The sequence below is a fragment of the Lichenostomus cassidix genome, chromosome 20, assembly GCF_008360975.1.
Source record: "Lichenostomus cassidix isolate B80296 chromosome 20, HeHo_3.0, whole genome shotgun sequence".
In the NCBI taxonomy this organism is placed as follows: Eukaryota; Metazoa; Chordata; class Aves; order Passeriformes; family Meliphagidae; genus Lichenostomus; species Lichenostomus cassidix.
The window spans coordinates 1931634-1999505 of NC_139500.1; the positions used below are offsets into that span (position 1 = coordinate 1931634).

General features: G+C 45.3%; 1 protein-coding gene across 3 annotated transcripts; it reads right to left on the reverse strand.

The window, feature by feature from the left end:
- Nucleotides 1–14958: 14958 nt before the first annotated feature.
- Nucleotides 14959–46985, reverse strand: BCAS1 (brain enriched myelin associated protein 1). 3 transcript variants are annotated; one of them, XM_085078944.1, is made up of 14 exons: nt 46840–46984; nt 46216–46376; nt 43297–43370; nt 43132–43213; nt 37547–38043; nt 33609–33767; nt 33099–33143; nt 30962–31093; nt 28259–28294; nt 27814–28014; nt 25372–25539; nt 22631–22696; nt 19081–19341; nt 14959–15996 (listed from the first exon to the last, which is right to left on the reverse strand). In XM_085078944.1, exons 3-14 carry the CDS (start codon nt 43363–43365, stop codon nt 15922–15924), a joined length of 1791 nt encoding a protein of 596 aa, XP_084935070.1. In that variant the 5' UTR covers nt 43366–43370; nt 46216–46376; nt 46840–46984; the 3' UTR covers nt 14959–15921. The 3 variants fall into 3 exon arrangements, with proteins under 3 accessions (XP_084935070.1, XP_084935072.1, XP_084935071.1); XM_085078946.1 differs by lacking the exon at nt 30962–31093 and having other exon boundaries at nt 46840–46985; XM_085078945.1 differs by lacking the exon at nt 22631–22696 and having other exon boundaries at nt 46840–46983.
- Between the last annotated feature and the right edge of the window lie 20887 nt (nt 46986–67872).

Sequence of the window (67872 nt, forward strand, 5' to 3'; positions counted from 1 at the left end):
CGATAAGAGATGATGATAAGGCCAGAGTGATGGACATCTCAGGAGTCTCAGGGCCTTTGGGCATCAGGAGGAGCAGAGCTGTGGCAGTGACCATCACTCTGGAGTGTCTTTTGCTTCCCTTTCCACCACAGGATGTCTTTCTGAAGCCTTTCCAGCTGTAAACAGGCAGAGGCTGAGCTCCTGCGTGGATGGAAGTGACACTGAAATTCTCACAGCCACACTCCCACTGGGGGATGGCACTTTTGGAGGAGGCTAAGGAAAGCCAAAAAGGCAAACCAGGGAAGTGTTCTCGTGGATAACAGAGCCAGCAGCAGCTCCAGAGGGATTTAAGGCACCTGCTGCACCCTGAAACATCCAACCAGCCTTGTCCCTGCTCTGAGCTCTGCAGAGGAGCAGCAACTTCATCCTGTTATTAAAGACTGAGTGCACCACTTTTTCTAAAACCTCATCATTCTGCTTAAGAGAAATGTATTTCTCTTAAGAGAATGAATATTCTGAAGCCCTTTGAGCCTGCCTGCCCCATAAAGCCCCAGCCCTGCTTCCAGCCAAGGTAAGCAATCAGCATGGTGGGGAGAGCAGAGCTGATGCTGAGCAGGCAAACAGAGGAACTTTCCCTGGGTGTTCCACGTGGGACCAGGAACCTCTGCCAGCAAGGGGGGAAAGCAAGGTTCCACCTCCCTCTGCAGCTGGATCAGAGCACAGAACACTCCGAGTTTCCCCTGCATGGTTTTGCATGTGAGGGGCTGATAAAGATCTTTTCCTCCAGTTTCGTGTTTGCGTGGTGCTCTTGTGTCATGGCCAAACCTGTTTGGTTACAGATTCCTCTGTCTGGCCTGATTAATGTCCTCCTCTTTGGACCCCACGAGGGAATCTGGGAAGCTTTTGGTGCTTTTGAGGCCATTTGTTGCATTTTCTGTGCTGTCATTCTCTGTTTCAGCTGGGGATTGCTCAAAACCCAGTGGTCTGTGCATTGCTAAAGGCTTTGCTCAGCTCCTCTGCTTGCCAGAGCAACTTTTCTTTGAATTGCCACTGAAACCAATTTCAGGAACAATCAGCTGTTACAACAGTTTAATGCAGATATCCCAATGTTTCTCCACTGAAGGATTTCAAGCCCTGTGTGTGCAGAGAACCAAGAAAAGCAGAGTTACAAACTCCAGGTGAGCCCAGGCTTGTGAATTCCCTATCACCTCGTAGCAGTGAGCAGGAAATTTGGGATGCTTGTCCATTTTTAGGAGACAGCAGCACTGAAAAGAGCAAAATGTGCCAGAATTCCAACATGAAATTCCACCAACTGCCCCAAAGTGTGGCAGCAAAGCCTCTCCTGGGGGACAGAGTCACCACCAGAGTGGTTGGATATTCATTTATTCCTCACAACCTGAATAAGCTCAGCCCAAAAGGAGTTCCACCTGTCCTGTGGAGCACTGTTCCTGTGCCTGGAGAACCTGGGCACATGAGGCATGGAAAGGTGATGAAATAAAGTCACTTGGATGTGACATCCCCATAGAGACTGTTGCTGCAGCAACGAGACCTTTAGTTCCTCAAGTCACTTACAGATAAATAACACCAGGAAAAAGAGATTCTGCTTCCCAAGCCACTGTGAACTGCTCGAAAAAAGCACAGCTCACCTGAGAAGAACTGGGGAGGAGTGTTGTCACACACATCCAGCAGGTGTACAGCACTGCTCTGCTGTCATCACCTTTCTCCTGATCCTCATCCAGACACAGCTCAGCATCCTCTTCACTACCAGCCAACCACCCTCCCAAAAAAAAATCAGAGGAAAAAAAAACCAATGCATTTGGCTACAATGTCCTATTTTGAATGGCTAATAGAGAAATGGGGGTGGGAAATGAGAAGTATATTTATTGCTGATTCTCGCTATTAGATTTGACAGATAGCATTTGCCTCCAACCTTTCAAGCCAGAAGTGGAACAGATGTTCATGAAAAGCCAGTTAATTTCCTGCCATTTGTGAACTGATTAGAAACTGAAACATTAGCACACTGACACTTCTTTATTTTTAATCTGGCTCGTGTTTTGAAAGGAAAAGAAAAGAACCACCGGGAGCTAAGGTCTGGGTTTCAGACAGGAATAGCTGCACATTTTTATTTCCTCTTTTAACCCCAAACTTTGCTGTTAAGGAAATGGGGAAAAGCCAACCCGAGGCAGTCCCAGCTTGGTGTGCAGAGTGTCCTGGTGCAGCTGGGAATGAGGAAGAGGAGGCTGAGCTCTCCCACACCCCTGGCTCTTGTTACAGCTGCTAACTCCACGTACAAAGGCTCTACAACCGGTTTGCAACAGCTAGTAAACAGCCTGGTATGCTTGTCCAGGTCACTGTCAAAAACTCAGTGTTCTGCCCTACAGGGAGGAAGGAGGAATGAGGAACTCTGCTGGGTTTAGTTTTCAGCAGAGCTCTCACTGAGCCTCTGCTTTTATGAGTTCCCAGAACAGAAATTCAGGCCTGAACACAAATCTGGCAGCAGCAGGTTCGATTCTATTCAAAACTGAGTGATAGCTGCAGATCTAACCCAAGGAAACACTATTTCTGGAGTGCATTGATCCCAGGGGAGAACTTCAGCCGTGCATTATCAGCTATCTACACTCCCTGCCCCAGAAAGCAGAGGGTTTGACTCTCTTGAGTCAGATGGAGTGAGTTACTCCCAAGTAAAGCCGGGCAGAAAGCTTGTGACAAAGCCAGGTTTTGTTGGGCAATGGCAGTTTGGAGATGTTATTTCAAACATGCTGCTTTGACAGGCAGGCAGGTCCAGCCCAGGGCAGAGCCAGCTGCTGGTCACTCCATCCTGCCTTCTCCTGCTGTCCTTGTCAATATTCCTGCAGGGCTCTGGAGCTGCTGGGCAGCCAAAGGGAAAAAACTTCATCTTCCCAAAGCTAGTTGGAAATGAGGGAGAAAACAAAAAAAGGGAAAGGAAACCTTGTGAACTGCAAATGCTGCAAAGGCAGCTGTACCCTGGAGTAATTACAACCAAATGAAACAAGATCTCTGCTTTTAAAACCAGGATTTAAAATCAGCCAGGAGAGATTCTGCCAATATTATATATATATATATTTATATCACGCTGACCAATATTATATATATATATATTTATATCTCATATATATATCTCATTTGCCTGTGCTGCACTTACACCCACAACTGGAAAAACATGTGATCTCAAGTGTGGAACATAAAGTTTGCTTATCAACAGCCTGAGCAGAGCAAATGTGCTCAAAGAGAGGATTCAGGGGGCAGTGCATGGAGCCCAAGTGTGTGTGAGCTCCTGAATCCTCACATGTGTGTGAAGGCAGAGCACAGAGATCACAGAAATCACAGAAATCACAGCAATCACAGCAAGCACAGAAATCACAGAAATCACAGAAACGCAGAGCTGGCATAGCTGTGGAAAAGTTTTGCACTGAAAGGCAGAAGTGTTTTCCCTTAAAACCCTTCCCCGAGTGCTTCCCCAGGTGTGCCTCTGGAGTGCCCCTGCAGAGGTCAGGCACTGCTTTCTGCCCGAATTTTGTGTTTTACAGCAGGTGCCTGGGCTGATCCTCACCCAGCCTGCTCCCCACCCAGCCAGGCTGGCTCTGAGCGCTGCTTTCCCCACTCAGAATCCACACCCGCCCAGCTGGAAGGGTAGGAAAGCTCCAAGGTGAAACTCTCAGGTGAGTTACCTTCTCCCCCCATGGTGAGCAGAGATGTTACACAAATCACCTCCTCTGTGCTTCATCCCAACCCTCCAGGCCACACCTCCACCAGGAATCAACCACAATAACTGAGCTGATATCAGCAGGATAACTGATGTAAAATTAAAGTTATTGCTCTGCTAAATTCAGAACCCTTATCTCCCAGAATTTAGCCCTCTCGCCAAAAGAATTGCTGAAACCGTACAGTTCCCCTTTAAATTCCTTTCCTTACTCCACTTTCAAGTTTTCTTTACTTTTTTAATTCCTTTCTTCTTCCTACTTCTAGCACCACTCCTCTGCTTCCTCCCTCTCCTGGGGGAGGGGAAAGGCAAGAATAAGTGCTTTGTTGTTCCTCCCTTCCCCCAGCTTGTAAAGTTTGCTTCTCATATCCCACTGGAAAATAGCATTTCCCCAACCATTTGAAGAAACGCTGCGAGTTTTTAATTGACAATTGGATGTCTGAAAAAGAGCCGGGAAAAGGGAGGGGGGAAGGCAGGCTTTGTGGGAGAAAAATGAGTCAGAAAAAATGAAAACATGAATTTTTTTGTTGCTGGACTCACATCCCAGCGCCCCCAGTGCTCCCACCCGAGTCAAACCCAGCTCAGGGAAAAGGGTTTTGCATCTCCATCTTCCTCATTTGGAGGCCTTGGAGGGTTTTCCTTCTCCCTGCAGCAGGAATTTCCTATTCCTGGCTATTTCAGGCTCTGTTCAGAGCGATCAGCTGCTAAACAATTCCCACTGACAGGAAACCCCATTAATGCTCAGACACTTTGTGTTCCACACACGGGGAAATGCTCAAAAACCATCCCAATATCAGCTTAAAATCCCAAATAGCCTCCCCAGCATGATCTGCTCCCTCCTCTCCCCAAGCCAGGCTATTGTTTGGAAAAGGCCAATTTATTGTCTCTCACAAGGTCGACTGTCTCGTGAATAATTTCATATAAATCAGAAGTGTGCTGAAATGAAATCAGCGTTGGAGACTCCGGGGAAAAAAATTAACATGTCACTAACTAATTTTGGAATGGTTCTGAAGCTCTGAGCTGGTGGGGAGAGAATTGGTGAAAAAACAAAACAAAACCAAACAACATCACACAACAAAACCCTCCAGGATTAATTCGCACAACTGTTGCAATCTTTACACAGAATAAAAAAAGTCTTAATACTTTCAATTAAAAATACTTCTAATATTCCTATATGAGCTCACTTTGATTTTAAGAAAATCCCCCTTCCTCCCCCCTGAATGCCCATCTGTTTATGGAGCTTTATTGCTAATTCAGGGAATGGAAAAGGAACAAAGCTTCTGGATCAATTAATTTATTAAAAAGCAAAAAGAAGACAACTACAGAAAGGTTGACTGTGTGTGATTTGACCAAATGATGACTAAAGGAGGATATGATTTCCAAATATAAATAACCTCCCAGGTCCAGAGCACAGGAGAATCCTGAAATGCCAGGGGAGTAAATGAACCATTTCCCTGAACTTATCTAATTTTAAATTCAAAAATAGCCATCTAAAATTGCACCTCCAGTCTATTTTAAAATGCTGTTTAAAACCAGGGTATTGAATGAACATGAACTGAGTTATTTACTGATTTACACTCAGAGTCTCTGTTTATGTCACCAAACCAAAGCTTGCTAGCATTGCTATATTTATGTTCCATAAACCCAACCTAGGCAGATATATTTATTTTAGGCTCTGCAGTTTTAAGGGGTTGTATTTTGTTCTAACCGAATTATAACAGAATTCAGTTAGTTCTTCCCCCTTTCCCAGATACACCTAAACCACAAAAATGAAACTGCAGCTCTGCAGAAAGCTTGACTTTGGATTAAGAGGTACTGAGCTACTGGATCTATGCCAAAAGTGAAAAAAATCTCACATATTTAGACTCGAAACCTCTCTGTTTTTCTTTTTAGAATTGATAGCACTGTAGCCTAAACTATAAAATAAACAGACAAAACCAAACACCACGGGATTTTTATTGCTCAAATTAGCTGAAGTTCAGTTCTCAGGAGCTGGGTGTATTTGCATGACAGATCAGATAATATGCCAGGCCTGCAAATCTCTCATTTCTGTCATCAAACAGGAAACAGAAATAACAGAATGTGACTCGTGGCCAATCATGTGACAAAAAAACTGAGTGATGTGGAGCTGCTCTGGACCATTGATGGGAAAATCACAGCACAGGGCTGTTTGCACGAGTTATTTCATGACAAACTATTTGTGATAATTCAAATAAATCAATTTGAATCAGGTGAGCTAAAGTGAAGAAAGGGTTAAATTCTATCGTTCATGATGACTGTGGTCAATTCTGAGTGGCTTATTTGATCTCATTCTGTAAAATACTGTTTTATGTCTGAACAGCCCAATGGCTAAGTTTGAGTCATTTAAGTATTTAATGGCAAAGTGAGACACACTGAGAGAGATTTTAAGTGAAGAACAAAGTGTTTGAGCCTCTTGCAGTTCAGATTTGGGTTATTTATTTATTTTACTCAGCCTAGTCTGCTCATCCCAAACCCAAACCTGACTCTCACTGACATTACAAATATCACTTCCCTACTCCAGACACTGGGAGGATTTTTTCCCTTCTGAGCACACCAATATTCAAACCTCTGTGTGGAAACAAACCCAGCAGTTTCTCTTTCTATAACTCCCTCTGGCACAGAAAACTGCTGGACAGAAGATACTTTACAAAGACAATTCCTTCTCCAATTTCTAGTGAGTGCAGGAGATTAAAGCTTTCTTTATTCTGGAAGGACATCACTGATAATGCAGAGTGCTCAGGTAAATTTGCACTGGAAATAATGCTGGAAAACTATTTCTCAGCTATAGTTTAGGGCAGGACTATGACAACTTTGGTCCAGGGCAGCCTGAAGGTGAAGAAAACTTCTTTTTGAAAGTCACTGATGCCATGTGGGTCATTCTGCTGAGGTGACAGACAAGGAGTGAAGGACCCAAGGTGTCCCAGTACAGCCCACAGCAATGTCCCAGAGCTCCCAGTTGTCCCAGTACAGCCCACAGCAATGTCCCAGAGCTCCCAGTTGTCCCAGTACAGCCCACAGCAATGTCCCAGAGCTCCCAGTTGTCCCAGTACAGCCCACAGCAATGACCCCCTGCCTGCCCCAGCCCAGCAGGTCCAGCTGCCCTCCTGCTTTATTCAGGCAGCTGGGATTGCACCAGCACTTAATTAATGATGGACAAACAGGCAATTATGGATCTCACCAAGCAGCCACACACTTTTCTGACTTCTAACTGAGCTAAAGGACAGAGCTGGCTGTACAAGTGTGAATAAATCCACTTGTGGCCAATAAAGCACAAACCAGCTGTCTTTGCTTCACCCTGTGCCACTGTCAGCCACCAGCACAACTTTATTTTGCAAGGAGCACCTTCAGCAGCTCCCATGAGGCTCCAGCTCTCCCAGGGGGATGGCAGTGCTGGGAGGGAAAGCTTTGCTCAGAGACATTGCTCAGGGCTCAGGCAGAACACTGTGAGTTGTTTCCTGAGGAGGCTGTGGTGAGAACGAGCAGTTTTTCTCCAAAGCAGAGTGCTGAAGCTCTCAGGTAAGAACATTTCCTCTCCACCACCAGCTGGCCCAGCGCAGCCTTTGTCCCTCTCATCACCAGCATTGTTTTAATTTCATTTTTACTCGGAGCAGGACAGTGAGGGAAGAACAATGCCACATTCACAGCAGCACAAAAAGCAACTTCCGTGTTATGGTATCGACCCAATCTCTCTTGACCTTTTGGTTTCTTCTGCATTTGAAAGACAAAGGCAGAATGGAGTGGGGAATATATCTTTTCATACACATAAGGCACTTATTTATCCTCTCCCCTTTTAATTTAAAAGCACTTCTGGGGTGCTTGCTTAGCGTTCTTGTCACACTGTGTACAATTACATTTTTGGTTTGAGTTGCATTATTATTTTTCTCTGCCCTAAGGACATCAGTTTTCTCAAGGATCAGTCTCTCATTTCCCCTTTATCATCACCCCTCTCCCCACACTCCTTGGCTTTTGTCTGCCCCACAGCAGCTTTTAACCATTGGGATCCCAACAGAGGCAAAAATGAAGCCCCAGTGAGACCCCAAACAGAGCCAGCTATTAGGAATTAAACCATTGGTCTTTATTCTTCCAGAAGGAGCGGAGGATTAACAGGAAACCTGAGCAGACATTACTGGGCACAACATCCAGCTTGGACTGGAAATCCTGGAAAATATCAAAATATCCAAGAAGAGCAGGCAGAAGATGAACATTTGGGGGTGCTGGGCTATAGTTGGGATAAGCCCTGCTTCTGCTGAGGCTGCAGGAGTTTATTTACAGAGCTGTGCAGAAATTGCTCTGAAAACACCTCGGAGGAGCTTTCATTATCCTCCCTCCAGGATCAGAAAGATCCTCCTACAGACAGCTGAGGAGTTGGAATTCTCCAAAATGGTGCTTTCCCTGCACTGCCATCCCCCAGCTCCTCCCTGAACTGGGATGGTGGAGATTTGGATTATCTCCCAATAATAATTACTATTATTGCTTTGGCAGTTTTTTTTTCCCCCCCAGGTTTCTATGAATGGGACAACAGGAAAAAAAACCCCAAAAAACCCAAACCTGTAAATGCAACTGCTTGAATAGTTTTAGAGGCTGAAACAGCCAAGAAACCAAATCCAAGTGCCCTCTGCTGGCCCTGGGGAGGGAGCTGGGCTGGATAACGGGAGGGAGGAGGGAGGAGGGAGGAGGGAGGCAACAGGCAGAGGGAATTGTGTCAGGAAGGGGAATGGCCTGAGCGCTGGGATCAGGCAGAGCTGGAAATGGCTGGCAGGCTGGGCTGGGCTGAAAGGCTCAGGAGATGGCAAGGGACAGTGCTGGGGGAGAGCAGAGCCGGCAGGATGGTGAAACTGCTGCTGCTCTGGGGGCAGATAACAAACCCTTCTGGTGGCATGTCTCTGCCTGGGACAGAAGATCACTCTATCTTTTTACATTTTTTTTTTTAAAAATTATTTCTTCCTTTTCAACTTCCCATTGGAAAAATGAGTGATGGAGGCAAGGAGCAAAAACCTTTTTGTTATTGAGCACTTAGTGTGGTTATTTCAGAGCTGAGGAAGGCAGTTGTGTAACAATGACATTACCACATGAAGCTGCTCCTGGAAGAAATTATATCATGTATGCTTATGGGAACTTAATCCCCGAGGTGCCAGGAATGCTGGGATGCTGTGTGAGCACACACTGACACAACACTTCATGGAAAATCTGTTTCAGGCAGTTCTTTCTGCAGAGAACAACTCATTCCTGCCCTGTCAGACAAGCAGCAGCGATGGTTTTATTGGGAGCACTGGGCTGACACTGGGGGAATCTGCAGGGTGAGGAAGTTCTGTGCAGTGCAGACTTGTAGGGCACAGAGATTTTATTGAGCTCAATAATCCTCTCAGCTGCCTTCGTAAAACTTAAAGCAAACTAACATTATCATAGATTAACTGCAGCGCAACAGCAGGGCTATGTAAAAAAATAAAATAAAATAAAATAAAATAAAATAAAATAAAATAAAATAAAATAATAAAGCAGCGAGCTTCGATAAACTGGTGGTTAAAAATATTTGTCATTCTGGGGGAATAATTTCCCAGTGCTGCAATAGCAGCAGGGATGTTTTTCAGAGTTTGTGCTGAGGATGGAGCCCAACGAGTCACGAGACAAAGGCGCTGGGGGAGTGCAGAGGGGATGGAATTCAGCTGCTGCACGAGGAAGCGACTTGGGGAAGTGACAATATTGCCTGGGCTGGTGCCAGCGAGGCAGGGAGGAGCTCTGCACAGCCTGGACAGGACTGCTGGGATTGGGGTTACTCACTGGGTGACAACTGCACATCCCTGCTCTCTGCCATCCCACAACTGGCATATCCCAAGCCATTCAGGAAGTATCTGCAATATTTATCATCCTGGGAGAGATTTGCATCTGTTCTGTTCTGCACTCTGGGATTCTGCTAAATTCAGTTTAGGGAATCCTGATCTACACCCATTTAATGACAGTAAAAGCAAATGATTTTTTATTATTATTATTTTTTTTTTTTTTGACATCTAAGTTATCCTACCACACATTGCAACCTGCCTGGAAGAGTGACAAGACCTCGTGTGAACCCAGGTTCATGCATTAGACTTTTTCTTAGAGGGGAAAAAAAGAAAAAAAAGACCAATGTAGTTTGTGTTTGTTAAACTGGAACTTGTGAGAATCCCACAGAGCTCCAAGTAACCAGCACTGGATCAGCCTAAAAAAGCCTAAATCTTGCTCACCTTTCTGATATAAAAAGAAATCCAAGAGCTCTCCTGCTCTGCAGCGAGCTCAGGGTCTCTTTCTGCACAGAACACATGTTGGTATTTGATTTCTGCCTTTAATAGTGTCCATCTGCAGCAGGGCTGCCCTGCCAATGCACATGCATGACAGCAGTAATCTGATTTTCAATAGCCAGGATTGTTTTCTCTGCTGAATCTTTAATATTTCCCTGCTGACAGCCAGCCCTGCAGATGGCTGTGCAGCAGCTTGTGTGCAGCCCAGGTTGGTGTGAACACCTTCCTGGCACTTCCCTCTCCACCTGAGCTGAGCTCTTCTGCAGGGCAGGAACTTCAGCTTCTCCACGCTGCTCATCATCTGGCCGCAGCCAAACCCTCCTTGTGGGCAGGAAATTAAATCAGAAACAGCTCAGGATGCTTCTGATGATGAAAGTTAAATGTGCAACGGGAGGAAAATAAAGGCAAAGCAGAAAAGAAAAAGGCTGTCTTGCCCAAGTGTGGACATTTCTCACTTGAGCAGCAGCCACGGTTCAGTCAGGGCTCTGGTAAAGCTGGGAATTGTACCAAACCTGGCTTATAGAGAAACATCTCAGGGGGAATGAAAGTGGGAAAAGAGAAATTAAACAGTGCAGGTAGCTGTCTTATTGTATGTTCTCTGTATCCCTGCCTTGAATGGAAAAAGTCCCAAAGACATCGAAAAGAATAAATAACTGTAAGGAAGAATAAAGCATTATCCTGCTGGACATGTCTGATTTAAAGATCAACATTGCCTTAACTTGCAAAAACCACCAATTAAATTTATATTTTTTCTATAGACACCTCACAGCAAAATCTAAATTCAGGCTAGCAACTGGAATAAAAATCTCTCTTTAAATGTCTGAGATGGCTGTTAGTGATAACAACTAGACTGCTACATTAGTTTTAATTATCTCAGATTGCAAATTGAGATCTTTCAGGAGAACTTTGTGTTCTCTTGTTGGGAGGACAGAGATCAATTCAATGGATAAAGAAGACAGATATAAAAAAGTACTTTTGGATAAATGGGATCAAAATGTGGAGTCCAACAATAAATTGAAAACACAGACAATATTCCACAAAACCAGTGATTTGTCCCCAAAACTTCCAAATCCAGTTCCAAACTAACATCATAACTTTCAACTTTGATAGGAACTAACAGTACAATCTCACTCAGAGTCAATTGGGAGTAAATTCAAGTGAATCCAAGATAAAGCAGAAGCTGAACACAAGCTAACAATGTCCCTCTGGGGTGACCTCCACAACATCTCACTGCCAAGGCATCAGCATTTCTAGAATGCTCAGTTCTGGGAGAAGTTACAAGCAGAACCCCCCGAATCTCAAGTATGCATAATCAGGAGTTGCTGAGGAAATTCTTGGCAAAGGAGAGCACACGAGAACAAAGCTACATCTGTGAACAAAAAGCCCGAGGAACACGTTCTGCAAACCCCTAACTACTATTTCCAGCCCGGAGTACAGACATTTACAAGCAGTTCTGCCAGTAACCAGTAGTAATTTTAGTGCAATGTTTGTTTCCAAGTTCTTGAAAGCACCTACTCTCCAGTGAAGGACTAGGAATAGCAATTGCCATCTTTACCCTGTCTACAGCAATTACTTCTTTTTTTTCCCCCCCCTTAAAGCTCAAAAAACGAGGCACAGACTGGATGGAAAGCGAAATTTTTCTCAATTCTTCCCCTTTCAGCATATGGTTTAGTTTCAGGCTTTTTTTTTTTTTTTTTCCAAGCTAGAACAATATGCTTTACAGGAGACAAGATGATGAATGCTTAATTTTGGGTTGAGTTAAAACAAACAACTTTCTCTGAAAGCACATGCTTTGTTTCAAAGTGACATTTGGTAAAAGCCTCGGTGTCCAGATTATGTTACATCACTGCAGGTCAGCTCTGTGAGTGACACACTGCCACAGCACCAGGCAAAAAAAGGAGATTTTCCCTTAACCCTCACCCTGCCACAGCTCTGAAAACCCCAAAATTCAGGTTCCTTTTGCACCATTTCTAAATCTCTTTGCAGTAATTAAGATCATCGCAAACTTAAGTGCTGCAGAGAATTTTGTTTGTTTGCTGAGAATTAATAAAACAGAAACAATCCCCCACCTAGATTAACCCAAGAGAGTATTTTACAATTTCTTTCACCAAGGAAGGTTTTCTGATGCTGATGTGCCAAAATCCATCATTTTTTCACATCAAGATTTTCAATGCAAGCCCTGCCTGGGTCTCTCAGAGCCTTGAGTATCACATCCCCTCCTTCCCAGCACCTTTTATAGGGAAAGGCGACTTTAAAAACTTGTTTTTTCTGTGATAAATATTCCCCTGTATTTCCAGGCTCCAGTAAATTGACATTTTAGCATTGCCATTCACCTTTCAGTAGAGCTCAGAGGAGGATGAGGTGGCCAAAGCTAATTTTGGCTCCCAGCAGAGAGGTGGGAGAGCAGAGGGCTGAGCTGGCTGCAGGTGAGCAACACTTCCCAAAAACTGGGGTTTGGTGGGATGGAGCCACAGCACTGCACAGCACTTCAGGGAATCACCCCACGAGCTCCTGGGAGCAGCAAAGCTCATCAAGGGCTGCTGTGTAATTGGGGAGGAAAGCTCATCAAGGGCTGCTGTGTAATTGGGAAAAGCCTCAAACACACCAGTGTACCCCAAAGCTGGCTGGGCACAACTCCTACCTGCTCCTGGGCAGAGCAGCTCTGCCTCCTGCACTCCTGCTGGCTCTGCTCCCTTCCCTGCCCTTCCCAAGGATTAATTCCCTTCAGCTCCCCAGTGAGACCCATTAACCCCTTGTGGGCCCTGGGGCACTGCTGACCCCACCTCAGCACTCTGACAGAGACAAAACCCCATTTTGACTGGGCAGGTTTGCTGCTGGGGGTGTGTGGAGGCAACAAGGTGGGAAAACAGAGCAAAAAAATGATATTTTAGTGTGATCACAATGTCAATAAAAACCTTTGCATGGGTTTGGTCTCACTGGAATGAAATCAGTGTAGCTGTGTCTCTGGCAGGGCTGCTCCACTCACAGCTGAAACACCAAAATGCTGCTGGTGTTGCCATTATTGGGTTCTCTGGTTAAAGAGAATTATATTCTGTTCTAATCTTGGAGCAGGTTCTGCTCCATGACTGGGCATGTGAATATTGAAACATTATTCTGTGGCAATAAATAATGAAGTTATCTAGCCCTGATTACTGAGTTTGGTGAAGGATGCCTGAATATTTTGTAATTATATGTGTTTTCAATACTGTGAAGCAGTGGTTAAAAATACTAATTAAAAAGAAATGGAAAAAGGATGGCTTCAGCTCAATTTCACAAGCAAATTTCTCAAGCAATTCTTTTCCTTCACTCCTGGCAGCCATGGCCAGAGCTCAAAGGCTGCAGAGAAAGTTTTCTGTATGACAGAATCTCAGCATTCTGGGCTACTTCAGTTCCATTCACCAAAATAATAAAATTTCAGCCTATACCAGCTCAGGATCTATTTCTTCAATTGGCTTGAAACTGCTGACAGAAAAAAAAAAAAAGTGAAAACTCTGCAACTCAATCCTCACTTCCCTTCTGTTTTCCAAACAACTCCAATGAAGAAATCACAAACCTCCCTGAAAGTGGTGAACAAAGACGAGTCTGCAGAGTTCTAATTGTGGTTGAAATGTGATTGTGTTCAGGGTTTGTCACCACTCCCCGTGAGGATGATAAAGGACCTTTCTGCTGCTCTGGGCACAGGTGGGTGTTGAGTTCTGCATCACCTGCTCACTCTGGGGTGTGACAGAGAAAGAATTTGGACTTTGTCCCTTTCTGGTTGAAAGTCAAATCTCTGCTGCTTCCTGGGCAGGAGGCTGCTTCCCTCTGCCCTTCAGCAGGTGACAAATTTAAATAGGAAATGCTGAAGTCAAAGCAAAGGGTGGTGATAAGAGGTTTATTCTTCTTGGAGGCTTTGGGTGATTTGTTTTGAGAAGATGACACTTCTTTAAGGAATTGGTGTGCATCTTCAGCCTCCGTGGAGGCTGAGCAGGATTTCCTGTTGTTGTGTTCTCAGAACTGCTGAGCTGCTCGAGCTGCCAGTAAAGCCCAGGGTGTGTTATCCAGAAGAGGTGGAGCCTGCAGCAAATCCAGATTCTTCACTGATATTCTCACAGAGTGTGGCTGTACAGAACTCAGAGCTATTCCATCTCCAGCTCACTCCCCACGGCCACAACCCTTTTGAGTTTATCTCCTGTCACACCATCCTTTCTGGCTAGCAAACCATGGGTTTTGCTGCATGAGTGGCTTCAAAGCCAAATAAAAATGTACAACTATATATGATAATATAATTGAGCACCCAGAGCAGATTTTTGTTTGAAAATGACTTAGATACTCTTACTGAGGTAATTTCAGCTGCATGAAGTCAGCAGATCCCCCAGCTCTGCTCTGCTAACACTCCTCAAACACCATGGGGTTTGTCTCCCTCTGCTTTACATACACTGATTTCATTAAAGCTCATCTCATTGAGATGAAGCCTGAATTTCTTTCTTTCTTTATTTATTTTGTGGATCAGGCTGGGAACCTGAGAGCAATCAGCACTGACATCACTTTATATGGCATGATTGGAACTGAAGAACCTTTGCTCTGTGCTCTCTGTGCACAGAACCAGCAGCAAGTTTGGGCTGAGCTCCCCACATCTGCAGCAAAAATACCTCTGAACTACTACTGCAGCAGATACTCTGATCAGAATAATTTCGAATACTTTCCACATGCTGAGCACTCCCAGCTCCTGACAACTGGAGTATGAGTTATTCCATTTCACCTCTGTCCTCTCTGGTGAGTTAGAAACACAATTCTGCAGGATTTAGAGCTCTCCCTTGGTTTCCAGTTATAATCTTCATTGAAATAAAGAGAGAATAACAACTATTCCCCCCAAATCAGGGTTTGTTTGTGCTTATTTGTGCCTTAGTGTCACATCAATCATCAGACCACAGGGATGGAAATAGTAAACAACAAACTTGGTTTGAAAATTGAAACACCAGCTGATTTTTTTTTCCGAAGGATGAGTATTAGTTTATTTAAAGATAAGGATGTCAAAATATACAGTATTGTATCATTAAGATCAGCGTGGATTAAAATGTCAGGCCCACGGTTCCCTGTACAGGCTAGGATTGAACGAACAGAAATCTTAATTCTCTGTAAAATTCATTAACTACAGTTATTACAGCAGTCTTGTGAAGCAGAGAGCTGCCTTGGCCAGCTTTGATTTTGGTTTTTAATTAGGATTAATTACAAACATGGCTATAAACAAATATCAGGATGAACAACTAAGTTTCCTATGATCTAAGAACCATTAATTCCAGGCTGGAGGTGCAGCCCGGCGTTAGGGGCCGTGGTGCCCTCTTGTGTTCCTATTAGAACTTAAATAGCTTTAATTTGTTATCCCACCTCACCCGGCCAAGAGAGGAGCTCTCAATCACGTCAAGCCTTTGCATTTTAGCGTTTTAATTTCCATTAATAACCAAGAGGAAGCAGGACCTTATCACCACCGGTTCTATTAGACTGAAGGGCTCAGCTCGAATTTCAGCTCTATTGAAAAACCCACCCAAAGTGACTCGGCTGTGGTTTTTTAAATGGAAATATAACATTTTTCCAAGGGGGATTTGTGTTTTTCCTGGCTGCTCTCAAGCTCTCTGAAGTGGAGGATTTGCTGCTCGTGCCTCGCCGCATTCCTCTGTCACATGCTTTGTTTTTCTGCCATTTATTTCATCCCCTGCCACCCTCCCACCTGACTTACTGTCCCCTCTGCAGACCTCAAATCACCCACCCCACCTTTTTCTGCACACATTGCTTGGAGACTTCCTGAGCTGCTTCCTGAGCCGCACAGAACAAACCCTGCCGTGATAAACCTTGAGCCTCAGGCACTTGATGGCAGCCACGAGAAGGAAAAGGAGTCATTCCCCCTGCCAGGAGCTCCCCAGAGCTGCTGAGCCTCCCTCCAGGTGGGCACTACTTGGATTTGCCAGCGGGGAGGATGGACACGGGATCTGTCTGCACCTCTGCGTCTGACATCCTCTTGGAGCCCTGCACAGCAAGAGAGACACTTTGTCAGCATTTCCAAACATTCCACCATGGTCAAGTCTGGAATTATATCACAGCTTTGCTACCAGATACTTCCCACTGACTTAATCTCCCTGCTTTTCTCAATTTGCCCTTTATTCAATATGCACAGATCTATGAGCACCATCTGTAGCACGAGAACCACACCAAGTTCCTGCTTGTGCCTCTGCCTAAATGCTGGGCTTATTTTAATATCATTTTCTCAATTGGCATGGAAACAATTGTTTTCAGGAGCTGGGCTCACATACCAGAGCCAGGCTGCTGTGTGCCTGTGGTATTGTAGTTTTGGCATCACTTTCTCTAAAATTTCCCTGCCCTGAATGCTTCAGTGCAACCCTGCTAGGAGTCCTTCAAGCATGATTAATGGTGTATTATAGGCAGCCCTGCTCTGCTCTAGGTTAAAGGAACATTAAATACTTTTATGCATGACAGGTATTCAACAATGTTGGAGTGATAAAGCTTTTTTTACACTGCACATATAATTCTGGGTTTGGAACCAGCCCAAGACACTAATCCAGCTTAGATGAAGGAAATGTATAGCTCTAGCTATACCAACTACATTTTTCACTAGCTGATAAAAACTTGGCTCTGCTTTAAGGTGCTTGACCTAATTTTGCTGGCTTTGAAGCTGCCAAAACTGCAGCAAAACAGACCCACAAACCTGTTTGAGGTCACTGCTAGCACAGGGTGGGGTGTCAGTGCTGCTTGTAGCCTGATGCCCAAATTATTACCAGCCAAACAGAAAATCCAGCATGACAGAGCTAAAGGTGACTCCGTGTGCTTTCCCTAGGGTAGGAACTGGGGAGGACCATGAATTGTCCTTTTCTGGAAACCTGAGTCACACTTCAGCACAACTCTGTGTCAGACATGGAGAGCGAAAAGTCTCAACTTCCTCATCCCCTTCAGGGAAGTAACATCAGTGGGGTTTTTATACTGATTAGGCTCCACCTCCCTGATCTTTTAATTTTTCACCTTGGGGAATCAAAGTATGAAAAAGAGCAGCCAGAAATCACAATGAGCTGAAAAATCCTATCTTAAACTGACTGTAACCTTGCACAGCTCAGCTGGCTGCAGTGGCTTTGTTGCTGCTGCCACTGCTGTCGAGTTTGGAAGATGCTCTGGAGCAGAATAAAAGGGTTTGGCCATTCACATGGAGCAGCAAACCCATCATTTATCCATCAAACAATACCAACTGAGCCACTCATCCCAAATGTATCCAGAAACCCTAAAAACCTACACACCAGGTGAACATTTCTCACATCACAGCAGTAAATGATAGCTGTTTCTATCTGAGCGTGATGAAGTCACCTGCAGACTGATGGAGGGAACAAGAGGATTTGCCTTTCTCCCTTTAACTGGTGGGAGCAGGAGCCAGCAGGGGAGGATCCTTTGGGATAATCCCCATTTTGGCTCATTTAGCACTCCTTTACAGAGGTGTCACCTTATTTGCTCACTGCAGTCTCCTGCTGCACCCATTTTCAGGGTGGGTGCTGTCTGAAGCAGGAAGCTCTCAGGGAGACTGGCTGATGATTCTCGTTGGACTGGAATTTCCAAGCCTGGTGTGGAAGAAAGAACTTTGTTCTGCCTTTTTCACTGCCAAATCCCAGCACTGCCCTGACATTCAGGAGCTCAGGTACCACCAGCTCTCAGGTTTGGAAGTTGCTATTTTGGGCAGAGCATTTTAGAGTGCACACACAGCAGTGTCATGGCACTGGAATATATTTTTTCCCCCAGATTTTGGTCAGGAAAAGCCTGGGTCAGTGCAGCAGATACCCTGATCAGAATAATTTCAAATACTTTCCACATGCTGAGCACTCCCAGCTCCTGACAACTGGAGTATGAGTTATTCCAGCTCAGGAAACAATGTTATTAATCTTTTTTTTTTCCCCTCTTTCTGCTCCTTTCTAATCTAATCTTTCAAAGACTCCCTAAATACATTTGATAAAGCTTATAAATTAATCTCTTTTACCATAGGAACAACCACTGGACCTCATCTGTGCTCAAACCATGCAGTCAGGCAGTGATGCTGTTTGCTTGCAGAAGTGACTGCAGTTGTAGCCAAAATTCCAGCATTTGTAGCCAAAACTGCAGCTTTTTTAGCCAAACTGGGAGCAGAGGTTTTAGCCACAAAAATCTGAATTTTTCTGCTGAGGTGTTCCCAGACAATCGAGCTGCTATCTTGAAATGGCAATGGTTGGTGTGTGTGATCTGATCCTTTCAGATTAATGATTATACCTTCCTGGGGCTCAGGCTGATCACCTAGGAGATGAGGAGATTATTGTTTTTAGCATTGCAGAATTAGTCTCTCAGCTCTTGCTAATCTTGGGGATATTCAAAGAGAAGTAATAATTTTCCAGGAGAGTTTTCCTTACACAAACCTCACTGTTAGGTGGTTTGCTGCCATTTTAAAAGGACAACTCTCCCTGCCTGAATCAGTACCTTGAGGACTCAATTTCCCTGCTGTGGCTAGCACAGACCTTTCTCATGGGAACTTTTTCTCTTTTCTTCCTGTGTTTTATAAACAAAGATAAAGTTTGGATGTTATTAAAAACAGTGTCTCAGATGTGGACAGTTCAGGCCTGGCCAATCAGGCCTAGGGGGAGGCTTCGAACTGACCAGTCCAGGTGACCTCTGAAAAATCTATATAAGTTGGAATCAAATAATAAAAGCTCTTTTTTATGCCACGCTGAGAATCCGGGTCTTCTTTCTCTGCTAGCAGCTCAACAGCGACACCCTGCCTTTCCCAAAATCTTCTTTGGCCTACATCCTGATGGCAAAACTGCTGCCTCAGAGCACAAACCACCTGAGGCCTCCATTTCCCTGCCTTTCCCAAAATCTCCTTCTTTAGCCTACATACTGATGGTGAAGCTGCTGTCTTGGAACACAAACCCCCTGAGACCTCCATTTCCCTGCCTTTCCCAAAATCTCCTCCTTGGCCTACATGCTGATGGTGAAGCTGCTGCCTTGGAACACAAACCCCCCACAGATCAGAGCCTGCAGGCTGTGAGCTCAAATCAGCTAGGAAAAAAAGAAGATAAATCAACCTACAAGGCCCTTAAAAAACCCTCCAAGGGATTGCCTCTTCTCTGCCCTCTTGTAGGAGGTTTCCTTGGCGGTGTCCCCGCCGTTGTGGATGGAGTCAGCGTCCTGCTGCTCCCGAGGATCCGACTGCTCGCGGCTCTCCTGCTTCCCAGCCTTCTGCTTGCCCAGCTCCAGCGTGGCTTTCTTCTCCTTGGAGCTCTCCTTGCTCCTGTGGCCCCCAGGGTCACTGTCAGATGGGGCAAGAGGTTTCTCTACGGCGTTCAGGGTCTGCAGGGGGTTAAATGAGGGTTGTTTTTAGTGGGGAATTGAAAGGGAATTTTGGGGAGTTGAAAGGGTTTGGAAGGAGATCTCTAAATGGATTGAGGAAAATAAAATGAAGGAGTGAAAGGCACCTGGCAGGAGGAATCCTGCAGGTTATTTGGTGAGGGTGGGATGGATCCCTGCAGGGTTGGCTCAGGGAAGGGATCTCAGGGAGCTGAGGGAATTTCAGGAGCAAAGAGTGCAAAATCCAACCCTCCCTGCATGGACAGCTCAGCTGGGTGGCTGCTGGAGCTGCTTGGGGAGGCAGAGAACATCTCAGAGAGTCACAAGCATAGCTGCCCATGAAACACCCCCAGGGTCTGCAGCCCAGGCAGGGAAAACACCCCAAAAGTGCAAGGGAAATATAGCAGAGGGGGGTGAAAAAACCCCAAAAGACGCCATAAAGCAAAGGATTAAAGCAAATTTCCTATGGAACTGCAATACTCCATCCCAAAAATTGACAACACAGGGTTTGGCTATGGAAGGCCACAGCATCATGGAAAGTTTCATGTACAAGTGCAAAAGAAGAGAGGAAATCTTCCAAAAACACACAATCACAAACTACCAATAAAGCAAAGGAGATTCTGGAACTTGGAGAAGTTCAAGATCCATTTGAGGTTTACAGGAAAAGAAATCCTATCTGGCAAACAAAGGATCAGACAATAAAATTGTCACTGTTTGGAAAGTAGTAAATGAGGATGGTCTTTTACCATGAAATCTGTTTGCAAATGGGATTTTCTTTTTTCTAATGCAAAAAAAACCCCATATGGCTTTATTTATTAACATCATTAAAAGAGCACAAATTTGCCATGTTGAAAAGCTGGAAATCTCACATCTGCCCTCAGGCCATGGCCCAAGCTTCATGCTTGTATTTGTCCAGCTTTGGGAATTTTACCATCAGTCTTGAACTATTTGGTGTTCCTCTGAAGGCCTGGGGTTGTGTGCTTACACCACAGGTTTAGCTTTCATTCAAAACAAAAACAGTTTTAGATATTGTGATTTCAGAGCAAACCCTGAAAGCAGAAACTCTAGAGAAACAAAATGCAAATGGAGCTCTTGTATTTAGATGAAAGTTCAAGCCTGTCTAGTTTTGGGGAAACAAGAATGAGAGGGCACAGCCATAGCAGTGCTCACCTTTTATACTCAATTCACCTTCCCTCCCTGTCCAGTCTTTAAAAACTCCATGTTTAAATTACAGAAACATTGAATACATCCAGTCTTGGCCAGGAGGCTCAAATCCTCCACAGAGCGTGAGCTGGTTTGAATTATTTCTTTTTCCAAAGACAGATAGATGTGGGTAAATATTTCCTCCCATCTGGATTTATCTGCTCTTAGACTTAAAACCTCCAGTCAGAAGCTTTGTGCAGGAGAACATGAAGCCATGGAGATTGAAGGGATAATAGGGTGTCAATAATGAAAATAAATTATTAAATTATTAAAATAATTAAGTAAAACTACTAAGATATTAAAATGAAATTTAAAAGGAAATTAAATTATTAAAATAATTAATAAAATTAGTTAAATTAAAGCAAATTTAGTGGGGTCAGAGGGGTGGTCTGGGGCTGCAGGACAATTTCTGAGAGCAGGTGGAGCCTTTGATGGCAGTCAGACAAAACACTTTAAAAAAAAATATTCATAAGACATCTTCCAGGGGAAAAAAAAAAATCCAAAGCCTATCAGAGAATCTCTTTGAGGTGTTTCATATTAACCTTGAAAGGCAGGAAATTGGCATATTTGCTATCGATGGGAGCAGCTTGGGAAATGGGGAGTGAGGCCAGTGAATAATGAAAGCTGTTAATGCTCCTTTTCCAAGGGGGGAGCAGATTGATTTGCCTCCCTCAACAGCAGCAGAGCCACGGAAATAAAATAAAATAAAATAAAATAAAATAAAATAAAATAAAATAAAATAAAAAGATGGACAGCATTTTCCTCATTATTTTAAAGCAGATCTTAATGCAAGGCTGATTTATAAGCCCGGAATTTGTGCAGATTTTGGAGAAAGCATTTGAAATGCATTTCTGGAGGGTAGAGAACAGCAGAGATGGGAAGGGGAGAAGAATCACAGCATTCCAGAGACACTGCAGCATGATCTATGGAAATCCTTTCAAAGAAATCCCAAAAAAAGCAAGAAGTCAGCAGCAGATCCCGTTTTCCTTAAGCTTTTCTGTGTTATAAAACTCTTTTAGTTTACACCAGGGCAAGGGAGAGAAGGAGGAAGAACGAGAAGCTGATTTACAAAAGTGGAAGGAAACTGGCTGCTCATTCAAATAACAAAATAGATCCAGGAGTGTAACTTTTAGTGTCTTATCCAGATCCCTTCACAAAACTCCTGTATGAAATAAGGATTCAGTGGCACAAAACATGACCTTCTGTATTTGGGATGCTCTTAGAGATATAATTCACAAAAATTAACTTTAGTGTCATCAGGCGTCATGAAAATAGGAAGAGGGAGAAATGATTTTACTGTTATTTAAAACAGGAAATTCTGAAATGTCAGTTTTGAGTACAACTTCAGTTTTTCTCTTAAAGGAAACCTTCTATAGCCAGACTATTTTTTTATTTCTCGTTACTGAGAGATAAATTCTTCTGGATATCTCGACTTGCAGCAGATGAGGGTTTGGCTCTCAAGTTAACAGAATTTGTATTTCTAATGAAAATGGGATTTTTTGGGAAGCATTTTCAAAGCCATGAAGAACACAAAGTAAATGCCACACCCAAAGGTTGGGTTCAGCTTTGATGAACACAGAATGAAAGAAACAAAACCAGCATAAGAAACAAATATTTTGATGGCTTTTGTTAAATTGCAGCGAACAGTTTTCATTCTCACTTTCATTTCTCTTTTGTTGATTTTCCACCCTAAATGATTCTTTCCTCAGCAGACAAGTAAATCAACAAAGTAAAAATAATTCTGTGTGTGTTTAGTTCCACTGCCTGAGCCAAGACACTTGCAGAAAGTCAAATAGCTGTGAGAGAGAGGAAGAAAACTGAACATAAAATCATGAATTATTTAGAGAAGAGGAACACACCCGGAAAAAACATTTTTGTTTTAAAATACGATGTTGACTCTTTAAATCTTGCTCAATAGTATGAATAGATAAAAGAAATAGATAGGCAATGGGTAAATCTATGAAGCTCAGTGAGTGCAGCACATTTCTCTCAGTGATTTTTCCACGTCAGAGGTAAAGCTGTGTGAAGAGCTGACAAGATCCCATCACCAGAGGATGAAAATCCAGGCCAGAATCAAAACTGCACTTACATGGTGCTGGGGGCTGAGGCCATTCCTGTCCTCTGGGCTGGCTGTGCCTCCATCCCCCTTCACTGACTACAACAACAAAGGGAGTGTTGGAGATGCTCATTCCATGGAAAATCCCACAGGAATCACAGCTGAGCTCTCTGAGCACTGAAACAACTCCGGTTTGGAAGTATCCCATCTCCAGGCTCCTTCTTTTCTGTGGGATTGTCTCTTGCTAGGCAGGTTTCCCCTTGAGGTCTGAGCAGGGATCATCTCAGCCCCAAACAGGACACTGCTGTCAGCCCTGCTGCTGGAATTTTCTAGGAAAGAGCTTTTCCCTGCTTTTCACGCCCAAATCTGTCCTACAAAACCTGGTGGGACTTCCTCTCTATTTACCCATCCTACTGAGTGCATGTGCTGGGAATAATTAAAGCCCACTCATCTTTATAGGGATGATTTTATATTTTGTCATCAGCATCCATTTAATCCTGATTTTTGCTTTCCAGTTTATTCCTGCAGTCCTTACACATCTAAATAATAATCCTCCCTGGTTCCCACTCTTCCCAGCCTGGACAACCTGAGCAGAGCCTGAGGCTGCAGCACTGGAAGGTCACTCAGAGCAAACCTTGAACCCTGAAATAGCTTTTTAAGGTAAAATCTACTGTTTCCATCTAGATATAAAAGTGAGAAAACTCTGTTTGACGAAATAAATATCACAAGCTTTGTGACAATTAGGTTAAGCTTAAGTTACAATCAGTGCTACAAAAGAGACAACAGCAATGTGCACTTGTAATTAAAAATGTGTTGGAGTGCTCAGTGTGCTCTCCTGGGTGCCATACAAGCCACAGAGCTTAGCAGCAAAGCGTCAAATAAACTCCAGGATTTCAAAGTGCCCGAATTTAAATGTCATTTTGCATTGCAGAAGTTCAATGAAAACAATGAAAGGATGTGACTTTTGTGCTAAAGATAGAGCAGGCGGAATTGTGGTTTTTCTGCCTCTCAAACACTTGTGACTTGAAGCACAACACCATCAGCCTGATCCCACAAATGGTGTTACTGCAAGGACTACTCCAGACCCTGCTTTCCCTATAAAACCGCAGAAAATCAATATGTGGCAGCAGCAGGAGAGAAAACTGAACCACTCGGTGACACTTCATGGCTTTTGTGGGGAAATGCTGTCCCTGGAAGGTGCTGCTGCTGAGCCTGGGCTGTCTGTGCTCTACCTGTGCAGGAGGCTGCAGAACTGGGGGAGGAAGCACAGTGTGGTCTGGGCTGGGGAGAAACTCAGTCCAGAGTGCATGAAGATGTGCTGTGATAAGATCTGCTTGGTGCTTCTATGTCAGCAAGTCCTGAAATGCCTTCAGAAATAGAGGTTTCTGCTCTAACAGCCATCAGCGCAACCTTTTCCCCCTATAAATGCCCCAAACCCAGAAAAACACAGCCCTGCTTCAGCCAACCTCTCTAATCCACCTCTTGGTTTTGTTATTATTTTTTGGAACCAAAAATAGCAGAGTAAAGGCCTTGAGGTCTAGACAAAGCTCCCTCTTGCTGTCAGTGAGACGAGGACAAAACAATCCCAAGGATTTCTCTCCAGAGCACTGCTGACCTCTTATCCTTGCCTTTGCTCACTGGGGATTGCTGCTGGCCAAGGCTTCCCAAGGAGTTTTCTGCAGCAATCAGGGTGGATGAGGATGTTTTGAAATGGAAGAGTGTGGGGATAGCCAATACCTCTGCTACGTTTTCACGAATAGCTGTGACAACGTGAAATAATTATTCTTGATTCTAAATCCTGCTTATTCCTAAAAGTTGGTTGATGTGGGGGAGCAGGCAGCACAGACACTGCAGATGATTTGGGGATAATCTCCCTCTGGGAAGCAGGATTAGATTCTGCTTTCTGCCTTTCCTTTTTCCCATCTCATGGAGCTTTGCCTCAAAGACTGCAGCCTTTCCTTTCACTTGCCAGTTTATCCAACTGACATAAACTGCCCAAACCAGCTGTGCCACTGAAAATACAACTCCCTGGAGCCAGTGCAGGGCGGGACAGAGCACTGGGAGCTTCGGGGGATGGGTTTGGACATAGATTTGGAGATGGAGATGGGTTTGGAGGTTGGTTCAGAGGTTGGCTCCTCCAGGAACATCTCACCAGGGATGCTGTTTGTGCAGAGAAGCATCCTCGGTGTCACAACCCGCGGAGCTCCCTGGGCCACTCGGCGGGGCAAAGGGCCAGCGGAGCGCTCGGGCCGTTCCGGGAGGAGCCGCGAGAGGGAGATGCAGGACGGGGAATGCGCGGGGGAGGAGGGAAGCCATCCCAGCCGCGCATCCCTGCGCGCCGCGCATCCCCGAACATCCCCGCGCATCCTGAACATCCCCGAGCATCCCTGAGCATCCCTGAGCATCCTCGACCACCCCCAGCATCCCTGAGCATCCCTGAGCATCCTTGAGCATCCCCGAGCATCCCCAGCATCCCTGAGCATCCCCGAGAATCTCTGAGCATCCTTGAGCATCCCCAGCATCCCCGAGCATTCCTGAGCAACCCCGAACATCCCTGAGCATCTCCCAGCATCCCTGAGCATCCTCGACCATCCCCAGCATCCCCGAGCATCCCTGAGCACCCCCGAGTATCCTCAACCATCCCCAGAATCCCTGAATATCCTCGACCATCCCCAGCATCCCTGAACCCTCCCAGACAAAGGCAAAGGTTTTCCCAGCCTCGCCCCCCAGCCATCGCTCCGCTCGGATCCCCCGAAGGGAAAAACTGCTCTTACCAGCTTAAAAAACTTCCTCAGGTTGGCCTTGGGGGTTTTGCTCTCTGCCCCTCGCGGTTTCACCTCGCTGGGCTCTGCGCTCTTGCTCTCATCCCTGTCGGGAGCCACAGCCTCGGGAGTCACCTCTGCCTTCTCATTGCCCACTGCCTCTGCTTCCTCCGACGAGTTCTGGTTGGCAAAGAAAGTGGGAAAAAAATCCGACTCAGTCTGTGAGGATTTGGTTGTTTTTTGGTTTTTTTTCTTTTTATTTTTTTAATTTGTATAATCAAACAGGGCAAATAAAAGCACCCTGAGCTTCACTGATCTCTTCATGTTGCTTCAGGAATTTAATTAATGGTGATAGAAAACAAGGAAATGAGAGTTAAAATCCCACCACAGTTTATATAAATTAAAGAAAGACCCTTTCTTGAGTTGTTGGTTCCCAAACACAAGGCTTCAGCTTTGATTAGGATTTTGAAATAAAATTTAAATGAGATTAACACGGAGCAATATATGTCCTGAGGAGATGACACTAAAATAAAACCAGTAAATATGAGAAAGATCATAGCCAGGAATTTTAACACAAAAGCAGAATTAAGATTAATTAAAACACACTCTGGACACTAATAATTGCTAAAACCTTGGACCTTCTTTTGAGGAAGAAACAACATTTTGGGGTGGGCTAGCAGGGAGAAGAATGATGAGGGAATCAATATTCCTTATCCCCTGCTGCCTGAGATGACTACAGCACATCCCACTTCCCCCTGGAATTGCAGATTTAATTTATATTTAGTAACAGATTCGAGATAATCAATCTATAATAATTTTCCTCTGGATCTCTGCCTATCCACGCATCCATATCATCAATTCCCCATCTATTTGCTGGAAGGAGATGATTCTGTGCAGGAGTGGAAGCAGTGACTTCACCTAGTAATTAACCAGCTTGCTATTTGCACTATCAGTAAAAAAAAAAAACAAAAACAAAAACTTAATTTTTCTGCAGTTGTGTGGCAACAGTTGCTTAAAATTTAATTTTTTAAAGAAAGCACATCTGCTTTTAAAGGCAGCTCCCAGAGCAGTGTAAATAATGCTGCCTTGATCACCTTCCACCCTTGATCTGCCTTGATCAGATCAATGTGCAGCATCATGTTTCTCTGCCCTGATCAGCTCTCTACGAGGCCTTGAAAGCAGATTTCCAACACAAATATTGGAAATTGCTCACTGGAATTTCCTATTAATATTCCTCATTAAGAAAAGAAAAGAAAAATGCTGGCTTGGCAAATATTTGAGTAACAGTCCTGCAAATTCTCCCGCAGACTGATCAGGAAATGGGGCAAATACAAAGTGGCTCCCAGCTGAGAAGCTGAATAAGGAATTTTTCATTTTCCCTTTCCATATTTATTCATCTGCATTAACTGCAACGTGTTGACAGCACTTCATTAGCTGCACTTTGAAGTGAAAGCTCATCAGATGATGGATATTGAAGAGATTGCCTGGAAAGGGGAGCTGGATCTGAATCCTGGATCTCTGAGTGTTGTGGTTGCTGTTTGTTAGCTCAAAAGAACAATTACTCCCGACTGAATTATCCACCTGAGCTTGGATTGGCTGTCCTAGCAAAAGGACAGAGCATCAGTGTGCCAGAAAGGGATAAAAGCACTGCAGAAAAAACCCACAGCAGCTTCAAACCAAGCTGAGTTGGAGGCCAACCTGTTATCTTTTTGGTTTTTGCACGTCTCTCCTAATTTTATTTAGTTTCAAGCTGACTGGGTCACCAGGGTCTTTCACCGAAGGAAATAAAATATTATTCTCTGTCAGGAAAACTCACTGAAGCAACATCAGCCTTTCACAGGTAAAGGATTCAATGCTCAAACAGGCAGATTTTTTTTTTTTTAATTCTTAGGACCAACTTCAGTTCTCTACTGTAGAAATTCCCTCCAGAAAAGTTGCCAAAACATTTGCTCTCAGCATGATCCCAGACCCAAGAAGTTGTAGCTAAGCAGAAAGGAGCTCATTTGACAAAGTTCAGATTTCACAGACTATTGCAATTCAGTGCATTTGTGTGAAGCTTTAAGCAGCCCTTCACATTTTTGGCAGCAACAAAATCTGCTTGCAGTGGTGGAAAATTCCCTACAAAACTTTCAGCCCCCTGACATAGAGAGCTGAAGGTGATGTAGATGTAGAAGAAATGAAACCCAGCATTATCAACTAACAGGAGCAAAAGCCAATTTTGGGACAAGGTTTATACCCTGAGGTGTTTGAGATCCCAGAACTGTGGAAAAAATGCTGTGATATTTAACAAAACTGTTGAAATTGGAGAGAATAACATTCCTGAACCCATAAAACCAAAAAAGCACTGCAGATCTCCCTCATGCTCTCCCATTTATCAGGTGGGAGTTGTTCCCCTCAGGGTTTGGCTGCTTTGCCAAGTTTTTGGGGTTGCCCTGCTCCACCCAGCTGCTGTACCTTTTTCCAGAAGAGCTTGCTCAGGGGCAGAGGGGTGGCTGAGCCCTTGTCCTTGGTGGCCTCCCGGGGGGTTTCTGGGGTCACTCCCTGCAGAGGGGCAGCAGCCTCTGGGATTTTGGGGTTCTGCTTGGCTGGAGGCTCCTGGGCGGGAGGGATGCTCCTGTCTGCTTTCACACAGGGAGCAGGAGGCTGCTCGGGGCTCTGGGGGGACAAGGACAGAAATATTGTGGAGAACAAAGTACAGCACTGTCAGACATCCCTTGGTGCAGGTGAGCATCACCTCTGACCCCTTGTGAGCTTCATCCAGCTGCAGGGACACCTTGAACAAAACACAGCAAACTCACCCCCAGAACACAGATAAAGAGATTAAAACACTCAGACTGAACATGACAGCAAGAATTCCCCTTTTCCTGCATTATGCTCTAGTTCAAACCCTCCTACTCACTTTGGTGTTGGGTGTCTGTTGGGTTTCTTTAGCAGCCTGGAGGGAAACAAAACACAAAGATGAGTCTGTGTGAGGCAACGTCAGCCTCGCTGTTGCACAGCTCAGGAATTGTCTGTGTCACCAATTATTTGATTTTTAGTGGATGTGTGTGCAAGCCTTGGCTCCTGCAGCCATGGAAACTGATCCCTGGCAGAGGGAATGGCAGATCCCATCCTGGTACCTGCAGCAGCCATTCTTGGTGCTTGGAGCCCTCAACTTATTCTTTAAAAATATGTATATATATATTTTTTTCCATATATTCCCATGCAGCTCAGGTAAAGCATTCTGTAGAAAGTTAAGGTATTACCAGGTTTTTCTGTGCTGGGTCTGATTTGTCACTCAGCTCTGCAGAGAGAAGCTCTGCAGGTGCTGGAGGTTGTTTCCACCCCTCCTCTCCTATTTTTGGGCATTTTCTCTTTGGTACAAACATTGTTTTCAGTGCTGGAGCTCCTGATTTCAGCCAAATACACAAATCCAGGAGGGAAGCAGTTCAATTCCTCCTCAGCCAGGGATATACAGAGATTTTTGCCCCTCACACCCAGCAGGGCTCACACTGAACCAGAATTACCTGAGATATATTAAAAAAAAATCTACAAAACTGTACAAAAAAATGTACAAAACCAAAGCCCAGGCCAGGTTTCAGCAGTTTTTTTGGCAGGTGAGTTATCCTGCAGGAGCCAAGGCCTTGGCTTTGGTCAGCTCTGACCAACAAGGGACAAGCAGGAGTGACACCAAGGGTGACACTGCCATGGGCTGAGTGCAGCTTTAGTGCCCAAAGTGAGGATTAACCCTTCCTGCCAAGGGAAATCCTCTCAATCAGTACAGTTATATGCAAAATTAGCATGTGATGAAGGGCAAACACACATGGATGGGAGGAACAGCACGAGGGGCTGGGAAGTTAGTCTGTTTGTAAGGCAGAAAAGCAATGTTTCTGTTAGCCCAACAGCCAATCTGAGCTGTGCTGAGGTACAGAAGTGTATTTGGGAAGACTTGCAGAGAAAACCCTTTTTCAACACTTCACTGTCTCCTCTGAAACACAAATATACACATTAAAATGAGTATTTACAATAAAGGAATTGGTTACTTATTTATCCAATTCATACATGATGGAAAGCATTTAAATTTGAAGATATAAACTATATTTTTAATGGGTTTTTTTTAATTAGAAGTGGTAAGTGCAGGGCCTGCCTGTCACATCCCTGCTCTGATTTGAATTGCCACTTTTAATCAGCCTTACAAGCCAATTATTGGCACCAATGACAACCATTTCCCTAATTCCTAATAATTCATAAATTATCTCAGTTATTGCTTCTGGATTTGGAAAGAAAACTGCGAAAATAAACAAGAAGAAGAAGTAGAAACAAGAAAAAGCTATTTCAAATTAAAAAAAAAACAAAAACCAACAAAACAGGAACAAGCTATTTTAAATATTTATAGAATTTTATAAGAAAGACTTTATTGGTGTGAAAATGTAATGCCATTCCATTACTTCAAGGTTACTGTTGTCATTCCAGACTAAAATTCTTTAAACTTCCATCAAATATTCCAGTGAAAGCCAATCATCTCCCACAACAATTTATTGCAAGATTTTTGCAGTTGAGTCTTAAAAATTGCTGCTCAGGTTTGGTTTTTGCCAGGAAACTCTAACTCATTATGAACAAGTAATTCATATTTTAATTGCATTAAGTAACAAAACTATTCCCTATCAACCCAGAATGGAAAAATGGGATCTCAAATTTAAGCTCTTGGTGAGAACTGCAAACTTGAATCCATTTGGAATATTATTATTCCTCCAGCAATGTACAGATGCCATTTTATTTTCTCAAAAAAATGAGACAGTGGAAAGAACATTTTTGGTTTTAAAATGCATTAAAGAATGACTTGTGCCCTTGACTATAAAGCCCCCTACTCACCAGAAATTCCACGTGGGTGGCTGGAGGGAGCATTAAATATTAATTCTCTTCCTCCCCCACTGAAAGGGTCTCTGCTGCTGCATTCTCTGGGCTAAAAAGCTGCAATTCTCTGCTTCCCTGCATGGATTACCTCCAGAGAGTGCAGAAATCCCCAAATACAGAGCTTGGGTCTGAAAGCTTGCAACGATTTTTGGGTTTTAATAGAAAAGCATTTTAAGCACTCTAAAATACCCAGAAAACCTGATTTTTTCCCCTCCACTAAGACTACAATCAATTAATTTTCTTGTGTTGATTGAGAAATCCCCATTTCTGGAGGAAATTCCGTGTTTTAACCTGCTCTGTGCCACACCAGACACCCCAAAGTGCCACTTTCAGCCAAGGGATGATGCACTTTAACCCCCAAAATTCTGGAGGTGCAGCTGCACTGAGCTCAACCCTCTCTGACAGTCTCAGGCTCTGCTCACCTCCACAAAATCCCCTGTTTTTCAGCACTTTGGATTTGATTTGGGTTTTTAGCAGCCAGGGGGGTTTAGTCTGTGTTAGTAACAGGGCAGGGATTGTCCCAGGAGTTGCTCCAGAACCCTGAGCTCCCAGCTGCTCCAAGGAGAGGATGTTCTCATCCCAGCAATGCTCTCCCAGGGATGTGCAGTGCGGCACATCTGGCCAGATGTGCAAGCACAACTCCTCTCCCTGCCAGGAGCCATCTGATCTCTCAGGGTTCTTCCAGCTCCTCCCAGAGCTCCTTACCCACCTTGTGCCTAAAGAGTTTGCTGAAGGTGCTGTGGCCCAGCTTGGGGCTCTCTGCCTTCTTTTTCTTGGCCCCTTTGGAGGGAGATTCTGGCGCTGCCTTCGGGCCAGCCTGTGCCCCATGGCCCCTGGAGCCCTTGGGACAACAGCAGCAGCAGCAGTGAGAGCTCATGGCACAGCAAGTGCCTCAGCAAACACATTTTTCCATCACTCACACACGTGGGAATGAAGCAAACATTCCCTCTTAGCCTTGGAGAAAATGTGGGGTTTTTTCTCCTCTGAGTCATTACTCAGCAGTGGAATAAAAACTAAAGTAATCCACCTGATTCCAAATTAAAACACAACTTTCCCTCTAAAATCTCCACAAAGTTGAAACCAAAATCCCACAAACTTCTGTATTTTCAATTCATGAATCAGCATTTATAATTTTAAAAGAGGAAAATGTATAAATCTTTGGGAAATAAAAGCCAAGGCAATCCACCTGATTCCAAATTAAATCACAACTCTCCCTCTAAAATCTCCATGAAATTGAAACCTAAATCTCACAAACTTCTGTATTTTCAGTTCATGAATAAGCATTTATGATTTTAAAAGAGGCAAATATATAAATCTTTGGGAAAAATATATAAATCTTTGAGAAATAAAAGCCAAGGCAATCCACCTTGCTCCAAATCAAACCACAACTCTCCCACTAAAATCTCCACTAAAACAAAACCTAAATTCCACAAACTTCTGTATTTTCAAGTCATGAATAAGCATTTATGATTTTAAAAGAGGCGAATATATAAATTTTTGGGAAAACCTGCAGTCTTTTTGTTGCAGTATAATAGGGACTTGGAAATGTTTTCCATAACACATTCTTTAGGAAAAGGGCAGTGTGAATATTCATGATACACACTGCCTAAAAGATTTCAAGTTTGCATTAATGCCCATGAAATTCATTAATTGTTCAGAGTCTCAGGATTTAAAGCAGTAAGATGCCTTTGATTACCCAGCAAAAAGGAGAATGTAGGATTATTCCTTACTGCTTGTCATAGCAAAATTCTCACAATTCCCAAATGCTGAGTTACATTTAACATCCAAGTTGGCTTTTTGAGGAAAAAAAAAAAATCACCATTATTTCTTATCAGCCGAAAATTCTGCAGCTTTTCTACCTGGAAGCTGATAAATTGAACACATTAAACACATTTCCCCTTCAACAGAGTGCAAATGCCTTATCAGGAAGATTGTGCAGATAAAGGAATTCCTGGGAAAACACAACTCCCACTTAATCTCCGTGCAAGGAGTTTGCAGATCCTGCAAGTCACCTGGATTTGTTTGCCCTGCCAGGTGTGACAGCAAACCCAACCCACCCCGAAGAGCTGTGTCCAAATTCCAGCCCAGCAGCAGGCGCCTGGCCCAGGTGACACAGCAGGGATGGAAATGGGGTTGTTTCCATAAAAACCGGATTGTTTCTATAAAAAGTGGATTTTTGCGGAAAAATCCGTAAAAAAAAAAATCAATCCGGATTGTTCACCAGCTCTGGGAAGAGCTGCAAGGCTCACCGAGCCAAGGCAATTTAATAACTGCATTTTCTGCATAGCTTGGAAGACCTTCACCCTATTTGATGATTTTTGGGGTTGTTTCAGTTATTGAGCTAAAATCCCCTATGTTCTCACCAAGCTTTCTGCAAAGATTGACCACAGAATAGAAAAAAATTGAAGAGAAAATATGTTATTACTTTTGCTAATATCTGCATGGAAAAAACACTTCAATTTTTAAGGTTTTATTTTTGGTTTCTTAATTAAGTTTTTTCACAGCACAAGGAAAATTGTTCTATGAGCAAAATAGATTTTTTTTTTTTTTTTGTGGACTCCAAAAGTTTTCACTGCAGGGATCTGAAGTTTTGGATCAAGGACAAGTCAGAGCAATAACCAAAAGTGTCACCCATCCTCACCAAGCTTGCAGAAAACAGATTTAAATTGTAACAGATGCTACAAAGAATTGCACTGTTCAGTTTCATCTTCCTTTCAAATTTATCCAGAGGAAAAACATTTTAAATTACTTCAAATGATGACATCAACAGGGGAAAAAACCACAACGAAGAGAAAATCCCTGTGTGAAAAACATCTAATAAGCAGTGACAACAAGGAATTGCCTACCTTGTCCTCAGAATCACTTTTGGCTTCAGCTTTGCTTGGGGAGACCTTAAAAGAATTGGAGGAAAAATAGTCACTCAACCCAGCCTTTGAAAAGATAGGTTTGAAATCAGCAGGTTTTTCTTGCATGAAATTACAAATATTGCTTCCCCTGAGTGGGAAAATTTATAATGCAAATATTTCCTGAGAACAGCTTAATGGCTAAAATGAAAATGCCTGGATGAAATGTTTACTATTCAAGCCTATCATCAATTAATAAAAATGAAATTTTAGAGTTGGTATGAAATGAATATCATGCAGAAAGCCTTTGGGACAGTGAAACTCCAGGTGTAGCAGGAGCTGTAGAAGTTTCCAGAGCAGGTGACACTCGGTCATTTCACTGTCCCCATCCTCACACCTCTGACCTCAGCCCTCCCAGTGCCCATGGAGAGAACATTTCCCATTTATTCAGGGTGTCCCCAGGGGAGTTAGCAGCAGTTTACACAAAAGGATGGAAGGAAAGGCACCACTCACCAGGGTTTTGAGGAAGCTCATGACTGAGCTCTGTCCTGCAGCTGCCTGGGCTCTGTCCTGCTCTGCCTCTGCCTCTGCCCTGCCAGGAGCTGCCACAGCCACACCCTGGACACCTGCAGAGTCCTGCCCAAGGTCCTTCTGCTTGCACTCATCTATCTCCTAAAAAACAGGGAGGCAGAGATTCCTCAGTCCCAGCTTGCCTGATTTCCAGTGGAATGCAGAAGTGACTTTTGTGCCTCGCTCGGAGTCACAACTCCAATTCCAACCATTCTTCTCCAGCCCACGGGTTCAGAACAATCCGGCATTTGTGCATCTCCTTCCCCTCTTTGCCCAGAGATTCAGCACTTGCTGCAGCTTGGGGGAACATTGTTCTCAGCTGCAACAAACACCAGGCCAGTCCCAAACACCACTGCTCTCTTTTCAAGGCTGAGCCAGTGAAAAACGGCAGCAAACGCTGAGATGTTGGCCTTTGACAGCTCAGGGTCTGAATTTACCACACAAAGATGGTCTCTGAGAATGTATTCTGCCATGCCAGGGATAATTTTTATCTCTCAAACACAAATATTAAAAGGGGGAAAAAGGCAACAACCCGAAGGAATTCCCCTTAGCCAGGTGGAGCTGCCTCCTCTCTTCATGGAATTATGTTTCCCAACATTCCCAACATTTTCCAGCATTCAAGCACTCACAAGTACATAATATTATGGTACTTGCTTTCTGTTTAGACGCCTGAACAAGGGTCTGGGTTTAATGAAACAGCTCTTCAACCAGTTCTGTAGAGTTTGGCACCTTTCACACTGAATTTACCTGCCAGTCTGGCCACCTCTGCCTTGAGCCTGCCCAGGTAAACTCAACACAAGCACGGTGCAGGAGAGAGTGACATCCAAGAGTGTCCAAGTGACATCAAAGGGTTTCTCCTTCCCAGCCCATTATAGTCCAACACTTTTTTTAGTGGGAAAAGTTATAATAAAAGTGTTCCCAAGAACCTTTGCCTGTGCTGGGTGTTTAAAAACATCAGAACACATACATGACAAATTTTCTGGGTCACCAGTGGAAGGAATTGGGCTTTAAACACTTTTAAACTTCAGAGGGAGGAGGAAAGCTGGAGTGGGCAGTGTCCACAGAATATAGGGATTTCAAGTATACATTGAAATACCACAACAGCTTCTGTGCCATTCTCCACCCACCGAGTTGCCCGGGCTGGCCAGGGAGCACAGGGCTCACAGCACAGCCCTGAGCAGCTGCCAGCCCCAGAATGACCCCAGAACAATCTGTCCCTGCAGGACACGTGTGGCCATGCCAGCCCAGGGGACAAGCCCAGAGCTCTGCTCCTGTGGGAATGCTGCCTCTGCTCCGGGAGTTCGAGGGACACAGGGGCATGAGGAGGAGGAGGAGGCAGAAGATGTGTACTGGGACAAAACCAGCTGCACAGCCCAAATATTCGGTGTTATCAAACTCTTTGGTGCTGGATGCTATCAAGAAAAATTAACAGATTTAAGGGGGTTTTACTATTATTATTATCATTATCATTATTACTGCTATTATTAGGTTGCATTCCAGGAGGAAGGATCTTTGCCCCACAGCTGTTTTCAGCACCTCTGGCTGTTCCAGGACATCTCCCTGACAAAACCACTGCAGAAGGGAAAACCACTGCAGATCCTGAGCTTGGGGCCATCCCAAAATCCCTGAATTCCAACTTCCCAGCTCTAACATCCCCTCTAACGACTCATCCCTGCACGAGGATCCCTCGCTGGGATTCCCAAGCCAAGGCTGCCCTTTGCTGCAGAGATTCACCCAAATCTGGGCTCGGATAGGTCTGTGATCCCTCCTGTGCTCCCATGGGAATGCTGCAGCACAGAAACCAGGCAGAGATAATGCACAGATCACGTTCTCAGAGCCACCAAATCACCACAAAAGCCTCTGTGGCAGCTCAAAGCCCTGGGGGTAAATAGTGAAAGAAACCCCAGAAATACAGAAAGGCAGTATTAGAAGTTAATGGATACTATGTAAATGTCCAATTCATGCCTTTGAGAAGCTAAATTTGGGGGTAATAAACACCTTAAATATACTGTAGTTTCAGTTCAGTCATCAGGAAAAAAAAAAAAAAAATAAAACCCAAACATATCAAAAGAATGTATTCCTGCCAGCACTTTTGTTTGCATGAATCATGGCTCAGTGAAACATTTCAGGCATATAATTTATCTTTTCTTTGGCTCACATAGTAAATGCTTCATGAATTCATGAATTCTGCCCTTGTTTTAATTATGCTGCGTTCTGAATGTAGTTTTGTAGACCACAAAAATAAAAGAGTGGTTCACCAAACACAGAATGTTTGTGCAGCTCTTCAGCTACAACTGTGGAGCCTCTCTCTTACTCACCAGCAATGCTGTTTGTTTTGTCTTGGCACTCAGTGCAGGGAAACTTTGCTTTGCTTTTTTGCATTTACAGATACTACAAGCCATAATCCACAAAAAGAAAAAAAAAAGAGAGAGAGAGAGAAAAAGGAGCTGTTGGCAGCAATATCTTGATTTTTAGTATGATTATTTGGTAACAGTTTGTAGTTCCTACAGTAAGAGTAATTAAATTAGGCTTGGTCATTGTGCCATCCTACAGGAGAATTGGAACTTCAGAGGGAACAGAAGGCAACTGTGCTGCCAGGCAGAGCCACGGCCTTTGTTTTAGGAATTGAGTTCAATTTGGCAACACACTGGAGTGTTTAGCTGATACATTTTCCCCAGAAAAGGTGCTTAACTCCTCTCTGTCCCCACCAGACACTCCTTTTCATGTCTGAAGATTCAAAGACAAAATTATAGCCCAGAAATTCAAGGATAAGGTTAAAATCCCGCTGCCCTGGGACACAGATCTGCCATTTACACAGAGTGATTTGAACCCCGATTTTGTGAGTTCTCCAAGATTTCATCACACTGATATAATCTGATAACCAGAGCTGACCTCAGGCAGGTGCCAAAAGCTGCTGGGATCCTGGAAATACTCCTACAGACCCAACACCAGCCAGCTGAGCAGTGCCTGGGATGGTTGCTATTAAAATTACATTAAAATATAGGATTTTCCCTTCTGTTCCTGGCACTGAAGGGTTTGAGCTCAAACACCAATTCCTGTATTCCACCTCTCCAGCAGAACTTAGATTTACACCAATTATTCCCATCCAGAGAATGGACTTTTTCATCAGTTAATTACCTGAAAATTAGCTGTGTTGAACCTTTTCTGACATCAGACTTTGCAGGAAGTGCAGAATCTAAACTCATATTAATTTTCAGCTCCTTTGACCAGTGTGCTCCTTCAGTTAACATCTAGGGTTTCTTATATCACATTCTCATCCTGTAAAACCATTTACAGGATTTGATGAAATTTTACATTTCATCATGAAATTTGATGAAATTTTACATTTCATCCAATGATGAACACCATTTTCTTGGCTAAAACATCACAGTAAGCTGGAGCACAAAAATTGCTGCTGCATAAAATTCCTTATTTTGATAAGAAGTGTGCAACAAGCAGCTGTGGTGCAGGAAGTGGGACGATTTTAAGAATGGCACAAAACACACCAAAGAACGTTTAGAAAACCATGCAGTGTCAAGGAAGCACCTAAAGCATATGGAACGATTTTAGTTTCAGTTCTCTTCACTTTCATTTGCAGCTGGCAGCTGTTCCTCCTGGCAATTGGAGCTGTCTTGCCCAAACCTTTCAGGGAATTATAAATGGAATTGAATCTGAGGTCAGTGCTGAGGCAGAGCTTCACCCCTGGGCCACAGGCTCCTCTCCCAACCTCTGTCCAGCCACCCCATGGGTCATTTGAAGGGCAGCACTGATTCATCCCCCATTCACCCCACACCCCATGGGGTTCATCCCACTCTGCCAGCATCCCGGAGATGCTCCATGAGCGAAGATGTAACGAGTGGATATCCCACGGAAGCACTTGCCTTGCCCTGCAGGACCCCGCTGGCTGCTCCGGCCGCGATGCTCCCGTTGGGAACGTCCAGCTCCTGAGGGTCACCTCGCGCTGAGCTCCTGTCCTTGCTCCTCTCTGGCCTGAAGATCCTGTCCAGCAAGGTCACTGGTTTGGCCGGGGTGGCCACATGCTGTCCCTGGGCTGTTCCCGCGAGCTCGACGTCCTGCAGCGGGGCCTGGCCCGGGCTGGTATGGGATCCTTGCTGGGGCCCAGCTGGTGTGCCCTGCTTGGGGACTGCGCTCAGCTCGGACACCTCGCTGCCATCCCCAGAGGCCTCTGGCCGGGCTGGAGCGGCCGCTGGCTCCTCACGGGCTGGCCCAGCCCAGGGGAAGGCGAGCAGGGAGCGCGGCCTGGCAGCTGGCAGAGCTGGGCTGGCAGTGATCCCGGGGCTCTGCCTGCCCGCCGGGCTCTTTGTGCACGGGGAAGAAACGGTGCCATTATCCCGGCTGGAGCCCGCCTGGGCACCCGCTGTGGGGAGAGGGAACGGGAGTTAGCCCACGGTGAACATGGAACAACGGGAATAGCCCACGGTGAACATGGGGAAAATGGGAGTTATCCTACAGTGAACATGGGGGAAAATGGGAGTTATCCCACAGTGAACATGGGGAAATGGGAGTTATCCCACAGGGAACATGGGGGAAAATGGGAGTTATCCTACAGTGAACATAGGGAAAACGGGAGTTATCCCACAGGGAACATGGGGGAAACGGGAATCATCCCACAGGGAACAATGGGAATTATCTCACAGCGAACACAGGGAAAAACGGGAGTTATCCCATGGTGAAGGCAGGGAAAACAGGAATTATCCCACAGGGAACAATGGGAATTATCTCACAGGGAAAAATGGGAATTATCCCCCAGCGAACGCAGGGAAAAACGGGAATTATCCCACATGGATAAATGGGAATTGTCCCACAGAGATAAACGGGAATATCCCACAGAGAACACAGGTAAAAACAGGAATTATCCCACAGCAAACACAAGGAAAACAAATTACCCCACAGCAAACGCAGGGAAAACAGGAATTATCCCACAGCAACCAAGCCGTGCCAGTGCACGATCAACCACAGCCAGCTCAGGATGGGATACACAGGAATACACATCCTGCAATGTGAGGAGCACACAGAAGCTCCCTCAGGACCCCTTTGCATTCCTGCCACCCCTCACTGAAATCAGGGCAAATCAGACCCTCTGCACAACCCTCCCTCAGCTTCAAATCAGATTCCAGCCCTGCTTGGCACTGCTTAGCCCAGTGGGCATCAAATTAAAATTAGAAGCATGCAAAAGAAAACTCCTCAGTAAAACCTGAGCAGGTTATACATCAATGTATTACCCTCTCCTCTGTCAGAGCTAAGGAAACAAAAAGAATGGAAACCACGAGGACTGATCCCATTTCCTGGCTCACCAAACTCCCAGCAGGGCTTTGCAGTCACAACTGATTTCATTCATTTTCCCTCACCTTGCCTGCTCTCCACACTGCAGCTCCTACCTGCACTTCTGCATTGCCTGCAGGTTATTTTAAGCCTGATTTGAATATTATAAATCATAGCAGAGCCAGGTTTCTTGTCCTTACATTTCTGACTCTCTTTCCTCACAAACAGTGGCTCAGAATTGTATTTCCCCCAAATTCCCACCAATCATTCCATGTGGACACACGTGGCCATCACACCTTAGATGCAAAAAAATCTTTCCATTTATATTTTATGATTTTATAAAACAATGGCACTTGGATAACACAGCTGAAGTGAAAATCCCTGCTCTGGGATTTACAGACAGGAAAAGGCAGCTCCTGCTTTAAAGAAGACAAAAGAAACAAGAGACAAAAGAAAAATAATCTTGCTTGGATCTGGTTTGTGGCTGGGAGGCAGAATCCCAGATGATGTGGTGTGAAACCCCAATAAAAAAGGGTCTTGTTGAGAGGTAAATCTTACAGCTCCCCCTGAGCTTCAGCTTCTCTTCCCTACTTGGACTGGAATATGGATCTAATTTCCCTGTCAATCATCACCACATTGCAAGGATGAATTTAGATCTATTTAATTATAGCTGTGAAAAACTGACAGGCTCAAACAGACTTGCTGAATTAGAACGGGAAAATTGTCAGTTTCAATGCGAAATGGAAATGATTTCAAATTATAATTGTAATAGTCTAGTCAATATTATGCCTTTCACATATTCCTTTAAGAGAAAGAAAACCCCAGACACCAAAAAGAACCTGACTGAAACACATCTTCCACCCAGCACAGACCTTCCTTTGGGAAATATCCTGTGATATTTCATGAGCACCTGGTTCAGTTTCAATGTCCTGACAGGCAAAGCAAAAGTACAAATTACCAACTACTCCAGCACCTATTTACATACTCAGCTGGGGCCACTAAGCATCAGCTCTACTTTCCTGAGCCTCCTGTAGTAATGCTTGAAAAAGAACTTCTAATTATAGTTGGAAACTTGGGAAGGAAGCAAAAAGCAAAAAACCTTCGCCAGCTAAAGGAAGGAGAAATGTTAACCATTGGAAAATAACTGTAATAAATGCTGAACTTCTGCTCTGCGCAACAGATAATAAACGAAACACAGGAAAACTGTCTTCAGCAGAAAAATAGGGATAGAAGGTCATCATTAAGAAAAGCAGCCAAATCAGAAGTAGCTCATGAAGCAGTCAAGCTCCTTTTATCTGTAATTCTCCTGGAAGGAATGGAAGCCCTGGGCAATGTCACTGCCAGGAGCTCTGCTGTGTCAGGATGCTGCTCAGAGAGGCAGAGCAGAGCCCACCTCAGTGGGACTGAGCTGCACTCAACAGGCACAGGAGACCGAGGGGGAAAAGCCTTGAAACCCCAGCATTTGGGTGAAAAGCGTGTGATATTTGTGTTTTCAGACACTCACAAGTGTCGTTTTTTCCAGATTTATTCCTCAGCCTAGAGGCAGGGTTACAAAGATAAGCAAAGCCTCCCAAATTCCAGGTCTGAGCAGGTCAGAGCTGCTGTGAAATGAAAATCAATGCACAATTTCCAGCTGGGATTCTGCATTTCAGGCTCCTCCTGCACGGGCGTTTGCCTTTCAGCTCTTTAACAAAAGGCAGTCACACTCCAGAAGATTTGTCTCTCTTTCCCCTGCCCTTCATCAGGATGTGTTAAAAAGGAAACTCTGTGGTTACACAAAGTCCCTCCTCTGAAAGAACACACTCAAGGAGATTTTTTTCCTGGAATTTGGTAGATCAGGGCAATTTTTTCAATTTTTTCCTTGACTTACGAAAAACTGTGTAGAGAAGAGTAATGGTTACTGCAATATTTCAGAATCATGGAATGGTTTGGTTGCAAGGGACCTTAAAGCTCATCTCCTTCCTCTATGTGGATCTCTGACTATTTTGAATACCAGCCAGCCACAAACAAATATTTTGCTTAGCCATGGAATTGGAGTCCCACAGCACTTTTTTCCTCCCCTGGAGTTCAGATAATCGTGGAGAAAATAGATTTTAATGGCCATGAAGAAACCATTAAGGGCTACAAGACAACATTTGGCACCAAGAGTTCCATCAGGGCAGGCCAGTAAAATGGGAACAGCAGCCCTGAATGAATGACTGCAGCAAATACTAACCCAGACTAAGACATTCCTCCTTCTTTAAAAAAAAGAAAGAGCACACTAATATCCTTTTGCCATCTCGCTCCACTATTCCATGCAAATAAAGCTCACAGCCAATTCATGCTCCAAGAATAATTTTGTTTCACTAATTGAACTAGCGTTGTTATTTACCTACAGATTTCCTGCAATTAATGGAAATAGGGGGAGAGGAGCCAGCAGCAGGAATAGCAACGATCATTCTCTAAAGGGATACCTGAAATACATCACATTTCAGGCCTTACAGGCACACAGAGCTGCTGAAATCATGATTCCTGTTAGATTCTGGCTGCTAGCAGAATGTGCTGAATGAGATTTATCCTCTGGGACAAAGGAGCTGCATCTTCACTCAGCTTTTCTCCCTTTGAAATCTTTCTAGCTCCTTTGTAATTCTTTCTAGGAGCAGGTCATTGTTTCAGTCTGCATGTAATTACCACCCAAAACCCACCAAATTGTTCCTGTTTTGTCCTCCTGCTGCATTTCTGCTCTGTGCAGTGCCAATCAGAGACAGAAAACTTGCAGTTCTGACCTTCCCTCCTTCACCTGTTGCTCACTGAGTACTTTTATTGCTGTAAGTACAGAAAGGGGAGCACAAAACTTTAAGAAAACTCAGGATGAGCTTTGAGCTGGCAAAGCAAAGAGCAGCAGGAGGGGCTCTGGAAGTGGCACTGCAGGAGGACAAGGTGGATCTCATTCCCTGGCTGGAAATCGAGAGGAGCAGGGAGGAAGGCCCAGGAAGGATTGCTGAGCCCACCCAGCTGTGGGGAGCAGTGAGCACACAGAGCAGCCCCAGCTGCTGGCCCAGATGTGGAGCAGATGTGGAGAGGTTTCCTGCGGCAGGATGGAGCTCTCTGCCGGGATCCTTTCCGGGGATTTCGGGGATGGATTGCTCTGCTGCAGGCTCTCTGATCAGCCCTGCCCTTAATGCAGAGCACATGGTGCATCAGAGCTGTCAGCCCTGCAGATGGACAGACAGCACAAACACACAGCAATGCTGCCCATTCAGCCTGGACAGACAGACAGACAGCCAGCCATGCTGCCCATTCAGCCCTCTGCCTTCACTTCCCTTTCTGCACCTCTGGCTCCCCCAAAAATGCTCACTTTAGGCCCCAAAAATGTTATTTATTCCAGTATTTAATTTTAGAAATACTACCAACTATGTTTTCCATAGTAACGACTTCTATCACTTTTATTTCTCCAAGACCTTGATTACATTGCACAAACCAGGGCATCTCAAGAGTTAAATGATGCTAACTGCTTTTCAAACAGGAATAAAGCAAAAATACAAGTAACATCAACATAAAACCGTCTAATTTTTCAACTTGCTACTTAAACTGATTTAGCAATTATGTTAATTAGGTAATCCATTTAAGTAAAACAATCCCATATGCTTCATTTTACGTACAGGGAGTAAAATGTTACTTGTGTTTTCTAGGTCTTCATGCAGGGTAAATCATCTGGCTTTTATTTACTCCCCAGCCCTGTCCAACACATGAGCTGCTCTCTTCTTGTAAAACATTTCCTTGTGTCTCCCACAAACCCCAAACCTCCCTAAGGCTCCACAATCCCCTTTAAAAACGCCAAAATTCAGGTCCTTGCAGCACCAATTCCCCCAAGGCTTGCTGGAGACACAAATTTCCCCAGAGCAGAGAGAATTTATCACAAACCTGGCAGTGACCAGCACCAAACACCTTCCCCAAATCCACTTTCAGGAGGCCAGAGGCAGAACCAAATCCCCAGAACTATTAACCAACGTCCAGAGAACTTTGGAAAGAGTTTCTTATTTTTCTCTTTGTTACATTCAAACTTCCAAACTTCTGTAGAACCACATTTCCAGGCAAGGGCTGAAACATTTATCTCCTAATTCAAAGCCATGCATTAATATTCATTGTTCCTTCAGCACAAACCTCCCTCAGGACACATCCAACTCCCTTTCCCACTCCATACCTTCACCATTCACTGCCAGGGGAGCATTCTGAGCAAACACAGCAGATCCATTTGTAATACCGTCAGGAGACTCTGGGAGAGGCTGAAATAACAAAAACCAGAGTTTTTAGGACATCAGGAGTTGAAAATGGAAGCAGCCAGGGAGGGGAGGGTGGGATTGCTCACCTGGTAACTCTTCACCGTGCAGCTATTGTCATCCTCAGCTTCCTCTGGCACACTCAGAGTATTCCCCATAGCTCCTGGGAGGTGGAGGAGGAAAAAACCCCAAATAATCCTTTCTCTGTCATTGATATGAATTCCCTGCCTCATTGTGAAAAGCCAGCCAATGGGGAAAGCTGCTAAAATCCCTGGGCAGCCCCACCTGCCCCATGCCCAGCCTGCCCCAACCAGTCTGACCCAAAGCCATTGTGCTCAGGGCTCCCAGCTGCTCCCCAAAAAACAGCACAGACCAGCCAACTTTTCTTGTTTGTGGAGGCAAACTGGCTGCAGTCACACCTGCAGCATTCCTCAGGGCTCAGGAGACAGCAGCAGAGCAAGGCTGAAATCTGTGCACAAATTACGACAGCTTGTACATTTTTGTTTGATTGTTATTCAATAAAAGGCAGAAAGAAGGAAAAGAACCAGCATATAAAAGTTATCACACATGTAAACTGAATTGTAACCTGTGTACAAGTCCACATAAATCTTCTGAGGCTTTTGTTTTGGTTTGGTTTTCTTTTCCCCTTAATTTAAAATACATTTCTGTACCCTCTGAGCCTGCTGAGTAAATTCTTTGGGGCCAAACACTCCCTTAAAAATGGTGTAAAGGCAAAGCAGGCCCAAGGCCAGAGGGAAGTTCCTATTGACTTAGGACATAAATGTGTATTTGCTGTCAAAGCCACACCAATGAGCAATGAGGAGAAAGTCTGAGCCACACCTGGAGGTTGGGAGGTGCCTGAGGAAAGGAAAAGGCTGGAGTTGTGTTCATCCTCTGGGATGTCCTGCAAAGCCACCACTGCTGCCACAGTTGTTCACTGTGTGAATCAGTGAAGCTGCAGAGCATGGAGGAAAACACCTCCTTTAATTGAATTATATGAAATTTTAATTAAACCACCTCAGTGTCAGTGAAAATAGGGAAACCAGTGGTTTTACTAAATCACATTCCCTAGGACTGGAATGGGAGAGTGAGGCCAGCTCTCAGCTACAGGTCTGCTGTGTTTGCAGTCCTTCCACAGGGATTTGAGCTCTTCAGCTGATATTTCCAGGAGGAACCAGAAGTTCTGATTTGGGCTGGAAAACAGGGAAAGCAGGGAAAACAGCCAGTGCCTCCCATGGATGCACAAAGGCCTCTTGTCCTGGCTCTGGGATTCTGTCTCCTGGCAACTTCCAGTGTTATCCTAGCGCAGGAGAAGAAAACAAGATTCAAATCCTGCTCAGTCTCGATGGTAAATCTATTATCTGCTTGGATCTGGAGGATTTCCTTTTGTTCTGCACTGCCCAGGCCTGGTTTGTGCCAGGAGACAACTCAGGCACAGGATGGGATATTTGCAGGTTTGCTTCCTTTCTCACACGTGCTGTGAAATCTGTGGGGGGAGAGGGAAGCAAATTCCTCCCTATTTTTTAAGATTTCAACAACGATTTGTAGCTGATTTTCAGCCCCTCCAGTTTCCTGCTGCTGCAGATTTCCTCCCATCAAGCGAGTTGTCTGGAGCTGATACAGAGCAGAGACCACAGGCTCTGATCTCTGGCAGATTTTGCTCCAGGGGAGCTCAGCCATTTCCCTAAAATCAACCTTGTAATTCTCCCTGAAATAAAACACACACCGTGGCCAGATGGAATTTCTAAATATTTTCACTCACAAGAACTCTTTCACAGAAAGATGCACCCTGGGATAGTGGAAGGTTTCCTTGCCCATGGCAGAGGTGGAATGGGATGGGATTTAAAGTCCCTTCCACCCCAAACCACTCCATGATAAAATATATAAAATATATAAAATATATAAAATATATAAAATATATAAAATATATAAAATATATAAAATAATATATAAAGTATATAAAATATATTTTACTGATGTGGCTTCTGCCCCATTTTAAAGAAAAATGACAGGTCACTGCCACCTATGGACAAATCTGAGCAGCAGCAGCAGCAATGATGAGCCAAACATGTAAAATGGAATCGAACTGGCAGAGGTTCAGGGTGATGTCACATGCAGGTGATGTCACAGCTCTTCCCTGGTGCCACCACAGCTCCAAACGCTGCTGCAGAGCCTCTGGCAGCTGAGTGTCTCCAGGTGTGGCTCAGAGAGAAGATTTGACAACTTTTACCAGGACAGGACAATTTTTGAGCTCTGAGAGGGGGAAAGAGATGATCCTGATGCAAGAACATTGCTTGAAATGAGAAAAAAGCCCTTTAAAGTCAGGAGGAGCTGGAATAGTTCCCATCCTTAGGTTTCATTTCCAGATAGATGTTTTGCACTGAGTCCTAATGACATTATCCTCGTGGGGGGCTCCCCCAGGCCAGCTGGAATGCAGCCCAGCTGGTTTCAAAAGGAACATGAACTACCAGCTTCTGCAGATCAGAAACAATTCCTTTCCCAAATTACGCCTCGCCGCTTCCATTGTGATGCAGAAAAGAATTCAGGAGGAAAAATGTATTTTTAATTGTTTGCAATGTTATGTGAGCTGTGCCTGAGCAGAAGTTCAAGGCTTGGGAAAATCCTCCTTTTTTTTTTTTTAATCTCTCTCGAAAATCATTGGTTTGGTCCTGGCAGAGTGGCAAAAGCTTTGAAAATAGGAGAGAAAATTGCCAGTGTACTCTGGCTAAAGGCAGCCAAGCCTCACCTTTCTGATGTATTGACCAAGCTGCAGTATTGCAATCCCCTGAGTCTATTAATGCCAAAAGTCCACAATTAATTCCTCACTAAAGCTTGCCATATGTTGCATTTAAATATCCTAGAAACCAATCAATTTTCCTGCCCCTTGGAGCCCAGCTGAGCTCGAGGACATGGCCATGCCCTGGGAGAAAAGCAGAATTTTCTCCTCTGATCGACGTGTAGTGAAGAAAGGACTTAATAACAGGAGAGAGCTGAGCAATTCTGCTTACCTGGCGTGCAGCAGAGCCTTGTCCTGCAGGAAGGGACACCTGGGACACGTGTTGGGAGGGATGAAAGCACGGCCGGGTGGCTCTGAGCCCTGACAGGGCTGGGGAGGAGCAGTGGCACAAGGGACAGAGAAGGGACAGCAGGAAGGCTTGGGATGAGTCACCTAGAGCAAACAAGAACCACCCAGAACACCTTGAGTGCAGCCAGGACACGCAGAGGGACAGTCCTGCAGCCTGGGGACAGCTCTGGACAATTCCTTAGCCATTCCAAACGGGAAAAACCAAATAGCTCAAGCATTGCCAGCCTGGGCTCAGCAATGCCACGAGGTGAACAATCCCAGCCTGGCTCTGCCAGAGAGCTGAGCTTTCCATTCTGCTCCCCTCGAGCACAAAAAGCAGTGCACGGTGAGGGGAAAGCGGAGCAGGAGCTTTAAAGCCAAAAAATAAGAAGCCAAGGATTGGAGAAGCTCCCAAGGTAGTTCAGGAGAGCACAGGCAGGGTGGCTGGAGCAGAGGAGCAAAAGCAAATGCAAAAAGTGCAAAAAGTGCAAAAAAAATGCAGGGAAAGGTGAAGCAGCAGCAGCAGAGCTGTACATAGGGAAGGATATTTAGGATATGAAGGAATTACCTGGGGAGAGTGGCTGGGACAGCCTCGGGGAGACACAGCTGGTGCAGGTGAGGTGCTGCTGTCCCTGTCCCTTCCCTGTCCCTTCTCTGTCCCTCTCTGCCCCCAGAGCCACAATCAGCCAGGCAGTGCTCACAAACACTGCCTGCACACACAGCCAGGGTGGAGCAGCCCCGTGCACCTCCCAGCCTTCTGCAGGTGTTTTCTGTTCTCCACTCTCCCCACCCAGCCTTGTCCCAGGGCACTCCTGGCTCCCTGGCTCTGGTTGTGGCAATGGTGACATTGTGCTGGACACATGCAAACCTTCCCAACACGGACTGATCCCAAAACGGCAGGAAAAACTCAAAGATTTTGACTGGCATGAGTGTTTGCTGCAGTCAGAGCTGTTCCCAATCCCTTGCAGAACAGCTGAGTGAGGGTTGGGATTTCAGAGCCACTGTCACGATTTGCTGCTCCCCCAGGTGAGTCACAGAGCCCACGCTCCCTCTGGGGGTGTCTGCAGCAGGGAAAGCTTCTTGTTCTCAGCTTTCACAGCACCTCAGTCAATAAAAGCTGGCTTTGGAAAGGGAGGTTTCCACAGGCAGTCAAAACACCGAGGAAAATGTCCTTATTTGATGGTTTGAAAGCAACACCAGCGCAATCCTCGGCATCTTTTCCTGATTGACTCACTTCTATCATCCAGCTGGCACTTTTATTTCCCTGTTGCTTTATGGCTTTGGGAATAATTCTGTTCTTAGCCATGATAAGGAAAGGAAAACATCTGTAGCAAGGGTGGTGCTGGCAGTGGAGTGTCAGATATCAGAAACCACTCACCCCTGCAGTGATGCTGGACTAATTCTCTTTTTTATTGTTATTTTCTGGTCTTCCTCCTAGGGTTAAAATATTATCATGAAGTGATTTTGAAATACAAAATGTAAATATTTGATTCTGGAAACACTTCATTTCTGTAAGAGAAGGTCATTAAAATCACTATAAGTTTGCACCATATTTTGCCTTCCATGGGTCTATTTCCTCCTAAAAGTCTTCAAATTCAGCCTTAAAACCTTAACATTCATCATGAAGAAAGTAATTTGGATTATCACATACTTCACCTGTGAATCTAAGAATAACAGTGCTCCTTTTCCCCCCAAAAAAGGCTTTTCCTAAAACTGAGCCATCACAGTAAGCTTCATCCTGATTAATTGTTCCCAGTTATGTCCCCTAATGGACAATTAACCATCCATTCTTTGAGCTTCATGTCAACTCTTTAACATTCTTTTCCAGTCATTTCAAAGCCATCCCATGTTTTCATCAAGGACAGACCAGAGGGGCACAGGGTGAGTTTTGATTTGCCTTGGTTTGGGAATTATTTAACTGAGTGGCAGCCACAGCAAATCTTCTCCAAAGCACAGGAAACTGTGCTGCTTTCATGATTTTTCAGCCATCAAAATGCTATTTTTTTCCTTTCTAAACATCTCCAATGAAGCTGTCACCAAATAAATCTTCCTCCCCTGCAGGAAATGCTCAGCCTGTGCATCTGACAGCTGCATAAAACTTCCTGTTCATCAATGGCACAGAGCTCCCAGCAATTATCAATGATTAACCAGCTCCTTTTATTGGTGTCCAGAACCAGAGCCAAGAGCATTCAAATATTGACAATCGAGGAGCAGATGACTCTTGGTCTGTATTTGCATCTGGTTTTGGCACACGTGGTGTGGAGAGGAGCTGATGTGGGAATTGAAGGTGAGGATTTCCTTCTGGCTGCTGCTGCCAAGGTTTATTCAGCAGAGCAGGAGGAGTGAGCAGCAAAACCTCCTTGGCAGGGTGAGAAAGGGAGAAGGAACCTGCAGGAGAACTGCTGAGCAAAAGGGGAAATTAGGCATCACTCCAGCCAAATCCTGACAGTTTGGAACGAAATATTAATGGAGGTTTGACTCAGCTTTGCTGCTTCTCCCCCAAGAGGATGGAGGGAGTGAATCATGGATTCTTTCAGATGAGAGAGCCCAAGGTTTGCAGGGCTTCATGGATGGCAGGCAGGGAGAGCTGGGGGAGCTTCCTGAACCCCAGAGTTGGGGGATTCTCCTGAACCCCAGAGTTTTGTGAGCCTCCTGAACCCCAGAGCTGTGGGATCTCCCTGAGTCCCAAATCCAGCCCAGCCCTGGCTGCCCTCAGCCCCTGGGCAGCTTTGGAGCTCTGAGATCTGCAGGGTTTGGTTCTCCACGTGGAACCAATTTCTAAACCTCTCTGAGTGACCCCTCTGAGGTTCACACTGTCAGTTCCCTTCCCCCTGCTCAGAACAGGCCCCCAAAAAATAAGGCACAGCGCAGTGACTGATGATGTTACACATCTGGGGCTTCTCCATCCAACAGACCCCAAAATAAGCTGCTGACACTCCTAAACTCCTGATCCCTGGTGTGAAATCCATTCTGAAATCCATGATCTTTGGGACAGACATGAGCTGGAAAGGTGCTGCAGAGGTAAAGTCAACCCCATCACCCCAAACATCCCCATCCTTCAGGCAGCAGGTGCTGCTTTGAGCTGCACAAAGAAAAACACATCTGAACTCCTGCAAACCTGAAAAGCCTGACTCAGGGTTACAAGGAAAACTGTTTCTGCTTAAGTTCTGCTCAGTTCTGAGCTTTATTGGATCTGGCTCCTTTACAGCTGGTGATTCCCAGTGATTGCCCAAGAATTATGTTTTCAGCAAGTAGGTTTTCCCTGCTGTCTCTGATGGAGTTCCCATTAATTGTTGAATCTGTCTTGTGTTTCGATGTGGTCTGAGTGGGTAATGAAAGGGAGAGAATCATTGCTCCAGGGAAGCAGGATGATCCCTAATTATTACCATGCCTCCCCAGCTCCCAGCAGGCTGCAGGGGCTGCAGGCTGCTCTGTGGTCTGGCTCTGCAGCAGCTCCACCAAACCCAGAGGATCCCCAGCTCCACTCTCTGTGTGCCTCTGGCTCACATCTCCAGCTGGAGCTCAATGGGAAACATTCAACATTCCCTCACTCTGCTTCCCAGGGAGAGCCTGAGTGATGCCTTCATAATTTTGGGGTTTTTTTACTCTGTGTATCTGTAACTTGGTATAGTTCTGTGCTTCTTACAGAATGCTAAAAACCTCTGTTCCCAGCACCTTTAGCCAAAACAAAGCTCTCTGGATAGACATTCAAGGATATATTTGTTACCCTAGGGCCTGAAAATATGTAAAAAAAGGTGGAAAGGGGGGGAGCAGGGCTGGGGTGGTTGACATCATCACCTGAGGGTGTGATTGGAGAATTAGGGACCAAAATGCTAATAGAACAGAACTAATAAAAGGTGAGGAGCTCCTGACCTCGTGAATGGCTCGTGACCATTTTGGGTGTTTTCCCTCGAGGAGACTTTGCTTGCCTGAATGTACCTTGAAGGCCTCAAATAAATTTGTCTGCTTTTTATACTCCTGATTCCTCTTGGCCTCTGTTTCAGCTAGCCTGAAACATTCATCGTGAGCAGCATTTTGCAAATGCTATTCCAGCCTGGAGTTTCTGCAGACTGTGAGTCACAGGGTTGGTGTAGGAAGGGAGCTGATAATTTGTGATTGTCTCTCCTTCCCCCATCACAAAAAGAAAAAAAAATCAAAAAACCCCCAGGTTCCTGCTGTCACTATTATTTTATTTTTTTTTTAAAGAGGGAGAATTACAGACTCCACACCAGCTATTTCTCCATGTGGGAGCTTCTAGAACAGATCAAAGGCTCCTGTGTCAGGGCTGGAACAGAGAGTTATTGTAGCCACGGTGCCTTGGTGGGTGGAACAGGCATTTGAACCACAATTCCTCTCCTGTATGAGCACTTCAAGTCTCTATCAAGTATGCAGTGATGATAACAATACTATGTTAAATATTCCCTTCCTTCATGCAGCTCCTGCACAGGCTGGCTCATGACTTTCCCAACTCCCAGCTTTGAAGCCTCTGGCTGTGCTTTCCCCTCTCAGTGCTCCACCCTTCCCCTTCCCGAGCCTGAAATATGGAAAATTGGAGGAGCTGGGGTTGCTAAAAGGAAAAAGCAGGGGGGAAAGGCCCGTTAAATAAAAAATATATTTAATTCTTGACTTTAATGAGAATAGCAGGTATGTGATCATGGACCTGCAGCAGCTGCAGGGAAAGATCAGTGCTGAGTTTTAGGAGAATGTTTGATCCATGTGGATCAGGTCTGGGATGTTCTCCTGTCCTGAAGAGGATCCAGGCATGAGGGAAAAGTCAAAATTTTCTTTTTCTGACTTCTCCTGAGCAAACATCACTGTCCAGCCTTGGGCACCTTGTCTTGATGCTCTTCCTGATCATTTCCTGATGCATCTGCCTGATCCCAGTTGTACCTGGGAGAGCTGCAGGTACAATTCCAGCTGTGCATTCCTGCAGCTGCCCAGGGATAATAATGCTCCTCTCCAGCACAGGACAGACCCCTCAGGTCACTGCAGCATTAGGGCACCTGGAGCCAATTGCTCTGCCTGGAAAAATACGATTTGCTAAACTTCCTGCGAGTGAAACCATCAGGATGGATATCCCTGACTTCAGCACGTGAGGGGATAAAAGCTTTAAGCCATGCAGGAAACACCAATCTTAGTGAAAGGCTGTGAGGGGTAAGAATTTCATACCATTTTCTTGCTGCCAGTGGAACATCAGATATTCCAGAGCTGTGCCTTTGCCTTGCAGAGCCATCTGAGCACCCCAGCTCTGACCCTGCCGGATTACTCAGCAAGTTCTGCTTCATTCCAGGAGAATTCCAGTGCTCCCTGTCCTTCAGCACAGCTCCCTGGCAGGCTGTGACATTGCAGCAGCACAGCCTGGGTGCCACCAGCCAGCTGGGAGACACAGAGCAGGAAGTTCAGGCAGCACGGGGAGACTTGGAAACCCTCCTGGTTCGTGAAAACACTTGTTTCAGGTAAAAAAACAGTATATCTCTGAGAATTGTATTGTTTTATTGGCTCAGTGATGCTTGGCTTTGAATGCATGTGAAAATATTTCGATGGGTTTGGAGTTAAAACCAAATTATCAGTGTGAAAAAATTGTCAATATTTCAAAAAGAGGCAAAGAGGAGTTATCAAGTATTCAGAATACATAATGCAATTCAAGGATCTGCAGTCTAACAGGAATTCTGGCAGTAAAATCAATAATACTCAAATCCAGTCCTGTTACACATGTTTGAAGGGGATAATGTTGCCAGGTAAAAACCTCACAACTAAATTAAATATTTGAAAGTGCAAATCCTTGAAAGCAGCACTGAGAGCTGAGCCTAAGAAGGCGAGGAGGCAAACAGGTCTCTCACCCTCAGTCCTGACTCTCGGCTCAGTTCTCCCTTCCCAGGGTTAATTCCTCCCACAATGTCAGTGCTGAGGGAAACTCTGCTGCTGATTCTGTGGGGAAACTTCCAGGGCAGAACTGAAGCTCGTCTGATTTTGACTTGACACATCTGAACTCAAAATCGGTTAAAAAAAAAAAAATTAGACGATTCCCAGGTCTGATGCAACTTGGAGCAGTTACTTCTGGATTCAATCCCAAATATCAGGTTTTGAGCTTTAAAAGGAGAAGATTCACCTGATTTAAGTGCAGCTCTCCAGCAGCACACATCACTGCCTGACACTCCTGAGCAGGACCAGACCTGTCCTCCTCACCAAGGCTTGGGAATTGCATTTTCCATATAACATTTAACTTTGTCCTTTCTTTACCCACCTGTAAAACGCAATTACAGCTTTAACCTGACCACATTCCCAGCATCAGCTGGCAGAGATGCCCAGGGATGCTGCGGGATGCTCCGGGAAGCTCCGGGATGGTCAGGGAAGTTCAGGGATGCTCCAGGATGCTCCAGCAGTCAGTCTGTCAGCAGGTGGCGGCGTTAAGCCGCGCTCAGCGAGAAGATGCTCAGCTGAGTTCAGCCTTTTAGCCCAAAACAGGCAATGAATTTTATCTTCCTTCCTTCCTTCCTTCCTTCCTTCCTTCCTTCCTTCCTTCCTTCCTTCCTTCCTTCCTTCCTTCCTTCCTTCCTTCCTTCCTTCCTTCCTTCCTTCCTTCCTTCCTTCCTTCCTTCCTTCCTTCCTTCCTTCCTTCCTTCCTTCCTTCCTTCCTTCCTTCCTTCCATCCTTCCTTCCATCCTTCCATCCTTCCTTCCATCCTTCCATCCTTCCATCCTTCCATCCCTCCATCCATCCTCTTGCAGTATCATCGTCATCAATCATCACTATATTACATTATATGACATACTCTATTATTATACTTTATTTCAAGGATTAAACTCTATTTATCCCATCACACGAGCATCATCTTTTCCCCAATTCTCCCGCCAGCCCACCCCAGTGTGAGGGCAGGGAATGAGCAGCTCTGTGGTGCTCAGTTTCCAGCTGGGCTCAAACCACAGTCCTTGGGATGATTTTGGGGAGGCACTCTCTGTGTTTGTGCCTCTGTAACCTCACCTGACCCCTTTGCACGGATCCATTTACAGATTTTCTGATCTATTTACAGATTTCCTGATCTATTTACAGATTTCCTGATCTGTTTACAGATTTTCTGATCTGTTTACAGATTTTCTGATCTATTTACAGATTTTCTGAGCCCAAAGGCTGCAGCCTTGCAGCTGGACAAAAGCACACAACTCCAGCACTTGTCCTGGCAGAAGGAATGTCCCGAGTCAGTGGGAGCCTGTTGTCTGGCAATTCTGCAAATGGATTTGGGAAAATATGTGCTACAGGCGAGGGGTGTGGGCAGCTGGGAGGATTTGGGGTCTCTGAAACACAAATGAGGATTCCTGGGGGCAGAACTCTGGGGTTGCTCAGTCCCTCGCAGTGGCAGAGCTGCAGGAGAGGCTGGCAGGAACAAGCTGCTCTCAGGAACAATTCAGCAGCTCAGAGATGAGCGCAGGGCGGTGGGAAGGAAGCAGCATCGGGGAAAGGATGGAGAAGTGGCGATCAGCATTTCCCATTGCTGGGCAGTGACTCACCGGGAGTGCCTGGAACCCTCTGCCTGCTTTGCATTTCACTTTCCCCATCCACCTGCCTGCCAAAGCCACCCACACAGGTCATGGGGACAGCGAGCACAGCTGGGACTCCTTGGGGACTCAGCTTTTGGGATTTAATCATTGGAGCTCCATTCAGCACACTGTGACATCATTCCCGTTTTATATCCCTGATAAACCGCAGGGTTTATCAGTTTGGGTCACTGCTGCTCCTCCTGCCACGCCTGTCTCCTGCACTGCTTTACACCTCCTGCTTTTAGCCCTGACACTTCCTTTTCTCAAATGCTGCTTTTCAAATAATTTTTCCAAATTTTGGTGAACACAGTGACCAACCCCCAGCAAAATCTGACCACAGCACACCTGAATGAATCAAAGACTTCAGACACCTCCAAGGGACATTGGCTGCCACCTGAAAAAAACATAAATCTGGGACAGCAACAGCTACTGCTGATGTGCTTTTGAAATAGCATTACATAAAACATTTTAGCATTTGAGAAAATCTCTTAGTAGAGACTCAGAGACCCCCAGTAAGGAGCAGTGGGTTTGGTATCTCCCAAAACCTTTCTCCTGCCTTGCTTTGAAGGTCTTGGATCACTCCTGGAGCCTGCAGGGTCATTGCCTCACCAAAGGTCTCACCTAGAGTAGTAATCCCACTGATCTTTTAATAATTTAGATGACATCCAGGAACTGTAGGGAAGAGGATTCTGAGCAACAAACCATATCCATTCACATGATTTCCACCAAATGAGATTACTGCTTCCACCAAAATTCCGTTGTTGCAGCAAGCATCAGTTTTGTCCATGGTTTGGTCTTTCCCTCTAATCCATGCTCAGGTTCCCAGAGGATTTTGCAGTCATTACAATCTGAGCATGTGGAATTCTGACCTGCTCAGCTCATCCTGCAGGGATGACTCTGGAAGTTTGATTTTCCCAGTGTGTTTGGTCTGGCTTGGAGCTGTCCCTGTGTTTATCTTTGTGCAACTGTTCTGCACTTCGTTTATGAATTCGGGATTGGAGACAGCTCCAGGGCAGTCTGGTTAAACCCACTGGATTTCTTTGAAATGTGGGATTTGCATCATTTCCCAGCAGAAGCCTCCTTCCAGCCATGTGCTGTGCCCTCAGGAAAGGCCAGCTGCAATAGCAGACCCTGGATTATTGGGAAGAAGATTTGGGCTGTCCTCTGGGAATTCAGCAGAGGATACCTTGCTGTGGGATCTCAACCCACTTGGCAGCTGCTGCAGGGCAGTTTGGAGCTGATTTTGCCCCATCTGTCCTCAAATCTGAGCAGGGGCTGAGATTGTGGACATTATTTACACAACTCCTTGTGGCATCTGTGTCCTGCAGCTTCCAGGGCTTCAAAACAAACCCTGCCTTGCCTTTTCCCCCCTGGCAGAAGGTGCAACAAGATAATCAACCCAAATTTAAGTTTCTGAGCCTTTGGGACCCAAAATGAGGTGTTCTCCAGCAGCCTTGTGTCTTACAACCCTTCCCAGGTACTTCCAGCCACTTCCCCCTCCTGCAGAGGAATTTTCTGTCTGTTTTTTCTGTCTCCAGCCCAGGACAAAGCTGGCTGGTGCACTGCACATGTGTGTGCATGTTGGTACAGCTCAGACTGGAAGTGACATTTCTACTCTTCAATTGCCAGCTCTGGAAAAAACTCATCTTTTCAAGCCCTCTGGGTTTCCTTTGTGCTGCTACAACACAAACTGTGAAAATAGACAAACCATGAGGACTGAGGGGACAGTTTGGGCTGTTCTTGTCCCCACAGGCTGGTGGGCAGGTTGGTTTTTAGCATCTCCAGTAAAAGCTCAAGTCCCAGCTGTGAAAATAACATGTGGGTGTCAGCAGGTCAAGGGGATAGTTGTGCATCTTTAAAATAATTAGGTTATCATTGGGATTGTTTTTAAAATAAAGAAATACAACCAAAACCATGGAGAAGCTGATTTGATCATTGAAATTTGGCTAACTAAGAGTAACTTCAACATTCCTTTAACTACTAAATTTCTCTCTTTAGCATTATCTGGAGCAGTTGTTAGGATTGACTCCTACTCCAGCTTCATTCCTTTGTTCCCATTTGGAGCAAAATGCCCAATTTAGGCATGAGAAACCTTTTGAAGATGCCTCTTGCACGGCCAGAAAGTGGAGGGGGAGGAAAACACAACCCATGACTCAGGCTGTCTCTCAATCCTGCCACGTTTTGCTCTGATCTCCTCTCATTCTAAAGTTGGTTGTGGCTTTTTTTTTTTTTTTGTTCTCAGATCAAGTTTTTGTGTTGTTAAATTTGTTCCCCGGGGTCAGAGAGTCCGTGCTGGTGTTTTCAGGTGCGGTTAATGATTTCGTGTGACTCATATGTCAGCGCTCACTCCCTCCCTCAGCTCTCACAACAAACCCAGCAGTGACTCAGGAAACCTTTTTATCATCGCGGTGAGACGATGTGTGCTCACGGAATGCTGAAAGAAACGCGAGTAACACATATTTTAGCAGCTTTTTCTTGGTGTTCCTGCTCTATCTCTGTGGCTCTGGGAGGCGATTAGATATTTCTTATCGGGGGCAGAGCACATCTCCCAGAAAGCAGCAGGGTTTGGCCTCCCTGTGCTGATACAGAGTGTATTGCTGTGGGTTTAAAGAGGACAGAGTGGTTAATGTTTTTGCAGCTGGCATGTGACTTGCAGAGGGGACACGAGGGACAGGGGAAAGGGGACCTCGGGATCATGTGGCACCGTCGGGGTTGCTGAGTGCAAGAGGTAGAATCATTCCAGGCTTTCTCCAAACATGTCCAAACGCCAGGGAGGGGAATCCACCCATTTCAGTCAGCTCTGGAAAACACCTTTGATGTGCTCAGGGATTAACAGCAAGAGCATTGGATGGAATCATGGAACTAAGGGATAATTTGGGCTGGGAGGAACCTTAGAGATCATCCCATCAATCCCATCCCATCCCATCAATCCCATCCTATCAATCCAATCCCATCCCATCAATCCCATCCCATCCCATCCCATCCCATCAATCCCATCCCATCCCATCCCATCCCATCAATCCAATCCCATCAATCCAATCCCATCCCATCCCATCAATCCCATCCCATCTATCCCATCCCATCATCCCATCCCATCCCATCCCATCCCATCCCATCCCATCCCATCCCCTTATCCCATCCCATCCCATCCCATCCCATCCCATCCCATCAATCCCATCCCATCCCATCCCATCCCATCCCATCAATCCAATCCCATCAATCCAATCCCATCCCATCCCATCAATCCCATCCCATCTATCCCATCCCATCATCCCATCCCATCCCATCCCATCCCATCCCATCCCATCCCAATATCCCATCCCATCCCATCCCATCCCATCCCATCCCATCCCATCCCATCCCATTTTCCCATCCCACCCCTGCCATGCAGGGACACTTCCACCATCCCAGGGTGCTCCAGCCTGGCCTGGGGCACTTGCAGGGATCCAGGGACAGCCACAGCTTCTCTGGGAATTCCATCCCAGCCCCTTTCCACCCTCGCAGGGAGGAATTCCTTCCCAGTGGTGCTGAGCAGGGATCACAGTGGGAATGATTTCCACATGTCACTGTCCCTTGCTGGAGGCAGAGACAGCAGCAACAGAAGCTGAGCTTTTGATCAGGAGGAAAGAATGAGCTTGAAATGTTGAGTCAGAACAGAAATCCCATAGGAAAATTGTGGGCACATTCCATAAAATGAGACTTCTTCAGCAAGCATTAGTAATGGCTTAGATGTTCTGTTGCAAAAATGTGACTTTTTGCAATGCTGCTCAGAGACAGCCACTATTCTTTTTCTCCCCGAGGAAAAGAAATGGGTTAGGAATTCTAAAAAGCATTGATTGTATTTGTGTATGCTGCAAATTCCACATGAAAACACTTCCGAAGGGCAATCCTGGCATTTCCCTCCCTCCGGATTTTGCAGAGTTATAAATAACTGGGAGGAAGTTCTACACGTACCACTAGTTTGGGTAATATTTAATCCAGGTCAGTGTGCAATGAACTCCTCAGGTAACGGAGTCCAGTAGACAATTATTGCCTGACACTTCAGTTTTCTATTTGGATTATTTGACCTTTTAATTGAGCACTTAACCTGAAAGTTTACACGGTTTGAGGCCACTCTCAGGGGAGAAAAAAAGCCCTGCTATTATATATATTCTTCTCCAAATTTCTAAATAAAAGGAAAAAATCTGGCAAATGTATTTTTAATGCGGTGTCTGGCGGTGTTGGGGTTCACAGGAGGAGGGCAGGGGGTTTGAGTTGGGAATGCTCAAGGATTTTCTGAGGATTTTCCAGGGCACAGTGGGTCACGTCCTGTGCCAGGGTGGGATGGGCTGCACTCCGTGGCCTCTGCCTTATCACAGGGGATTCCTGCTGCCTGTTTGTTCTGCACGCTCGGGGTGAGCTGGGTTTGCTCTATTCCCTGCTCTCCCCAAAGCTGCAGTTTTCCTGGAAGCACTGGGTTTGCTGTGTCAGTGCAATTCCCTCACTCGGCAAGTTTGTTGGGGAAAATCTGTGCTGGGAAAAGGCTGGAGGAGGCAGCGGCCAGGAAAGAGCTGTTCCTGCTGCTGTGGGGTCCAGCACTGCTCCCTGAGCATTCCCAACTGCTCTGTCCATTCCCAACCTGCTGTGATCATTCCCAACCTTCTCTGAGCATTCCCAACCTGCTCCCTGAGCATTCCCAACTGCTCTGTCCATTCCCAACCTGCTGTGATCATTCCCAACCTTCTCTGAGCATTCCCAACCTGCTCCCTGAGTATTCCCAACTGCTCTGTCCATTGCCAACCTGCACCCTGAGCATTCCCAATCTCTCTGAGCATTTCCAATCTCTCTGAGCATTCCCAACCTGCTCTGTCCATTGCCAACCTGCACCCTGAGCATTCCTAACCTGCTGTGATCATTCCCAACTACTCTGTCCATTCCCAGCCCACTCCCTGAGCATTCCCAACTGCTCTGAGCATTCCCAACCTGCACCCTAAGCATTCACAACCTGCTCTGAGCATTCCCAGCCTGTTCTCTGAGTGTTCCCAACCTCTCTGAGCATTCCCAACTGCTCTGTCCATTCCCAACTGCTCTGAGCATTCCCAACCTGCACTCAGCATTCCCAACCTGCTCTGGGCATTACCAACCTGTTCTGAGAATTCCCAACTGCTCTGTCCATTCCCAACCTGCTCCCTGAGCATTCCCAATTTGCACTCAGCATTCCCAACCTGCTCTGAGTAGTCCCAACTTCTCTTGAGTATTTCCAACTGCTCTGAGCATTCCCAACTGCTCTGTCCATTGCAACCTGCACCCTGACCATTCCCAACCTCTCTGAGCATTCCCCACCTGCTCCCAAGGAAAGGCATTCCCAAAGCTGCCCTGAAGCTCCAGATCCTCTCTGTGACCTGCAGGCTCATCGCATTCCTGACATTGGTGTTTAGGAAAGCCACACCATGATAAAATAAAAGTATAACTCCTTGTGAAATTTCTGCATTCTAAGGGGCCACCCAGCTGCTCAGATGGGTTGTAACACTACCAAGGAAGTAGCTCAGAGATTCAGAGACCTCAAATTCCAGCGGGTTTTTTTTCCCCACCCTTAACGGCGTCCAATAGAAGATAAAAGATCAGAACTGTTTTCCTTCAGAACAACAATTGCTGAAAGCCAGGGCAGTGCTCTTACTCATGGGCAAGCCTGATAATCCCAGCAAACTCACTCATCCATCCTCCAAGAGGAATTTATTCCAGTCCAGATCATGCAGTTCATTGCTGGTAAGGAGGAGGAACAGCCTTTTGCAACATGTTCCTCCGAGCCAATCATCCTTTGCTGCTGCCTTTTTCCTACCAGGTTGCCCAAGAATATTAAAGAAAATTCAGTGAGGCTTTTTCACACCCCGTGTTTCTGTTGGCAGCAGCAAACCTGGGCTTGAAGGTTTGTGCAACGTGGAGATGGGAAGGGTGGGTGGGGAAAGAACTGAAAATGCAAAACCCAACTCAGGGTTTAGGGTGTGGATTTAGGATGCTTCTGCTTGGGGTGAGACAGAGAGGGAGAGCAAAAGGGAAAGAGCTTCAACACAGAACCAGTTCCAGCAGAAAATTCTTAGTGAAATTGTAGAAAAAATGTGGGTTTGGTAAAGAATTTCTCATGGCAAAGGAAAAACTGTTGCTACTAAGGCTTTTATGTCTCTGAATATTTTCAGTATCCTCTGTGCAAACAGAGTGGTCTTGAGTCAAACCTCACTGGATAAAATGTCCACAATTTTCCTTATTGACAGGTCTGGCTGGAAAAAACAGCAATTAACACACAGAATGAATGACAGCCTCCCTGCTAGAACAAACTCCTTGAGGTAAAGGCTAATGGAGCTTTAATGATGTCTCTCTAGAAAATGGAAATGGTCATTTCCAGCACAGCCAACCATGATTTTACCATTTTAACCACCACTGCCAAACCAGAAATATTGTTGTGCTCTGAACTGATAAATCTGGTGGAAATCTTGCTCTGAGGGTGCCCATGAGAAAGAATATTTAATTTGTGAGTGTAAGGAAGAGCAAGCAGTTTTTCCATTTGGTTTCATTTGTTGTCTCAATCCAGTTTTGAAAAAGTAAAAACAAAGAGCACTTTATTTCTTATGTTATCATAAATATGGATTAATCCTTCTAACCTTACAGGAAAGCTGAGGGTGCTGGGAGATCAAAAGGAGGGGAAATCCGCCTGGGCTTAGGAAAATGTTGGCATTTTTCATCCATAAACATGATGTGTGCTGGGATGATCAAAGCTGCTGGATTAGTTCAAATATTATCCTTGGAACAGAGCCACAGCCACTCCATTCTGCTTCTCACTTAACCTCTCAAGCAGAAGTCCCATTACTCATGAGAGTGTCACACAGGGCTCTGCAGCTCTCCTGGGCTGCTTTTCCTGCTGTTCTTCCTGCTTTATCCCAAGGTCACTCGGCTGCAGTGACCACAAGCTGACCCTGACCCTCCTTGCTGCACCATGGTGGCATGTTTGGATCACATCCTGACCCTCAGTATCTTTACAAAGCATTTTAAAATAACCTGCATCTTGTATTTCTTCCCAAACCAGCGTTCTTCCTTGCTTTGCAGACTCAGAACAGTTCCTATGATGGTGATATTTGGGAGTTTGGGGCAAACGTGCAGCTGAGGGTTGTGATTCTGCATCCCACCTATCCCTTCATCCCACCTGTCCCTTCATCCCACCTGGCCCTTCATCCCACCTGGCCCTTCATCCCACCTGGCCCTGCATCCCTGCTCCTGGGAGAGCCCTTTGGACAGCCCTGGGCTGCCCTTTTCCTACACCCACGGGAGGGTTGGGGGAGGAATCTAGGGGTAGTTTGGCCATAATTGATCATGGAATGGGTTGGGTTGGAAGGACCTTAAAGCCCACCCAGCCCCACCCCTGCCATGGCAGGGACACCTTGCACTGTCCCAGGCTGCTCCAAGCCCTGTCCAGCCTGGCTTTGGACACTTCCAGGGATCCAGGGGCACCACAGCTTCTCTGGGAATTCCATCCCAGCCCCTCCCCACCCTCCCAGGGAAGGATTCCTTCCCAATGTCCCATCCATGCCTGCCCTCTGTCACTTTGCAGCCATTCCCTGTGTCCTGTCACTCCATCCCTTGTCAATCCTCTCTCTCCATCTTCCCTGCAGCTCCTTCAGGCCACACCGAGGTCACCCTGGAGCTTCTCCTCTCCAGGCTGAGCAATCCCAACTCTTGGAGCCTTTTCAGTGCCAACCCCAGTTCTGATGCTCAGGGCACATTTCCCACCCTGCACTTCCAGCCAGCCACTGATTTTTGGGTGTCTCTGGCTGGAAAGGTCACCAGAGCCACCTGCAGAGGGGAAGGTGTCCCCCTCACCCCAAGCCCTGTTACTCATTAACCCCCAGCTATTAATAGCAAAGCCCCAGCCAGAGGGGAGTGTGAGTTCAGCCAGTGCGTTTTCCTACCCAAGGATGCCAAAAATAGACACACAAAAGTCCAATCCTGATGGAACTTTAACTATTTTTAGTAAAACAAACACATACTACACTAACTCTGGGAGCCCTGGAGGAACTGATCCTTGACACTCACATCCGAGTTCTCTGGAAGCTGCAGAATAAATGTGTTAAAAAAGAGAAGTATCACCTATTATATTTATAAAATTTTTGGCAGTATTTCCAAATTAATATATATTGATTTTCTTTTCCTACTTTTTATCTCATCTACTGATGAGATGACATGAAGCTCACAGATGTTTTAATGTATTTTATTAGCTATAATCAAAATTAATATAAAGCAACTCTTAATTCTAAACCAAAAAAATATTACAGATTTCAGTTTCAGTGCCAATATTGATCCTGTGGCTGCACTAATCCCTGGTTTGGCACACACTGATGTAGCTGGGAATGAAGCAGTTCTAGGGATATTTCACTTAAGACCCAAAGCTCCATTTCTTGGACATTTCTCACCTCACAAGGAAGCTGACAAACATTTCCACCATTCAGGACAGATTGAATTGAACACTGCAGTGGATAAAACCAACCAAAAAGCTGCTCCCCAGGGATAACATCTGAGAAATCAATGAGAAATTACCATCAAACTCTCAGGCCAATTAGCATAACACAGCTGAATAGCAAATTGTTGACATGGGGGAAATTCTCCCTCCAGCAGGAGCTCAAAGCAGCTGCAGAAAAGGTTTTAGAGGTGACACTGCCAGGCAAGACTTCCTTCCCAGCAGACTCTGAGGTGTATCCTCCATTCCTAACCAACAGCAAGAGGTAAATCTGGAAAGGTTCAGCACAAAATGAGGACAAAACTCTGAGGGGAAGCAGAGGAGGCAGAGTCCACCTGCTTTTGGTAATTACAGAATTAACTTTGAGTCAAACGCTGTTACCTAAACTTTTAAAACTTTTACTATGAACAGCATATTTGTGATTTCTCTGCAAGCTGAGAGAATGAGGCTTGCCCAGGCTGCTGGAAATGGGTCAGAGAGCAGCTCTCCCCCAGGACTGACTGCCTGATTACAGTCTGGTTCTCATGCCAGATAAGCAGAACTCTATCTCTGGATTAGCAGCTGCAAATAAATCAGTTGACTCTGTGTGTAGGTAGGAAAGGGAGCAGTGGCTGCATATTTCTGCAAATTTAAGTGTTATCCACACACCAAAAAGGTGCAGCTTTTGGCAGAAGTGCAGTTTTCCTGCTCAGACCAACCTTGTCCAAGGTTTGCACACCATTTAATGCTGCTGACTGAGGCCTGATGGTGCAGAGCCTGGAGGTGTTTGGATGGAGCTGCTTTCTGAAAATCAAAACATGCCACGAGGCTGAGGTGGTTTCCATGAAATGCCCTTTCCAAATGGAAATGAAGAGTTGTTGACACAATCATGTTGGAACCTAAGGGTTTTTAGCTTGACTGGCAGAAAGATCTCTGTCCTGGAGGAAGCTCTTGTAAGAAACCTGCTAATCCAAAAAACAACTCCCAAGTCCTCTAAAAGATTCCTTTCCATAAGATTTCCATCCAGCTAATGCATTTCCTCTCTCCCAAACTTTTGTTAAAAAAACCCCAAAATTGCTTCATTCTGGTTTTTGAGCACAGAAGAATTTTAAATTTCAAGATTGTCTGGAGAAATGGCAAACCTGGTTGCTGTTCTCCTCCAGCATGGCCAGCTTAGGGCACAAGCACTGTGTGACTTTCCTGCTCTAACCTCCCTCAGAAAAATGTGATTTCCACATCCCTGTTTGCCCAGGGGCTCTGCTTGCCCCCAGAAATCCCAGCTGCTCCCTCACTGTTTTCCCCTGGATGCCATTGACTCCTATAAATAGCACACTCCTCTCCGTGTCCCAAATCTGATTTCCAGTTTGGCACCAGTTTGGGTGCCAAGCACAGCCCCAGAGGGGCTGGGGGGAAGCTGAGCTCCCCAGGGGATGTTGAATATGCAAAACCAAAGTGTGTTCTGTGTTTCTGAGGGCACCTGGCAGAGCCCTGCTGCTGGATCAGAGCTCAGATCAAATTGTTGGCATCAGCCCCTGAACAACTCCTCCTGCAGGCAGCAGAATGGGCTATTTTTAAACCTTTCTTCCATTCATTCGTTTCCACACATAAATAAAACCTCCTCCCCTGCCGTGGTTATCTGTTGGCTCACAGAGAGCTCTGACTCCTCCAGCACTGAGTTTCCTTTCAATTCTGCCTTCGGGCAAGAAGAACTTTGCAAGAGTTATGAATCAACTGCACTTGAAGCTTCTGTCCTGTCTGGAAAATGTCTTCAGGCTCACCTTCCCATGCCTGCCCTGCCAGGCTTCCCTCGGAGCCTTTCCCTGTGCTGGGAAGTTGTTTTGCCACTGTTCAGCAACACAAATAGCTTTTGCAATTGGTTCTTTTCTTGTTGGAAGCAGAAGGGAAATTTCTGAGAGGTTCTTGCGTACCCAAAGTGAAATTTTGGCATTTGGAACAAAACCCTAAAATCCTGCTGGCTTTAGATAGATTAATTTCACCTTAATATTTGAGAACCTGTGGGTCTGCATCTCAAATTAAATGCTTTAACATCCACATTTCCCCTAAGAGGGACTTTGGGAATCCTTCCTGGTTCTTTTGGCTACATAAGAGGGTGGTCCTGCCCTTTGCAGCTCCAAGGTCTCATCCCCAGATCCAAACTCGTGCCACATTCCTGCTGTTGGCTCCAGCAGCTTTGCAGCCAAGAGGTGAGTCAGAGCAGCCCTGTGATCCTACTAAAACCAGCCCTGCAAAAAAGGGGTTTTGTCAGGATCAAAGTCCCAGGATCCCTGGTCATGAAATGGGTGAAGGACAACAACCCATAATCAGTCTGTGAACCCACAAAGTTCCTTGGGGTGCAATCTCCACAGGGCTTTTATTGCAGGTGAGCAAACCACACCTAAAAAATTGGCCCAGCTCCCCTCTGCTTTGGAATTGGTGTGAGCAGCCCTGAGGGATCAGTTCTTTCCATTTCTGAGCAGTTTCACTCCCACTGACCACTTGTTAAAGTAACTGCTTTGTTACTTTATACAAGAGTGAATAAAGAGGTCAATAAATCAAATATCCTTGCAAGGATGGCCTGGATTTGTCTTGTAACTCTATGGCACTTGCTCTGCCTGGAAAGTCCTTTTCAATCTGCACTTAAATAGCTTTTGAACAACCAGGGAGGATGCACCACTGCTTCTGGATTTAATAAATCTGATAAAGTGACATTCCACTTCCCTGCATTTCACTTCCCTCAGCCTGCATTTCCCATCAGCCCTTCCAAGAGTGAGCACTTAGAGGTGAGCTTTGAACTACTAAATTTTCTTGGGAAAACCAAATGCCTGACATCTCATGGAGCCAGCTTCCCTTCACATGTCTTGAATCGCAGAATCACAGATTAATTTGGATTGGAAAAGATCTCCAAGAGTCCAACCTTTGCCCAGGCTCCACCTTGTCACCTAAACCAGAGCACAGTGGCACTGGGAGCCCCCAGTAAGAATGTCCAGTTATTTGAGAACTTTATATCATTGACTGCATATAAAATATGTCCTGTTTTCTTCTCTTGTTTTTTTATTTTATCTCAGTGGAGTATGATTTGAAGCTTTTCCCTCGTGCTGAAATGAGATACTGAATGTTACGAGGAGCAATGTGCACTGAAAGCTTTTCTTTCCTGTCACTCTGACTTTCAAACACAGCCAGAGGGAGAACAGGATTCTTCCAGAGCACCGAAACTTGGCATCTCCTGAACAGAGCAAAAGGGGTGTAAGATCCCAATTATCCTCACCTCCTGCCCAGAAACTTGATCCCAAATTCTTCCCTGGTTAACTTCTTCTTTTGTTAAAAATGACTCTGATTTGGAGGTTTTCTGCTGTGTTTCGTGGTAGGACTGGCAGTTTGATCTCAGCAATCCACGGATTTGGTTTGGTGTCTGCAGACCAGGGTTGGATGTCATGCCAAGCCACCGAGCAGCTCCCAGCTCTGGGCAGGGGATGGCCTTTGCCCACGGCTGGGGTGGCTCTTGGCTGACCCCTGAGCACATATCTGGGTACCTTTGCCCTGGGAAAAGTGGGACAGAGCCTGATCCAGGCAGTGACCTCAGCTGCAAAACTCCCTGCCATTCCCGTTGGGGAAGAGAGATAACAGCAAGGGCTTTTCTGAGGGCTGGAGAAGTGCAACCCCTTCTGCCTGGGGCTGCTCCAACTTCTCCTGCCATTATTCCCATTAAATTCAGAAAGAACCTCTTTCCTTTCTTCCCCTTGAGCCAGCTCATGCTGCTGGAAGTCCAGCTGCAGTGAGGATCCCTTCAATCCAAGGTGAGCAGGACCTGCATCATTCCCTGCTCCTCTATCTCCTGGCTCTCCTATCTCCTGGCTGATGTGGAGCACAGCTCAGCACCAGGAACCAGATGAGACTCTGATTTACCTGCCAGTTTCGGAACTCTGGAGTTGATAGTGGAGGGTAAAGTGCCACGGAAGAGCATATTGCAATTTGGGGTGATTTTTGTCCTCCTGGATGCCCTTTATGGCCCTGTTGTTGTCCCTGCCAGCAGCTGACTTCCCTTCCCTTCTCCCTTCCCTTCCCACTGCCTGCAGTTCACTCAACACGTGGAAAATTAGAGGCAAAGAGTTCGAACTTGTTGAGAGGAACATGCCCAAGAAAGCACAGGATAATGCCCTGATTATTAAATGCATTCCATTCCACACTTGTTTTGACATTGTCCCTTGGAGAAAAATATTTTGTTTCATGGAGAGGCCTCGTTGCTGCTTTTCCTGTCAGGAATTGTTGCTCCATGAGTGTTCAGCTCCATCCAAACCCTACAATATGAACTTCCTTAAAATTCCTTCTGGATCCCAGTCCTGCAGATGAAGTTTCACTTGGTAGGTTGTTCCAAAGCCACAAAGATCACAGAACTGAGATAAAAACCATGGACAAGAGTCGCAATTCAATGTAGACCTTCCTCTGCTAGCAAAGGAGGGTATGAGAATATAGGAGGAAAAAATCCATACAGGAATTTTGTGAGGCATTAGTGAAGCTTGACAAGAAAGACTCTCTGGTTTTCACCCTCTCAAAAGCTGATACTCAAAAATATCCAAGGATAAATATAAGTGAATAAGCATAATGCTCAGTTTTGTGCTATAACATTCACACCTCTCTCCAAGCCTTGCCTGGAAGGACACATTAAAAAAATTTAAATGTAGCCGCCCACACCTTGAGCTATCAATCCACAAGTTCTCGGAGCAATACAAACATCAGGGGAAGAGATTAATGAGCTGCTGGTAGCTTCAATCTCAATAAACCTCTTGTTCCAATTATCTGCAGGAAAAAGGCAGCTTTTCCTGCTAAAGCTACAACTCTTACATGAATTTTAGAGATATGTGCCACAAATGACTGGCTGAAAATTGTTCGACTTTCTCCTTTTCTAAGAAGTGAGAATGCATTAAAAATCCCCACCCACACTCATGCCGTGCCACTGAATTGAAAATGATAGTTCACATATTTAAAATGAATTTCCTGAATATTTGTCCTGAAATGAACTTCAGCTATGAACAACTAGCAGAATTAATTTTTCAGATTTGGGGTTATTTCGCCCCATTAATGAAAGTCAGCATTGACAGAGATGTGAATTCTGCCTCTGGTTGTTGAGCACAAAGGGGACAAGCCTGAGCACTGTCTGTCACTAATGAGAGCAGGGGAAGGTGTCTAAATCCCTCTGCAGGGACTGCCTCAGAGCTGTGGAACACCAGAATGAGGACAGATCAAAAACTCCAGACTGCCAGCCCTGAAAACTGGCATTCTTTACCCATAACAAAGCACGGATTAGTTGGCTCCAATTTCCTCCACACAATTCCCACCAACGTGCCTCAAGCCTGAACAGAATTCACTTCCCTTTGGACAGGTAAACCTCTCCCACTTCCTTGTTGAGACAGTGAGTGGTGAGGCCAATTAATCCCATTAATGTTCCCATCCACTCTGAGGAGTGCCTGCGGGGAAGGATGGCAGGGAAGAAGTGGTGCTGGAATGGAAATTCTCCATGAGGAACTCATTTCAAAGCAGAAAAGAGCTGCACTGGGTTTGTCCTGCTGGCTGTGGGCAAAAGGTTTCCCAGATATTTATTAATCTCAAG

Excerpts from the sequence above, each read along its gene's own strand:
- BCAS1 (XM_085078944.1), bottom strand. The coding sequence starts at position 43,365 with ATGGGGAATACTCTGAGTGTGCCAGAGGAAGCTGAGGATGACAATAGC. Across the intron at positions 33,768-37,546 it reads GCGGGGTCCTGCAGGGCAAG|GAGATAGATGAGTGCAAGCA; the intron begins GCAAGTGCTTCC and ends CCTGTTTTTTAG. Across the intron at positions 31,094-33,098 it reads AAAGTGATTCTGAGGACAAG|GGCTCCAGGGGCCATGGGGC; the intron begins GTAGGCAATTCC and ends TGTTGTCCCAAG.